The sequence below is a fragment of the Capra hircus genome (assembly GCF_001704415.2).
Source record: "Capra hircus breed San Clemente chromosome X unlocalized genomic scaffold, ASM170441v1, whole genome shotgun sequence".
Lineage (NCBI taxonomy): Eukaryota > Metazoa > Chordata > Mammalia > Artiodactyla > Bovidae > Capra > Capra hircus.
The window spans coordinates 63908449-63980537 of NW_017189516.1; the positions used below are offsets into that span (position 1 = coordinate 63908449).

The 72089-nt window shown below is 42.5% G+C and overlaps 1 protein-coding gene and 1 long non-coding RNA gene across 2 annotated transcripts; both read right to left on the minus strand.

The window, feature by feature from the left end:
• Nucleotides 1–23673: 23673 nt before the first annotated feature.
• Nucleotides 23674–31534, minus strand: LOC102189472 (allergen Bos d 2-like). The gene is made up of 6 exons (XM_018043718.1): nucleotides 31454–31534; nucleotides 29333–29472; nucleotides 29070–29140; nucleotides 27653–27760; nucleotides 25527–25628; nucleotides 23674–23744 (listed from the first exon to the last, which is right to left on the minus strand). Exons 1-6 carry the CDS (start codon nucleotides 31532–31534, stop codon nucleotides 23674–23676), a joined length of 573 nt encoding a protein of 190 aa, XP_017899207.1.
• A 5580-nt stretch (nucleotides 31535–37114) lies between these two features.
• Nucleotides 37115–46559, minus strand: LOC102187389. The gene is made up of 3 exons (XR_311282.2): nucleotides 46402–46559; nucleotides 38741–38777; nucleotides 37115–37320 (listed from the first exon to the last, which is right to left on the minus strand). It is a non-coding gene; the product is annotated as an uncharacterized LOC102187389 (long non-coding RNA).
• Between the last annotated feature and the right edge of the window lie 25530 nt (nucleotides 46560–72089).

Genomic DNA, 72089 nt, shown 5'->3' on the forward strand with positions numbered 1-72089 from the left:
GGACTGGTTTCAAGTTGGGAAAGGAGTACGTCAAGGCTGTATGTTGTCACCCTGCTGATTTAACTGATATGCAGAGTACATCATGAGGAATGCTGGGCTGGAAGAAGCACAAGCTGGAATCAAGACTGCCAGGAGAAATATCAGTAACCTCAGATATGCAGATGACACCACTGTTATGGCAGAAAGTGAAGAACTAAAGAGCCTGTTGATGAAGGCTAAAGAGGAGAGTGAAGAAGCTGTCTTAAAACTCAATCTTCCAAAAACTTAGATTACAGCGTCTGGTCCCATCACATCATGGCAAACAGAGGGGAAACAATGGAAACAGTGAGAGACTTTATTTTCTTGAGCTCCAAAATCACTGCAGATGGTGACTGCAGCCATGAAATTAAAAGACACTTGCTCTTTGGAAGAAAAAGCTATGACCAACCTAGACAGCATATTGAAAAGCAGAGACATTACTTTGCCAACAAAGGTCCATCTACTAAGAGCTATGGTTTTTCCAGTGGTCATGTATGGATAAGAGAGTTGGACCATAGAGATGGCTGAGTGCTGAAGAATTGATGCTTTTGAACTGTGGCATTGGAGAAGACTCTTGAGAGTCCCTTGGCCTGCAAGGGGATCCAGCCAGTCAAACCTAAGGGAAATTAGTCCTGAATATACATTGGAAAAACTGATGTTGAGGGTGAACCTCTAATAATTTCGCCACCTGATGCAAAGAACTGATTCATTGGAAAAGACCCTGATGCTGGGAAAGATTGAAGGTGGGCGAGAAGGGATGACAGAGGATGGCATCACCAACTCAATGGACATGTGTTTGAGCAAACTTGGGAAGATGATGAATGACCGGGAAACCTAGCTAGTTGCAGTCCATGGTGCTGCAAAGAGTCGGATATGACTGAACGACTGAACTGAACTAATGTATATAAATATATATATATATATGCATAAGCTTCCTATGCTTCTTTGGGCTTCCCAGGTAGTGCTAGTTCTAAAGAACTCACCTGCCAATGCAAGAGATGAGTGCAGATTCCATCCTTGAGTTGGGAAGATCCCCTGGAGAAGGAAGTAGCAGCCAACTTCAGTGTTCTTGCCTGGAGAATCTCATAGACACAGGAGCCTAGCAGGCTACAGTCCCTGGGGTCACAAGGGTTGGACATGACTTAGTGACTAAACCATCATCACCATGCTTTCTTTATATATTTTATTTAAATTTAATGAAAAATTTTCAACAGGAGAAAATTTTCATCTTCTGCCCCACTCAAGAATTAGTCTCTCCAATGTACTTTTGCCTTTAGGTTATAAGCTACAGTCAGTGCAGCGTATGAGATTTCTGCCTTGCATGCAGCCCCTGACACTGAGATCCAGGTTCTTTCAACCATCCTCCTGCCTGTTGATGCATCAGGCAAACTAGATTAATGAACCTATGGGCAGCCACTCTCTAAATGACAGTCTCTTGGGCAGTTTGCTTCCAGGATGCCACCAGCACGACGATGATCATCAGTTCAGTTCAGTCGCTCAGTCATGTCTGACTCTGTGACCCCATGGACTGCAGCACGCCAGGCCTCCCTGTCCATCAGCAACTCCCAGAGTTACTGAAACTCATGTCCATTGAGTCGGTAATTCCTTCCCACCATCTCATCCTCTGATGTCCCCTTCTTCTCCTGCCCTCAATCTTTCCCGGCATCAGGGTCTTTTGAAATGAGTCAGCTCATCGCATCAGGTGGCCAAAGTATTGGAGTGTCAGCTTCAGCATCAGTTTCTCAAATGAACATTTAGGACTGATTTCCTTTAGAATGGACTGGTTGGATCTCCTTGCAGTCCAAGGGACTCTCAAGAGTCTTCTCCAACATCACAGTTCAAAACCATCAGTTCTTCAGCACTCAGGTTTGTTTTCAGTCCAACTTTCACATCCATACCTGACTCCTGGAAAAACCATAGGCTTGACTAGATGGACAGTTGTTGGCAAAGTAATGTCTCTGTTTTTTTTTTTTTGCATTTGATCCTTTTCTTTCTTTTTTTTTTTTTCCATTTTATTTTTTATTTTTTATTTTTTTTAAATTTTAAAATCTTTAATTCTTACATGTGTTCCCAAACATGAACCCCCCTCCCACCTCCCTCCCCATAACACCTCTCTGGGTCATCCCCATGCACCAGCTCCTGTCTAGGTTGGTCATAACTTTCCTTCCAAGGAGTAAGCGTCTTTTAATTTCATGGCTACAGTCACCATCTGCAGTGATTTTGAGCCCCAAGTCAGCCACTGTTTCCACTGTATCCCCATCTATTTGCCATGAAGTGACGGGACCAGATGCCATGATCTTAGTTTTATGAATGTTGAACATCATCTTGTAGGATTTGAAATAGCTCAACTGGAATTCCATCACCTCCACTAGTTTTGTTCATAGTGGTGTTTCCTAAGGCCCACTTGACTTCACATTCCCAGTTGTCTGGCTCTAGGTGAGTGATCACACCATTGTGATTATCTGGGTCATGAAGATCTTTTCTGTACAGTTCTGTGTATTCTTGCCACGTCATCTTAAAATCTTCTGCTTGTGTTAGGTCCATATCATTTCTGCCTTTATTGAGCCCATGTTTGCATGAAATGTTCCCTTGGTACCTCTAATTTTCTTGAAGAGCTCTCTAGTCTTTCCCATTCTACTGTTTTCCTCTATGTCTTTGCACTGATCACTGAGGAAGGCTTTCTTATCTCTTCTTGTTATTCTTTGGAACTCTGCATTCAAATGGGTATCTTTCCTTTTCTCCTTTGCTTTTTGCTTCTCTTCTTTTCACAGCTATTTGTAAGTCTTCCTCAGACAGCCATTTTGCTTTTTTGCATTTCTTTTCCATGGGGATGGTCTTGATCCCTGTCTCCTGTACAATGTCACAAACCTCTGTCCATAGTTCATCAGGCACTCTGTCTGTCACATCTAGTCCCTTAAATCTATTTCTCACTTCCACTGTATAATCATAAGGGATTTGATTTAGGTCATACCTGAATGGTCTACTGGTTTTCCATACTTTCTTCAATTTGAGTCTGAATTTGGCAATAAGGAGTTCATGATCTGAGCCACAGTCCACTCCAGGTCTTGTTTTTGCTGACTGTATAAGCTTCTCCATCTTTGGCTGCAAAGAATATAGTCAATCTGATTTTGGTGTTGACCATCTGGTGATGTCCATGTGTAGAGTCTTCTCTTGTGTTGTTGGAAGAGGGTGTTTGCTATGACCAGTGTATTCTCTTGGCAGAACTCTATTAGCTGCCAGGAACCAGTGTGAGGAATTCCACCCATGACAAGGTCATGTGGCAAAGCTCTGATGGCAAGGCTAATCAGACCTCAGATTTTCCCCCTGGAATTTCCTGAGCATCCACCCCTCAAAAATAAGAATCTGCCTGCTTTCCCACTCTTCTAATATTCTCTGGAAAAAGTCAAATCAGGGCTTTAGTCTTCTGCATTTGAAAGGGATGTTTCAGTTAAAACCCCCTCTGATAGCTCTCTAGATTGCCTAACAGGTCTCCCCTGACCTCTTACAGCTTGTGAATTGCTTAGAGCCCCCCACCTGCGAGAGGCACAGAGCTTAAAAGCATCTTAAAGATACAGAGCCTTTTCTAAAGAGTTAAAAATTATATTGGTAGAGGGTTTTCACTGTTGACTCAATGACTGCTGCCAGGCCTCCATATTCTTTATCTTTTAGGCACCTGGGAAGATGTTAATCAATGTAAACGGGATATGGAAAAAGATATATAGTAGTTTTGATGTTAGCAACACTAGACTTTTGAGTTAATTACTTTTCTCTTTGTTATATATCACTGCACTCCTCTTGTGTCCTTGCTGTGTAAGAACGTAACTTTATTTAGTGCTTTCTGAGAATGGCACCAGACTTTGGGAAGGTCAATACAAATAAGTCTTCTGGTTGACAAACCCTTGTCAGAAAAAAAGGCTGTAAAATGTTAATTTGCCCTTTTTGGCCAGAAGATGATGTAAATCACCTAAGACTTGTGTATACAATTAGGTATGCAGAGAGAAAAGCCTGGTTTTGATAACAGTCTGGACTGCTAACGCTGCATAACTTTGTGTTAACTATTGATCTCCATGTTTTATCAAAAGTATAAAAGGCCTTCTGAACAATAGAGGACGGAGCCAGTGGCTGGACTGGTTTCCCCCGTGTCTCCTCTTTACTCTAATTTCTGGCTGAATTCCCATCTGGAGCGGGGCGGCTCGCCATGTCTACTTACTTGCCCTGGCTTTTAAGACCCGCGCAAAAGGGAGCCTAAGGAGGGGCACCCTTAGATATTCAAGTGGGCGCCGGTGGCCCAACGTAGATAGTGCAGGCTCCTTGTCTGGAACTTTATTGGCCTTCCCCATAAGCCAAGTTAATCAGCCTTCTTTCTCCACTTAATTTTCCTACTATACTATTGTTTCTTAATCTAATCTTATATTAATAAACAAATAAGTCTTTCCTCACCAACGCCGTCCTCACTTAGAATTCCCTGGATCCACCGGGGCTGGACCCCGGCAATTAGCCTTTGCCCTGCTTCATTCTGTACTTCAAGGCCAACTCTGCCTGTTACTCCAGGTGTCTCTTGACTTCCTGCTTTTGCATTCCAGTCCCCTATAATGAAAAGGACATCTTTTGGGGGTGTTAGTTCTTGAAGGTCTTTTAGGTCTTCATAGAACCATTCAACTTCGGCCTCTTCAGCATTACTGGTCAGTGCATAGACTTGGATTGCCATGAATTTGAATGGTTTGCCTCGGAAACGAACGGAAACCATTTTGTTGTTTTTGAACTGCATCCAAGTACTTCATTTACAACTCTCTTGTTGACGATGATGGCTACTCCATGTCTTCTAAGACGGCAAGACAGTAAGTCTGGCGAGCTCGCATTTAGAATCAAACCCTGTTCCTGGCAGAGACTCTCAGAGGGCCCAAACGAACCTTGTGCTCACCAGAGATCCCACAGAGACTGAGGCAGAACTGTGTTTGGGCATCTCCTGGGGAGGTACATGTCAGCTGTGGTCCACCACACCGACAGGGGCCCTGGGTGTGGCTATGACATAAATCGTCTTGGAGGAGGTCGCCATTAGCCCCACTATAGAGAAGCCAGAACTTACAAAGATTGGGAAAAAGACTCAGAGGACACAACAGAACCTTGTTCACCAGGACTCAAGAGAAACGAACACTGACCCCATAGGAGACATGCCTGTGGGTGTCCGGGAGTCTCTGGCGATGGTGTGGGTCAGTGTTAGCCTGCTGCAGGGTTGTGGGTATGGACTGTGGCAGTGCACGCCTGGGATGTTTTGATGGAGGTCACCCTTTTCTTCATTACCGCCACCATAGTTTGAGTGAAGTGAAGTGAAGCCACTCAGTCGTGTCTGACTCTTTGGGACCCCATGGACTATAGCCCACCAGGCTCACCGGTCCATGGAATTTTCCAAGCAAGCATACTGGTGTGGGTTGCCGTTTCCTTCTCCAGGGGATCTTCCCGACCCAAGGATCGAACCTCGGTCTCCAGCATTGCAGGCGGATTCTTTACCATCTGAGCCACCAGGGAAGCCTCCATAGTTTGGCCCATCGGTTCGGCAGTGGTCAGGCACACGGTCAGGGTCTTGGTATGGGAATGGCATTAATCCTCTTGGAGGATGTTGCCATTAACCCCACTATAGAGAAGACAAAACTTACATAGGACTGGGAAATATACTCAGAGGGCACAACAGAACCTTGTGTACCAAGACTCAAGAGAAATGAACACTGACCCCATAGAAGACATGCCTGTGGGTGTCTGGGAGTCTCTGGTGACGGCCTGGGTCAGTGTTGGCCTGCTGCAGGGTTGGGGGCGTGGACTGTGGCAGTACATGCCTGGGATGTTTTGAGGGAGGTCACCATTTTCTTCATTACCCCCACCATAGTTTGGCCCCAGGTAAATAGCAAGGAGAATCCCAGGGATGGGGGAGCCTGGTGGGCTGCCGTCTATGGGGTCGCACAGAGTTGGACACGACTGAAGGGACTTAGCAGCAGCAGCAAATAGCAGGGAGAGAACACAGCTCCACCCATCAACAGAAATTGGATTAAAGGTTTACAGAGCATGGCCCCGCCCATCAGAGCAAGAGCCAGTATCCCCCTCAGTTAGTCTATCCCATCAAGAAGCTTTCATAAGCCTCTTACCTTTCTCCATCAGAGGGCAGACAGACTGAAAACCAGCATCACAGAAAACTAAGCAATCTAGTTGCATGGACCACAGCCTTGTCTAAACTCAGTGTAACTATGAGCCCTGGTGTGTAGGGCCACCCAAGACGGACGGATCATGGTGAAGAGTTCTGACAAAATGTGGTCCCCTGGAGAAGGGAACGGCAAGCCACTTCAGTATTCCTGCCTTGAGAGCCCTATGAACAGTATGAAAAGGCAGAAAGATAGGCCACTGAAAGAGGAACTCCCCAGGTTGGTAGGTGCCCAGTATGCTACTGGAGATCAGTGGAGAAATAACTCCAGCAAGAATGAAGAGATGGAGCCAAAGCGAAAACAACACCCAGTGGTGGATGTGACTGGTGATGGAAGCAAGGTCCGATACTATAAAGAGCAATATTGCATAGGAACCTGGAATGTCAGGTCCATGAATCAAGGCAAATTGGAAGTGGTCAAACAGGAGATGGCAAGAGTGAACGTCGACATTTGAGGAATCAGCAAAGTAAAATGCCCTGGAATGGCTGAATTTAACTCAGATGACCATTATCTCTACTACTGTGGGCCAGAATCCATTAGTACAAGAAATGGTGACCATGGTAATACTAAAAAAAGAAAATGCATGGGTCCTGATTAGAGCCGTAAAATACAAAAATTAAACTAGACCTGTGTTACTGAACTGAGCTGTACAGCTGAACTGAAAGAAGAGTTGTTAAAACTCTTGGTTGAGATGTAACTGACACACAACAGAAACTCACATATTTCTGATAGTACAGTGGATAAACTTTGGATGAATAGAGCTGTGAAACCTTTTCCCCAGTTAGTATCTGAGTATATCTGTCAGCTTCAAAACTATCCTTGGGCTCCCTGATGGTACCTACTTCCGCCCTTTTCAACCACCTCCCCCAGCCCAGACTTGGGAACCCACTCCTCAGTTTGCTGACACAATAGGTTAATTGGTATTCTTTAGAATTTTTCAAACACTGAGTCTGTGTGTGTGTTTCTGGCTTGTTTCCCTCAGCATGTTCGTTTGAGTAAAACCTATATTTTTGTATTCCCATGGGCCCTGCATGGTGTCTTCAGGGTATGTCCCACTTTTATCCTTTGCAGTGTTGATGGATACATGTTCATAGGCAGGTTTTCTAAGGAACTAAGCTGCTCATCGGCTGGGTCGTCACTTAGGGGTGGAACTGCTGGGTCTCAGTGACTTCTGAGTCTTGATTCCTGCCTACAGGAGACGAGAGTCGCCTTTGCTCTGTCCTTGCCAGCATTCCGTGGGCCCAGTCGTGTTCCGTTTAGATAGTATAATAAGTGTGTGGTGGAATGCAGTTACACTTGTGATTTCCATTTCCTGAATGAATACAGAGGGGGCAGCTGCCATTTGTCTATTCTCTTTGTGAAGTGTCTCTGCAAGTCATTTGTTCACTCCTGAGCTTATTAAGGTTTTATTTTTTTATGTAGTTTGTAGGTTTTTAAGATATTCTGGATATGAGTCCCTTTTCAGATAGGGACTCAATATCTTTCCCCCATCGCTGGCTTGTCTTCTGCTTCCTTAAGGTTGTCCCCCAAAGATGCAAATATTTTGACTGAGGCCTGGTTATTAACATAGTGTTCCCAGTGTGGGATCCTGCTTGGTGTATATCCTAATCAGTAACCGTGTAAACTTTGGCCACAGAGTATCCACGTGTGTTTTGCCTCTAGAGTCTTTCTTGCTTTCTGTCTTACACAGGTCTGTGAGTCTCTCTGTGTAACTTGTAAAACACGTAGCAATGCATGGGCTGAAGTGATTATTATTATTATTATTTTGGTCATATGAATTTCCAATTTCCCTGACAGTTTTCCCTATACGATAATTATTTTAGTGAATTTCCTTTGTTACTGTATCCAAAGTCTATTTGTCTGTATATTCCTGTCCCTTTCCCAGGAGCAGATTTGGTTGTGTTTTGGTTTATCTTTCCCCACTCTAGATTCCTTCCTTTGGGCAAGGTAAAGACAGTCAGAGGATGAAGGTCATATGACTAGCCTTCAGCAAATCTGTGTCAAAAGCAAAATGTTCACGGTTCACAAGCTTGTGAAAATAGGATTTTCATCCATTTATGCATCTTAGAGTATTGTATGTATGTTTTGATTTTCACAAAGGGTGTCTGAAATAGCAAGACATTAGTTTTGCTACATTTTGGAGCCAGAAGAAATAATCCTTGAGTAAACGCTGGCTACAGAGTTTTCAATAGAAGTAGATATTTACTTTCAAACATAAGGCTTTAATTGACGTAAATTCTACTTTCGTTCTTTCTTTTTTTTTTTTTTGTATGTGTTTTTCTATTTACTGTATTATCTGAAGAGCTCATGTGATTTAAAGAAAGATGTAATGAACAGCATGGTGACTATGATGAATAGGGTTGCACATACACCTATCCATTGATTAGAGCAGAACTTTAAGTGTTTTTATCTCTAACACACACACACACACAAACACACACACACACACGCACACACACACACACACCCCCACGGGCTTACTACGTGAGGAGACCAATGTATTATTTAACTTGTGTCTTATGTAAATCACCAGTGACATTTTTTTTCTCTGACTCCACCTTCCTGCTCGTTAACTCCCTGGAAAGTCCTGAGTTCCTATGTTCAGTGGATTAAATGTAATGCGTTTGTGATAGAGGATCCCTCTTCCCCAGGATTTGCTATAGCCTCAATTGGATAATGTTCCTTGAAAGTAATCTTTCAGATAAAATTTTTTAATGGTTCATGTTTCTTGCCTGATTCCTACTGTTGTTTTCATGATTCAATCTGCACCTTTTACTGTTAGAATTTTTAAGACACTTTTAATGCTGTGTCTCAGTAGTGACACTTCTTATAACCTCTGCTCAGTTTTTTTTTTTTTTTCAATTTAAAAACACAGACTGGGCCTCAGTGCTGTGCTCTGCTTTTCTCTACTTGCAGTTCTACTGCTTCTCATGGGGACAGTTCTCTCTTTCAAGCTCTTTAGCACAAACACAAGTCCATGGGCTTGTCATTCAGCACGTGGGATCTTCCCCGATGAGGAATTCAGTCTGTGTCCCCTGCATTGGCAGGTGGATTCTGAACCACTGGACCTCTAGAGAAGTCCCTCAGCTCAGATGTTTTTGTTTGTTTCTTAGAATTAGTTTGTTTGTTTTTTTTTTTTACTTTTTTTGTTGTTGTTGTTGTTTTATTTTTTATGTTTTTTTTTAATTTTTATTTTTACTTTATTTTACTTTACAATACTGTACTGGTTTTGCCATACATTGACATGAATCCACCACGGGTGTACATGCGATCCCAAACATAAACCCCCCTCCCACCTCCCTCCCCACAACATCCCTCTGGGTCATCCCCGTGCACAAGCCCCAAGCATGCTGTATCCTGCATTTTAGGCTGGCTTCCTTGGGTGAGACCTAAGTGAGCATAGCTTCACTCTTCCCAGGGCCATTAGCAGCTGCCCTCCACTCTTCCGCAGTAGCAATACTGGACACCTTGCAACCTGGAGGGCTCATCTTTCAGTTCAATATCTGTATGCCATTTGACACAGCTCGTGCGGCTCTCCCAGCAAGAAAACTGGAGTTGGTTTGCCCTGCGTTCCTCCAGGGGATCATGTTCCTGTTCTGCCAGAACGCTCCACTGTGACACGTTTGTCATTGGTGGCCCTACACGAAACGGCTCATAGCTTCACTGAGTCATGCCTTTCAGCACGCAGGCAGTAGTTCAGGAAGGGGGCACAGCTTATTCGTCAACCACTACTGTTCCATTTTCTGTCGACAACTTGAGTCAATGGACACAAACACCTGGACCTTGGAGAGCCGTGTGTGGTTGTAACATGCATTCAAGGTGCATGCAGCTTGCAACGAGCCCTGGCAGGCACCATCCCCAGTGCCCTGTTTTGTCTTCCCTGTCACTTCTCAGCCTTTCAGCTGCACCCAGCCTTCCACATCCTCAGGAGCCTACCAGAGGGCTCCAGAGTGGTGTAGGACTGGCTCATCTTTCCCATCCCCCTTCCAGACTTTTCTGATCTCTTGTCTGGTCCAGCATCATGACCTGTGGGGGTACCCTTGATTCTCCTTTTGCCCATCAGTTGGCAGCAATCCATGCCTATCACTTTGAAAAGTGTCTGATGAGGGGCTTTTATGCAGAACTGTAGGTAGCTCAGCACCTGCAGCAGCATCAAGGCCTCTGCCTCCGGGATTTGAGCTGGAGAGTGGCAGCCCCGAGTTGGACACTGCAGACCCCGTGCTTTGTAAACACCACCCGAGCTCTTTCTCGGTAAACACTGTTCACATCTGTTGTTTGTCTGTGTGTGTGCTCAGCTGATAAATCAGGTCTGACTCTTGCAACCCCGTGGACTCTAGCCCGCCAGGCTCCTGTCTGTGGGATTCTCCAGGCGAGAATTCTGGAGGGGGCTACCACTTCCTCTTCCAGTGCATCTCCTTGGCCCAGGGATTGAACCTGCAGCTCAGGTGTCTCCTCTCTTTGTAGGTGTATTTTTTTTCCCCACTGCACTTCCTGGAAGCCCATGCAAGACTACATTCTGCAACATCCTTACCACTCTTGGCAACCCCACAGCAGATGAATGCTGCTTAACACCATAGTTCAGTTTTTATTTCAGGTGCCACTTGGAACAGCTCAGATTCTGTTTGTAGTTGTCTGACTAACCAGTTCCATCTCTCACATGACATCTGGTCAGAAACTTATATCACCATATAAAAGTACCATCTGTGGTTTATTCTCCGTTCTCGAAAAGAGACTTGCGTGATTCACAGCATGCATCCTACCTAAACAGAGTTATCACCTCCTTCATTGTACACTCGATTTTCTGCTTAATTTAATTTACATCTTTTGTGCATTTGCAAATAGAGCTCCTTTGTTCTCTACACATATGGGCATTAATCAATTTATTGATCAGTTTAGGAATCCAGTAACAGCAAAAAGAGCAGAGGACATTCATAGATGGAAAGCCATGGGTTCAGAGTCTTGATTTCCTGGGAGAGAAGAAACAATGGTTTCAAAGAAAATGTCTCTTATCTTCATCTGGATGATTGGGACAATATAAAGAAAGCTGAGTGCTAAAGAACTGATGCTTTGAACTGTCGTGTTGGAGAAGACTGTTGAGAGTCCCTTGGACTGCAAAGAGATCCATCCAGTCTATCCTAAAGGAGATCAGTCCTGACTGTTCATTGGAAGGAGTGATGCTGAAGCTGAAACTCCAATACTTTGGCCACCTGAATCAAAGAGCTGTATCATTTGAAAAGACCCCGATGCTGGGAAAGATTGAGGGTAGGAGAAGAAAGGGATGACAGAGGAAGAGATGGTTGGATGGCATCACCGACTCAATGGACATGGGTTTGGGTAGACTCTGGGAGTTGGTGATGGACAGGGTGGCCTGGTGTGCTGCGGTTCATGGGGTCGCAAAGAGTCGGACACAACTGAGCGACTCAACTGAACTGAAATGAAGTGCTTCGATGCTGCTCATGTTCTTTTTTTTTTTCTTTCTTTCTTTAAACATGAAAATAATGTAAACCACTGTTGAGCTGATTAGGATTAATATGATATTGGGCAGAGCAAGAAAGAAACTATAGGAGCAGTTGCTGATGGAAACAGTGGAGAAAGTTTCTTACGGACCTGTTTCACAGAATTTCTTCTGTGTGTGCACCCCTGTGGGCTTGCATAGAATTTCCACCTGGTGAAACCAGCTGTGAGCAGTCCAGTGCCAGGTCTTCTGTTGAGAGTTACTACGTTACATACTCAGAAGTCTGAGATGTAGGAAATAATATCCTATGTGCCCTGTGCCACTTACATCTTCTGCAGTCCCATTTATCATCACGAAGGTGTTTTGGCTGCAAGGTTCTTCATTCACAGTGGGATTCCCCAACGATCATCCTAACTCGCAGCTCGGGGCTTCACCATCTCCTCTATTGTCCTCAAAGCATCTCACTGTGGAAGCTAGACCAGCGTCAGTGTTTCAATATTTAAATCAAAGCCTAAGGAAGCCCGGGCCTTTGGCATATGGCAAGGTGAAGCGTCTTGTTATCCCATAGTTTGTCAATTAATTTTTATCCTAATTTAGCTGATGAGCAATGCTTCTTCCTTTCAGGTATACAGCAAAGTGATTCGTTTATACTTTGGTTGTTGCTTTGTCACGAATTTGTTTCCAAATCTTCTCTGACGATATAGAGTATAGCTTCCCAGACTCCTCTGTCCAACGGATTTTCCAGAAAAGAATACTGGCGTGGGTTACCATTTCCTACTTCAAGGGATCTTCCCGACCCAGGGATAGAACCTGCCTCTCCAGGGTCTCCTGGGAAGCCCTCACGTATATATATATCTATGTAGATAAATGTATGCCTTTTTAGATTCTTCTTCATCAAGTTGTTACGAGACGTTGGGTATAGTTCTCTCTGCTCTCCAGTAGGTCTCTGCTGTTTATTTTATATATTTCAGTGTGTATTTGCTGATCTCAGCTCCTAATTTACCCCTTGCCTGCTTCCCCTTTGGTAACCATTAGTGTTTTCTCTGTTGAGAGTCTGTTTCTGTTTTATTAATGGTTCATTTGCATCGTAGTTTAGATTCCACATGGAAGTGATAAAATCATGTTTCACTTTCCTTTGACTTGCTTAGTAAGATCATCTCTAGCTCCATGCATGTTGCTGCAAATGGCGTATTTCATTCTTTTTTTCATGGGTGGGCAATACTCCACTGTGTATGTATCTCATTGTTAAAGGAGTGAACCCCTCCCCCCGCCAAAGTGTTAACCTAGTGAAAAAAAAGCTCAGTGTTATACGTGGTATATTTCTACTCACCCAACTGATTTTCTCTGTTCTCGTGGAGGACAATTGTCTGAGAAAGAGAATAAATATGGGGAATAATTACCATTGACATACCTTTATTTCCAAGAATTATTTCATAACAGCTCTTTACGAAGATGTCTGTGCCAAGGGGCATTTTGAATTGAATGTCCTAGGGATGTGTTTTCATTTCAGATACCTGTTGTCCTCTGGGGCTTTACCTGTTTCAATGACATTTTCTATATTTTCATTTGGAATCCCTCTTTCATTGTTTAGCTCCTGATACTTTTGAAGTTCTTGTTGAGTGAAACTGTCTCCTTCTGCCAGATTTCATAGCAAACAGGGTGGAAGAGGTGTGCCTTAGAATCTTTCGTAGGTTATAGAGAGTCACCTGGCTCGTACCTGTAGTGATGGGTAAGCCTCACCAACACCGCTGCCCTCCACCATCACCTAGACAGTGCTCTCCAGATAGTTTTCCACAGAGGTGCCGAAGTGTGCACACTGGTCTTCAGCTGGGTCCGTGGCGGTAGAGTCCACACAGTTAACATGTTCCACTCCTCACAGCTCCCGAGTGAGCTACAGATCATTCAGCTCTGAGCTTAAGCATGCCCCAGGGAGATTCAGTCTTTCGTGGAACGTCGAAGAAGGCCATGGACAGTCTGAGACTCAGAACTTCCCCCAGTTCTAACTCTTCCTGTCCACTTTGTCCACATCCTAGAAGTCCATCCCTGGGGTTTTCATGATCCCTCCTGAAATGAATGTGGCGGGGGAATGATTTGGATTTTTCAGAAGCACACGGACCCCATTGAGACGGTGCAGCACCCTGTGATCCTTGCTCCACTCACCATGATTTTGGCCTGCCTTTTGTCTGTGAAAGATTCTACTCAAAGAATAAGTTTAAGCAGAGCAGTGAGAACATAGGAAATAAGGAAGCCAGTCAAAGGAGAGCAAACAATGGTGTGTTCATGAAGCAAAGACAAGGACCTCTATTTCCTCCCCAAGGGGCAATAGATACTGTTTGGGGCTGTGAGCTGTCTTATAGACACTGAAAGCTGCACCTAGTGGACAGGTTAACTTCAGGATGACCAGAATGTAACCGTGACATAAGCTGCCGCAATTCAGAGAATTGACGTCAAGGAGATGGGATTATAGCAACCCTGGAGCTGTCGATTAATTGTGCTTGAAACAGTCATGATGCTGGTCAGACCACCGATCAAGTTCAAAGTGACTGTCTGAGTTGACTCTGTTGTTTCTGCAAGGAGCCTGTTGCCTCTGTCTATAGAGCTCTAACTTCCTGAATGTCAGTTGTGGGGTGGGGCATTCAGCCTTTGTACAGAAGTCCACCCTCCGCCCAGTTGTTGGCATCTGAATGAAAGAAGACTTTTCTTTCTATGAAGCTGGCCTCTTATTTGGCTTTTGAAGGGTGGGCAGCAGGAACCCACTTTTGGTAATCACATCACAGATGCTACTGAGGAAAAAACTCACGCTTTGTCATCCTCAAAGACCAGACACAACACCCACCCATCTCCAGTGAGGGTATAATATGAGAAAGGATAGAGGGACATGTCAGTGAATCCAGGGATTGGCCAGATTTCAGAATGACTGACATTCCGGACCGCACTGCCTCTGCAGTATTCAATGTGGTCCAGTGGTATTTGCCGAGCTTTGGGTTCAGGTTCAGGCAGTACTTTCATGACTGTGATAAAGAAGAAAGTGTTTGTGGTGGAGATGAATGCAGTCATGGCCGGGACCTGTGAGTTTGCTAAACTCCGAGTTAAACCTTGGTTATTTTTGGTGTCAGGACCCAGCAACTCTGTTGTGTGATACTTGGTGAGAGAGTCATGGAGCATCCTGGAATATTTCATTTGCAGTCTGGGATAAGTGTATCTCATTTTTTTTTAATAGTTCTTGAGCTCTGCTTTTATTTTTAAATTTATTTATTTTTTAATTGAATGAGCTCTGCTTTTATTTTTTAATTTTATTTTTAAATTCATTTTTTAAATTATTTTATTATTTTATATTTTTTTACTTTACAATACTGTATTGGTTTGGGAACTTATGTATCTCATTTTTAAAAGAGCCATCTGATAGAATCCCCAGTGGATACATTTCCTCATTTTTCTAGCAGACAACCTTTCTATATCCGTGACTCATGTCCCGTGAAGTCTGAATTCTCCCTGTGAACACACATTTGTTCCAGTGTGTTCCATACAAGGTTCTGTGCTTAGTCACTCAGTCGTGTCCAACTCTTTGTGACCCCATGGACTGTAGCCTACCAGGCTCCTCTGTCCATGGGTATTTTCGAGGCAATAATAGTTGTGTGGGTTCCCATGCCCTGCTCCAGGGAATCTTCCCAACCCAGGGATCAAACCCAGGTGTCCCGCACTGCAGGTGGGTTCTTTCCCATCTGAACCACCAGTCAGGCCCTGATACAAGTTATGTGTGTATCTCTCTCCTTTCTGTAAAAACACTGATCGTATGAACTCATCTAGTTTATATTGCGTAAGCTACAGTAGCTACCAACACCTTCAGTTACTTTTGTGATCTTCTGTCCATCATCATTTTCAAAATAAGTTACCAGCATGTTGTCTGGTACATGAATCAGCTGCAAAACATTTTATATCCGTGTCTATAACAGAAGGAAAAAAAAAATCAAACCTCAATAGGATTAACTTCTTTTCATTTGAGAGTGTCTTATTCTTCGTATCCTCAGATGGCTGACTCTGTCTCATTGAGATTTCCAGTGATGTGCTGTTAGAACTGGTTAGTGAACGAGTTAGTAAACTAGGAAAGCTTTCTCCGCACCCCCTTCTCCTGAAGAGAATGAAGACTTCCCGTCTTCTAGACTGCACAGTCGGTGGACGAGCCAAAGTTGCTTATTGCAGCTCTAGTAGGTTTGAATCTCAACCATCTCATGCGAGCTCACAAGAGCTGACTGTTAAATATTCAGGAATTTTGTGACCCAGTTTGCCAGTACAGTCATGGTTAGGAAGGAATTCAAAAATTTTAAATGAATGATATTTGAATCAGAGTTAGTACATCATCCAGAGTTATTTAGTAGTAGAAGAGCTAATTAAAGACGCACAGATGAGTCTATGGCAAAATGTCAGACACGTAAACTCTGAAATGATCGCAGATTACTTCCTGTGTCTGTGTTTCCACAGCTGAAAAATAAAATAAATGCACCAGACCAAGATTAGAGTGCTCTATTGTATATTTTTTCCTGTCATCATGAAACATGGACATTTGATCACTGGATAGAATATTACAGTATTGATATTAATATTTGAGATTTATTTCCTGTTATTTTATTACAGATAGAAATCTATGTTAATCACCCTTTCAAGTTATGTATTAATATTCATATTTAAGAATTATTTCTCCTTATTTTAAGCTATAGAGATAGAAGTCTATGCTAAAGTCCCTTTCAAATTATGTAAAATTTAGTTTGAAATTTTCACTCTTATCTTAGCTGTTGTCATTTTAGGGCTTTAAGTTAATTATGTTCTACTTACCAAACTTGCTAATGAAAAACTTTTAATATTTAAAGAATTTCTTTACTTAAAGCAAAATTCATCATGTAGGTCAAGTGAAAGAAAAAATTGTGAAAAAGTCCTTATTATCCTATGTAGGTTATTGCAGTTCTCCATGCCCAAGAAACGTGAGGAGTCAATGTTCTGGGGCTTTTTCTCAGAGACTATCAGTGGCCACATTCGACCCTTGAACCTCATCCTGGTGTTGTGGGAAAGAATTGACTGTTAAAAAATTAAATGGCTTTTCCAAGGTTGCCCTGGTAATGAGTAGAGGAAATAGTTCACCGATGTAGACATCTAGTTGTCTTGGATGAAACGGAGACTATCAATCTGAACACGTTCTTTGGTTTGGGGAAGCCAACCCGAGAAGCTGCAATACTCACATCCTATTTCGTAAACATCTCCTCCTTCTGTCTTTAGCACTTCTGTGAATAACTGGCATCTCCCGTCAATCTTGAAAAGCCAACAGACAAGACATTCCTTCATCACCATTCACTCCCCAGGGCTTGAGGACACCCTTCTGGGAATAGAGTTTGCACACCCAACTTCACAGCCATGACTCACACCTCTCAGTGCACACGGAGACCAGACCCCATGTCAGAAGTCGTGTTCTCCGTGGAGGCAGATTGTGCTTACTTGGCATACAATGTAAGGGAGACGTATTCACAGTCATTGATACATTCAGTCTGAGGATAGTAACCCCTCAGTGGGCCCCCTTCCACAACCTTCTCCTTGTTGTCTGCGGTGCATAAATGGTGCGCCACTCTCCTGTAACCTAAGAAGGAAGTTGCTCATCAATGCCAGTCCATCTCTTCTCTGGTTACTCACCAATATACAGCACCACTATGCTTCTGCATTTACCACAGAAAAGATGTAAATTAAATCTTATTAAGCAAAGAGGAGTTATACCCCCTACCTTGCTGAATAACACGACATGAAATCGTCTTTCCTGTTGGAGCAGAAAACATCAAATTCAGAAATTTTAGCAGAGAATTCAGAGTTATTTGAAATAAATGAAACAATGACAATAAAGATTGTCACAGTTCATAACTTTCTGAATGATAGTACTTTTTCTTAACATACAGACAAGATTAAAGAAGAAAAAAAAGGGAAAGAGCAGATAGACAGAGGGAGATATTATGCTCATGTAGATACGTGGACCAAGATATGTATACAAGCTGTTCATGTATAGAAACATATAAAAGAATATCTGTGTCACGTGCACACACAACCTCGCAGACACACACACGCAAACACACACTCACACACTCAAACAAGCAAGACCTCCTAGCAGATCAGCTCATGCTGGGTACCTTTGAGGGGTCTATCTTAGCTGGAGTTTCCTGGGCGGCACAAACCAGGACAAGGACAAGACTCAGCAACAGAACCTTCAACTTCTGACTCTCGTCGTCCTTCTACAGAATCTGAGGGTGCCCAGTTACTGGAGAGAATGTGCATTGCTTCCACTTTTTATAGGACCCGTCTCTTGGCAGAGTACATAGTGATCTGACAGTGTTTAATCACAAGACGTAGGTTACATAGATGTGGTCTTCTGACATCCTGGTTGGCAGCTGAGCATTTTGGCATTCTGTGCTTCTTATACAGCTCTTGTGTTATATCTTTCACATTGAAGAGGTCTGTTTAAGCTTATTTTCTAAAACTGATGATGGCGCCTTCAGTTTAAGAAGATAAATATCTGGTGTCTACCAGGAATCAGTTATCAGGGCATTCCTCAGAAAGGTCTATATTATTTTAATATTGAAATTGAAATATAGTTGATGCACAATATTTTTTGTTACAGGTGTACCTTATAGGAGGTATTCATAATTTTATTTCTATTTTTGAAGTTATAAAAATATTGGCTTTTTTTATTCCCTGTGTTGTACAATCTTTATTTTTCAGATAATCTTTGTCCATTATTTATCTTATACATAGCACTTTGTACCTCAAGTTCCATTTCCTCGTGTGTGTGTTTCCAACTTCTTTCCCTCCACATATTTGTTTGAATAAACATCTATATTTTTTTATAGACTGTTCCCATTACCCCTGCATAGTATCATCAGGATATGTCCCATTTTTATCCATGCCAGTGTGGATGGATGCATGTTCACAGACGAGTCTTTGTACGGAAGTGAGCCATCTTATCTTCTGGGGAGAGACTTGGGTGTGGAACTGTTGGATCTCAATGCCGTCTGATTTTCGATTCCTGCCAACAGGGAATGAGACTTTCCATTGCTCCATCCTTGCCAGGACTCAGAGGGGTCAGCCGTTTTCATTTTATTATTATAATAATGTGTGATTGTATCCAGTTTCCATGGTACTTTCCGTTTCCTGAAAGAATAAAGAGGTGGAACTGCCGCTTGTCTATTTTCTCTGTTAAGTGTCTCTGCAAGTCACTTGTTCATCACTGAGTGAATTATTTGTTTGTTTTCTATGAAGTTACTACGTTTTTCAACACATTCTGCACACGAGTCTCTTTTCAGATGGAGATAGGCCAATAGGTTTCCCCCATCGTTGCTGGCTTCTCTTGTGTTTCCTTAAGCTTGTCCCTCAAAGATGTAAATATTTTGATTGAGGCTTGATTATTCACGTTCTGTTCCCAGTGCGGGATCCTGGTTGGTGTACATTCTAATCAGTAACAACCTAATCTTTAGTCAGAGATTATCCACCTCTTCACCTCTAGAGTCTTTCTCGCTTTTGCTCTTAAATGTAGGTCTATGAGTTTCTGCGTAAATTGTCAAACATGGAGCAATGAAAGGATTGAGCTCTTGATATCTTTTTTGCATGTGCGTTTCCAATTTCTCCAATAGTTTTCCCTATAAAATTATTATCTTCTTCTGAATCTCCTTTGTATCTGTATCCAAAATCTGTTTGTCTCTATATTCCTGTCCCTTCCCCTAGAGCAGATTTGTTTGTGTTCTGGTTTGTGTTTCCCCATTCTTGTTCATGTTTGGGGGGCAGTCTTAAAGACAGTTAGAACGGTAAAGTGTCTGTCTACAATGCGTGAGACTCGGGTTCAGTCCCTGGGTTGAGAACATCTGCTGCAGAAGGAAATGGCAATCCACTCGAGTACTATTGCCTGGAAAATCCCATGTTCAGAGGAGCCTGGGGGTCCAGGCTGGGAGTCCATAGGGTCGCAAAGAGTCGGACATGACTGAGCGACTTCACTTACTTACTAAAGACAGTTAGAACATGAAGATCACATGCGTGGCCTTCAACAAGTTTGTCTCAAAATCAAACCTTTCATGGTTCACAAGCTTGAGAAGATAGAATTTCTCATCCATTTATGGATATTCGAAAGTGAAAGTAATTCAGTCACATTCAGCTCTTTGTGACCCCATGGACTATAGAGTCCCTGGAATTCTCTAGGCCAGAATACTGGAGTGGGTAACCATTCTCTTCGCCATGGGATCTTCTTAACCCAAGGACTGAACCCAAGACTCCTGCACTGCAGGCAGATTCTTTGCCAGCTGAGGCACAAGGGAAGCCAGAGTAGTGTGTGTTTCATTTTACTGAGGGTGTCTGAAAGGGCAAGACGTTAGCTTTGCTACGTTTTGGAGCCAAAATACATAACCTTTGAATAAATGCCGGCTGCAGATAAGGAAATGGCAGCCCACTCCCGTGTTCTTGCCTGGAGAAATCCAGGGATGGAGGAGCCTGGTGGGGTACCGTCTGTGGGGTCGCACAGAGTCAGACACAATACTGAAGCGAGTTAGCAGCAGCAGTAGCAGCAGAGTTCTCAACGTAAGCAGATACTCACTTTCAAACATAAGACTTGAAGTGACTTAAGTTACTGGTTTTCTCCTATGTGTTTTTCTGTTTAGCTATCATTTCCTAAAAGGAGGTCGTGTGATTTAAAGAAAGATGTAATGAACAGCATGGTGACGATGACCAATAGTATTGCACAAACACCTGGTCAGTCGCTTAGAGTAGAACTTTTATGTGTTTTTATCTCACACACACACAGACACACATCCACACGCGGGGTAATGTGTGAGGAGACAGATGTGTTAGTTTACTTGTGTCTTCAGTTCAGTTCAGTTAGTTCAGTCGCTCAGTCGTGTCCGACTCTTTGTGATCCCATGAATCGCAGCAGACCAGGCCTCCTTGTCCATCACCAACTGCTGGAGTTCACTCAGACTCACGTCCATTGAGTCAGTGATGCCATCCAGCCATCTCATCCTCTGTCGTCCCCTTCTCCTCCTGCCCCCAACCCCTCCCAGCATCAGAGTCTTTTCCAATGGGTCAACTCTTCGCATGAGGTGGCCAAAGCACTTGTGTCTTATGTATGTATAAACCACCAGTGACATTTTTTCTTTGTCTCTACCTTTCTGCTCCTCAACACTCTGCAAAGTTCTAACAGTTCCTACGTCAACACCGATTCAACTCAGCACGCTTGTCATAGACCCCTCTTCCCCAGGATTGGATATATTTTTAACTGGATATAGATGCTTGACAATAATATTTCATATAAAATTTTTTAATGGTTTGTATTTCCTGTCTCGTTTCTCATGTTGCTTTCATGACTCAAAGTGCAGTTGTTTCTGTTAGAATTTTTAATACTATTTTGTGTTGTGTCAGAGTGGTCACATGCGTTGCAACTTCTGCTCCGTTTGTGTTGATTTTTTAAATTTTAAAACACACACTGGGTGTTGGTTGCTGTGCTCTGCTCTTCTCGACATGCAGTTGGAGGGCGTCTCATGCCGATGGTTCTGCAGTTGGGGCTCTAGATCTCAAGCACAGTTGATGTAGCGCGTGGGGTCTTTCTGGATCAGGGATTCCATCTGTGTCCCCTGCATTGGCTGCTGGGTTCTGAATCACTGGACCTGAAAGTCAGTTTTTTGTTTTGTTGCTTTCCTTCTTTTTTTTAGGCAGCATCCTTGGCTGAGACCTAAGTGAGCGTAGCTTCATCCTTTCCGGGGCTATTAGGAGGTGTCCTCCACTCTTCCCCAGCAGCAATATTGGACACCTTCCAACCTGGCGGGCTGATCTTTCAATGTCATATCTGTTTGCCTTTTTATGCAGCTCATGGGGTTCCCACAGCAATGATACTGGAGCGGTTGGCCATGCGCTCCTCCAGTGGGTCACGTTCTGTTGGAACTCTTCACTATGGTCTGTCCTGCCTTGGGTGGCCCTACAGGAAAAGTCTCATAGCTTCACTGAGTTATGCCAGCCCCTTCAGCACACAAGGCAGTGATCCAGGAGAGGGTATAGCTTAGTCGTCAATCACTATTGTTCCATTTTCTGTCAACAACTCCAGTTAATGGAGACAAATATCTTGACCTTGGAGACCACAGTGTGGTTGTTACAAGCAATTAAATGCATCTAGCTTACAAAGAGCCCTGGCAAGGTGGGTGCCCAGTGCCCGATTTTGCCTTTCCTCTCACTCCTGCAGGATTTCAGGTGCACCCAGCCTTCCTTATCCTGAGAAGCCCATGACAGACGACTGAGTTGTCTAGGACTGCCTCATCTTTCCTATCCCCTTTAAACATTTTTCCTGGTCCCTTTTTTCGTCCTGCCAAAGAATGATCAAACTGTGTGTTTTTTGTTTTTTGTTTTTTGTTTTTTGTTTTTTTTTTTTGAGGCAGGGTTCTCCAAAATCACTGCAGATGGTGACTGCAGCCATGAAATAAAAAGACGCTTACTCCTTCCAAGAAAAGTTATGACCAACCTAGACAGCATATTAAAAAGCAGAGACATTACTTTCCCAGCAAAGGTCCATCTAGGCAGGGCTACGGTTTTTCCAGTGGTCATGTACGGATGTGAGAGTTGGACTATAAAGAAAGCTGAGCGCCGAAGAATTGATGCTTTTGAACTGTGGTGTTGGAGAAGACACTTGAGAGTCCCTTGGATTGCAAGGAGATCCAAGCAGTCCATCCTAAGGACATCAGTCCTGGGTGTTCATTGGAAGGACTGATGCTGAAGCTGAAACTCCAGTCCTTTGGTCACCTGATGCAAAGAGCTGACTCTTTTGAAAAGACCCTGATGCTGGGAAAGATTGAAGGCACGAGGAGAAGGGGATGACAGAGGATGAGATGGTTGGATGGCATCACCGACTCAATGGACATGAGTTTTAGTAAACCCCGGGAGCTGGTGATGGACAGGGAGGCCTAGAGTGCTGTGGTCCATGGGGTTGCAAAGAGTTGGATAGGACTGAGTGACTGAACTGAACAGAACTGTCTGGTCCAGTTGCATGATCTATTGGGTACCCATGATGCTATTTCCTTCTCATCAGTTGGCACCAATCAATGACTATTATTTTGAAAAATGTCTAATGAGGAACTTCTATGCAGAGCTTTAGGTAATTCTGCACCTGCATCAGCATAAAGGCCTCTGCTTCTGAGGTTGAGCTGGATAGTAGCACCCCCTAGTTGGACACCACAGACCCCGTGCATTGTAAACACCATCAGGGCTCTTTCTTTAGTAAACACTGTTCAGTTTTGTTGTATGTGTGTGTGTGCTCAGTTGATAAATTGCGTCTGACTCTTGCGACCCCATGGACAGTAGCCCACCAGGCTCCTCCGTCTGTAGGATTCACCGGGCAAGAATCCTAGAGTAGATTACCATTTCCTCCTCTGGGGCATCTTCTCGATCTACGGATCAAAGTTTATCCTTGCGTCTCCTGCCTTAGTAGGTGTATTCTTTCCCACTGTGCCCCCTGGGACACTGAAGGCTGCAAAATCCTTACCACCCCCTGCAACCTCACAGCCGATGAACACTGCTTAACCCCATACTTGAGTTGTTTTCATGTGTTCCTCAGGACAGCTCAGATTCTTTTTGAAGTTGTCTGACTAAGCAATTCCATCTCTCCCGTGACATCTGATAGGAACCTTATGTCACCATATACAACTGCCATCTGTGGGTTTTTCTCTCCTCGGAAACACACTTGCAGGACTCGCACCACGTGTCCTAAACAGAGTTACCTTCTCCTTTGTTGTACAAAGGATGATTTTCTTCATAGTTGAATTTGCATGCTGTGTGCATTTGCCAATGGAAGTTTGTTCACTACACATATATGCAGTAATGAATTTATTGATCAGATTAGGAATCCAGTAACATCCGGAAGAAGAGAGGACATTCCTAGTTGGAAACCCGTGGGTTCTGGGTCATGATTTCCTGGGAGAGAAGGAATGATGATTTCAAGGAAAAGGTCCATTATCTTCATACGTATGATTGGGACACATTCCTGCTTCGATGCTGCTCGTGTTCTCCCTTCATTTTTTTCTTTGAGCCTGAAAGGAGAGGAAAAGGTTGTTGAGCTTTCTAGGGTTAATATGATATTGCCCAGAGGGGGAATTATAAAAGAAAAACCGTTTTTGATGGAAACAGTGTGGAAACTTTCCTACTAGATTCATTCTGCAGAAGTTCATCTGTGTGTGTTTGCCCCTGTGTGGTTGCACAGAATTACCACCTGGTGAAATTAGTTGTGAGCAGTCTGGTATCAAGTCTTATGTTGAGAGGTACTACATTACGTATTCAGAGCTGTTAAATGTAGGAGATTGTAAACCAAGTGACTTCTGTAGGCTCATATTTCATCAGGGATGTGTAGCGGCTACAAAGTCCGTCATTCCCAGTGGGATTCCCCAGCAATCACCGTAACTCACAGCTCAGGGCATCACACCGCTCCCATTGTACTCAAAGCATCTTTCTGTGGAGTCTAGACCATGTCAGTCTTTAGATATCTAATCCAAATACTTAAGGAAGTCTGAGCTTTTGGCCAGCGGCAATGTGAAATGTTCTGTCATCCCATTCTTCTTGAAAATTGATTTTCATTGATGTGTAGTTGATGCACAATGCTGTATTATAGGAACAGGAACGTGGCTCAGTCGTGTCTGACTCTTTGCGGCCCCATGGACTGTAGCCCACCAGGCTCCTCTGTCCATGGGATTCTCCAGGCAACAGTACTGGAGTGGATTGCCATTTCCTTCTCCAGCGGATCTTCCTGACCCAGGGATCGAACCCGGGTCTCCCGCATTGTAGACAGATGCTTTTTGTTGTATTAGTGTCATGTATAGAGGAAAGTAATTCATCTAAACATTTGTTGTTTCCGAGTCACTAAGGTGTGTCCCAAACTTTGTGTCCTATGGACTATATCTTGCCAGACTCCTCTGTTCATTGGATTTTCCAGGCAAGAATATTGGATGGGGTTTCCATTTCCTACTCCAAGTGGTCTTCCTGAGCCAGGGATAGAACCAGCCTCTCCTGTGTTTCCTGCATTGGCAGGCAGTTTCTCGACCTCTGAGTCACCTTGGAAACCCTCATGAATATATATATATGTGTGTGTGTGTGTGTGTGTGTGTGTGTGTGTGTGTAGGTAAATGTATACCTTTTTATCGATTCTTCTTCTTTTATGTTACTACAAGACATTGACTATAGTTCATTGTGCTACCCAGTAGATCTTTTTAGTTTATTTTATATATTTTACTGGATATCTGCTCATCTGAAACTCCTAATTTACCCTTTGTCTGCTTCCCCTTTGGTAACCATTAACTTTCTCTATGTTTGAGAGTCTGATTCTGTTTTATGAATGGTTCGTTTGCATCATGCTTTAGACTCCGCATAGAAGTGATTGCATATATTTGTGTTTCTCTTTCTGACTTAACTTCTCCCAGTAAGACCATCTCTAGGTCCTTCCACATTGCTGCAAATGACATTATTTCATTCTTTTTCATGACTGGGTAATATGACATTGCGTATGTATCCCATTCTTGAAGCAGTTAAAAATACCCTCCCGCCCCCCCTTCCCCCCAAAAATGTTAACCTACAGAAAACAAACTCAGTGTTGCTATCTGTCACCTGTCTACTCACCCAACTGATGTTCTCTGTTCTTGTGGAGGACAGTTGTCTGTGAAATAGAATGAATAAGGGGAAAGATGGCCACTGACATGCCTCTGTTTCCAAGGATTATTTCAAAGCAGCTTTTATAACAGATGTCTCTGCAAAAGGGAAATTTGATAGGAATGTCCTAGGGATGTGTTTTCATTTCAGATACCTGCTGTCCTCTGGGGCTTTACCTGTTTTGATGACATTTTCTATATTTTCATTTGGAATCCCCCTTTTACTGTTCAGCTCCGGATACTTCTGAAGTTCTTCTTGAGTGAAGCTGTCTCCTCTGCCTGGATTTCCTGGCAAACAGGGCAGAAGAGGTGTGCGTGAGAATGCTTTATCGTTATAGAGAGTCACCTGGCTCCTACCTGTGGTGTCCAGTAAGACTCAGCAGCACCATCGCTCTCCCAATCACCTAAACTCTGCTCTCCAGGTAGTGTTCCACAGACGTGCCTGAGTGTGCTCACAGGTCTTCCGGCTTTTCCATGGGGTGGAGTCCACATGGTTAACACGTTATCACGTTCCCATTCTCACAAGTACTGAGTGAGCTACAGATAATTCACCTGTGAGCTTAAGCTCACAGTGAAATGCAATACTTTGTGGTACACTGAAGAAGTTTACGGCGAGTCTGAGACTCAGAATTCCTCTCAACTCTAACTCTTCCTGTTCACTTTGTGTGCATTCTAGAATTCCATCCCTGGGGTTTTCATGAACCCTCATGCAACGAATGGAGAGGGGAATGATTTGGAATTATCAAAAGCACACTGACCCCCCATTGAGACGGTGCAGGACCTTATGTTCCTTGCCCCACCCCTGAAATTTTCTGCCTGCGTTTTGTCTGTGAAAGATTTTAGTCAAAGAATACATTTTATCAGAGAATTGAGAATGTAGATAGCAAAGGAAAACAGACAAAGGAGATGAAATAATAATAATGTAGTCATGAAGCAAAGACAAGGACCTGTGGTTCCTCTACAAGGGCAGTAGATATTATTCTGGGTCGTATCCTGCGAGCTGTCTTACAGACACTAAAACCCCCACCCAGTGGACAAGTTTACTACCTGATAACCAGACTGCAGCCACGACAGAAGCTGCCACGATTTAGAGAACTGACGTCCAGGAGATGGGAACATAGCGACCCTGGAACTGAAGATTAACTGTACCGAATACATCAAGATAATGCTGGTCACCCGCTCATGGCCAATTTCAAAATGACTGTCAGAGCTGACTGCTGTTTCTGCAAGAAGCCCCCTCCATCTGTCTACAAGAGCTCCTGCCCCACTGGTTGCCAGTTGTGGGGTGGGGCAGTCAGCCTTTGGACAGAAGTCGACCCTCCCACTTTGTTTTCAGCATATGAACGAAAGCAGGCATTCCTTCCTAGAAGCTGGGCTCTTAGTTGGCTTTTGAAAGGCGGGCAGCAAGAACCCACATTTGGTAAAAACATCACATGGCCCACTCAGGGATTCGTTCAGGCTTTGTCATCCTCAAATACGGCACAGAACAGCCATGCACCTCCGATGCCCATATAATGGCAGAAAGGATAACGGGATGTCAGAGAACCCAGGGGACTGCGCGGATGGCAGAATGATTGACACGCCTGTCCACACTTCCTCTGCGGGATTCAGTGTCATCGAGAGGTATTTGCAGAGCTTTGCGTTCAAGTTCGGGCAGTATTTTAAACATTGTGACAAAGAAGAAAGAGTTTGTTGTAGAGATGAATGCAGCCATGGCCGTGACCTGTGAGCCAGCTAAACTCAGATGTAAACCTTGGTTCTCTTTGGCATCAGGACCTGGCAACTCTGTTGTGCGATACTTGGTGAGAAACTCATGGAGCTTCCTGGAGTATTTCATTTGGAATCTGGGACAAGTGTATCTCATGTTTAAAAATGCCATCTGATAGAATTCCCAGTAGATACATGTCCTCATTTTTCTCATAGACAAACTTTCTATATCCCTGACTCATGTCACATGAAGTCTGAATTCTCTGTGTAAACACACGTCTGTTCCGGGCTTCTTCATATGGTGTGCTATGGTTAGTTACTCAGTCCTATCTGTGATCCCATGAGCTCTTGCCTGCCAGGCTCCTCTGTCCATGGGGTTCTCCAGCCAAGAATACTGGAGTGGGTTCATATGCTCTCCCCCAGGGATTTCCTGACCCAGGGAGAGAATCCAAGTGCCCTACATTGCAGGTGAGTTCTTTCCTGTCTGAACAGCAGCAAAGCCATAATATAAAGTATATGTGTACTTCTCACATTAGTATAAAAATGCTGATCATAGGAACACATCTACTTTGTATTGGATAAACTACAGTACGTACCAACACCTTCAGTTATTTTTGTGATCTTCTCTCCATCGTCGTTTTCAAAATAAGTTACCACCATGTTGTCCGATACATAAATCAATTGCAAAACATTTGTACCCATGACTGTAACAGAAAAAGAAGAAATCAAGCCTCAATATGATCAACTTCTTTTCTTTTCATTTGACCGCGTCTTCTTCTTCACATGCTATCATCAGTCGTCTCTCGGATGGTGAACCTTGTCTCACTGACATCTCTAGTGGTGTGTTGCTGAAACCAGTTCAGACAGCTGGTGAACTAGGAAAACTTTCTCCACACCCCTTTCTTCTGAAGATAAAAGACTTCCAGCCTTCTAGACTCAGCAGTCTGTGGACGAGGCAACATTTCTCATTGCAGCTGTAGTAAGTGTTGAACCTCAGCCATCTCATACCAGCTCACAAGCTCTAACTGTTAAATTTTCAAGAGTTTTGTGATCCAATATGGAGGTGCAGTCATGGTTAGAAAGGAATTCTAATAATTTGAATGAATCATAGTAAAATGAAAGTTAATGCCCAATCCAGAGTTATTTCCTAGTACAAGAGCTTAAAAAAAGAGGTACAAATGAGTCTATTGCAAACTATGGGACATATACACTCTGCAGTGATTTCAGATTAGATCCTGTGGCTGTGTGTCCACAGTTGAAATTAGAAAACATTCACCAGACAGAGATTAGAATCCCCCGTTCTACATTTTTTCCATGAAAGTGAAATATATGGACACTTGATCACTTAATATATTACAATATTGATATTAATATTTGAGAATTATTTTCTGTTATTTTCAACTACAGAGATAGAATCTCTGTTAATACGGCTTTCAAATTATAGATTGATATTTATATTTAGAATTATTTCTCCTTATTTTAAGCTATAGAGATAGAAGCCTATGATATAAAGTCCCTTTCAATTCTGTAAAATTAGTTTAAACTTTTGGGCTCTTATTTTAGCTGTTGTAATTTTGGGGCTTTAAGTTAATCATGTTCTACTTACTAAACTTGCTAATGAAGGACCTTTAATATTTAAAGAATTTCTTTAGTTTTTGCAAATTTGATCGTGTAGGTCAAATGAGACAAAAAAATTTTGAGAGAGTTGTTACAGTCCTAAGTAGGTTATCACACTTCTCCATGCCCGAGGAACATGAGGAGTCAGTGTTCTGGAGCTTTTTCTCAGAGACCATCAGTGGCCACATTCCAACCTTGCACCTCATCCTGGTGTTGTGGGACAGAATTGATTGCTGAAAAGCTAAATGGCTTTTCCAAGGTTGCATTGGTAATGAGTACAGGAAATAGTTCACCCATCCAGACATCTAGTTGTCTTGGATGAAACAGAGACTATCCATCTAAACATGTTCCATGGTTTTCTGGAAGACATCTCTTCTGAAAAGCTCAAACACTCACACTCTATGACGTAAACATCTCCTTCTTGTCTCTTTCGCACTTCTGTGAATAACTGGCATCTCCCGTCATCCCTGAAAACCAAACAGACAAGACATTCCTTCTGACTGTTCATTTCCCAGGGCTTGAGGACACCCTTCCGTGAATAGAGTTCACACACCCAACTTCACAGCCATGACTCACACCTCTCACTGTACATTGGAGATGGGACCCCATGTCAGAAGTCAACAGACTGCTTGTTTTCAGCTGGGTCAGATTGTGCTTACTTGGCGTAAAATGTAAGGGAGGGGTATTTGCAGTCGTTGATACATTCAATCTGATGATAGTAACACCTCAGCAGGCCCCCTTTCACAATCTTCTCCTTGTTATCTGCAGCTGCGTAAATGGTGTGCCACTCTCCTGTAACCTAACAAGGAAGGTGTCTGTTAACATCAGTCAATCTCTTTTCTGGTCCACCACCAATACACAGCACTGTCTTGGTTCTGCATTTACCACAGATGAGAAGTACACTGAATCTTATTAAGCACAAGATTGGAAAAGGTCAGTTTTCATTCCAATCCCAAAGAAAGGCAGTGCCAAAGAATGCTCTAACTACTCCACAATTGAACTCATCTCACACGCTAGTAAAGTAATGCTTAAAATTCTCCAAGTCAGGATTCAGCAATACAAGAACCATGGAATTTCAGATGTTCAAGCTAGTTTTAGAAAAGGCAGAGGAACAAGAGATCAAATTACCAACATCTGCTGGATCATCGAAAAAGCAAGAGAGTTCCAGAGAAACATCTATTTCTGCTTTATTGACTATGCCAAAGCCTTTGACTTTGTGGATCACAAGAAACTGTGGAAAATTCTGAAAGAGATGGGAATACCAGACACCTAACCTGCCTCTTGAGAAACCTATATGCAGGTCAGGAAGCAACAGTTAGAACTGGACATGGAACAACAGACTGGTTCCAAATAGGAAAAGGAGTACATCAAGGTTGTATATTGTCACCCTCCTTATTTAACTTATATGCAGAGTACATCATGAAAAATGCTGGGCTGGAAGAAGCACAAGCTGGAATCAAGATTGCTGGGAGAAATATCAATAACCTCAGATATGCAGATGACACCACCCTTATGGCAGAAAGTGAAGAAGCACTAAGGAGCCTCTTGATGAAAGTGAAAGAGGAGAGTGAAACAGTTGGCTTAGAGCTCAACATTCAGAAAACTAAGATAATGGCATCCGGTCCCATCACTTCATGGGAAATAGATGGAGAAACAGTGGAAACAGTGTCAGACTTTATTTTTTTGGACTCCAAAATCACTGCAGATGTTGACTGCAGCCATGAAATTAAAAGACGCTTACTCCTTTGAAGAAAAGTTATGACCAACCTAGATAGCATATTAAAAATCAGAGATATTACTTTGCCAACAAAGGTCCACCTAGTCATAGCTATTGTTTTTCCAGTAGTATGTATGGATGTGAGAGTTGGGCTATAAAGAATGCCGAGTGCCAAAGAATTAATGCTTTTGAACTGTGGTGTTGGAGAAGACTCTTGAGAGTCCCTTGGACTGCAAGGAGATCCAACCAGTCCTTCCTAAAGGAGATCAGTCCTGAATATTCATTGGAAGGACTGATGCTAAAGCTGAAACTCCAATGCTCTCACCACATGATGTGGAGAACTGACTCACTGGAAAACACCCTGATGCTGGGCAAGATTGAAGGTGGGAGGAGAAGGGGATGACAGACGATGAGATGGTTGGATGGCATCACCGACTCGATGGGCATGAGTTTGAGCAAACTCTGGGAGTTGGTGATGGACAGGGAAGCTGGCTGTGCTGCAGTCCATGGGATTGCAAAGAGTCAGACACCACTGAGTGACTGAACTAACTGAAGTAAAGAAGAGTTCTACTTCCTACCTTGCTGAATCACACGACATGACATCATGACTTCTGTTGGAACAGAAAGCATAGAATTCATAGGTTTCGCACAGAATTCAGAGTTTTTTGTAATCACTAAAACAATTCCAGTAAAGACCATGACAGTTCATAACTTTCTGAAGGTTAGCATGTTAGGCTCTTTTTGTTGTTGTTTTGTTTTGTTTTACCTATAGACAAGAAGAAAAATACCAAGAGCCGATAGACAGAGCATTGTATTGCGTTCATGTAGATACGTGAACCATAATGTGTACAATCTGGTCATACAAGTATGGCAAAAGCAATACAATATTGTAAAGTAATTAACCTCCAATTAAAATAAATAAATTTATATGAAAAATAAAATAAAATCATAAAACAAGAATATCTCTGTTATACGCACACACAACATCTGACACACACACATCACACACACACGCACAATAATGCAAGCAAGACCTTCTAGCAGATCAGCTCATTCTGGGTACCTTTGAGGGGTCTATCTCAGTTGCAGTTTCCGGGGCCCCACAAACCAGACCAAGGAGGAGAGTCAGGAACACAACCTTCATCTTTGGACTCCTGTCATCCTTCTAGACAAGCTGAGGGCGCCCCAGTTGTTGGAGAGGTTGTGAATTGGTTTCACTTTTTATAGGATACGTCTCTTGGCGGAATACATATTGATCAAACAGTGGTTGATCTCAATACCTTGGATACGTAGACATTGTCTTCTGACATCCTGGTTGGCAGCTGAGCTTTTTGACATTCTGTGCTTCTTATATATGCTTCCTGTCTAGATTGCCGGGAGAAATATTGATAACCTCAGATATGCAGATGACACCACCCTTATGGCAGAAAGTGAAGAGGAACTAAAGAGCCTCGTGATGAAAGTGAAAGAGGAGAGTGAAAATTAACTTAAAGCTCAACATTCAGAAAATGAAGATCATGGCATCTGGTCCCATCACTTCATGGGAAATAGATGGGAAAACAGTGGAAATAGTGTCAGACTTTATTTTTGGGGGCTCCAAAATTACTGCAGATTGTGACTGCAGCCATGAAATTAAAAGACGCTTACTCCTTGGAGGAAAAGTGGTGACCAACCTAGATAGCATATTGAAAAGCAGAGACATTACTTTGCCGATAAGGTCCGTCTAGTCAAGGCTATGGTTTTTCCAGTAGTCATGTATGGATGTGAGAGTTGGACTGTGAAGAAGGCTGAGCACCGAAGAATTGATGCTTTTGAACTGTGGTGTTGGAGAAGACTCTTGAGAGTCCCTTGGACTGCAAGGAGATCCAACCAGTCCATTCTGAAGGAGATCAACCCTGGGATTTCTTTGGAAGGAATGATGCTGAAGCTGACACTCCAGTACTTTGGCCACCTCATGAGAAGAGTTGACTCACTGGAAAAGACCCTGATGCTGGGAGGGATTGAGGGCAGGAGGAGAAGGGGACGACAGAGGATGAGATGGCTGGATGGCATCACCGACTCAATGGACATGAATCTGAGTGAACTCTGGGAGTTGGTGATGGACAGGGAGGCCTGGCGTGCTGCGATTCATGGGGTTGCAAAGAGTCGGACACGACTGAGCGACTGAACTGAACTGAACTGTGTTATTCCTTTCACACGGAAGAGGTCTCTTTAAGTTTATTTTCTAAAACTAAAGATGGTACTGTCCTGTTTAAGAAAATAAATATGTGGTATCTCTACCAGGAATCAGTTTTCAGGGAATTCCTCTGAGGGGTCTCTGTTTTTTTTATGTTGAAATTGTAGCATAGTTGATGTACAATGTTTTTTTTTGTTGTTGTTACAGGTATACCGTATAGGTACTCATAATTTTATTCCTCCTTTTGAAGTTATAAAAATATTGGCTTTCCCCTCCTTTGTTGTGCAATCTTTATTTTTCAATCTTTGTCCATTATTCATTTTATACATAGTACTGTGTGCCTTATTCCACTCCTCCTGAGTGCATGTTTCCGACTTCTTTCCCTCAGCATATTTATTTGAATAAACATCTATATATTTTTATAGACTCCATTACCATTGCCCCTGCAAACTATTGTCAGGATATGTCCCATTTTTATCCATTCCAGTGTTGATGGATACGTGTTCATAGACAAGTCTTTGTAAGGAACTGACCGTGTTGTCTTGCGGGTAGAGACTTGGGTGTGGAACTGCTTGATCTCAATGCCTTCTGATTTTCAACTTCTGCCAACAGGAGATGAGACTTTCCATTGCTCCATCCTTGCCAGGACTCAATATGGTCAGTTGTTTTCATTTCAGAGATTATAATAAGGGTGTGACTGTATCCAGTTACAGTAGTAACTTTCATTTCCTGAATGAATAAGTGGTGGGATTGTCGTGTGTCTATTTTCTCTGTTAAGTATCTCTGCAAATCATCTGTTCATTCCTGAGTGAATTATGTTGTTTTTTTTTAATTTTTAGGTTTTTAATATAGTCTGGATTGAGTCCCTTTTCAGATATAGATGTGCCAATATTTTTCCCCACTTGCTGGCTTCTCTTGTGCTTTCTTAAGGGTGTCTCTCAGGGATGTAAATATTTTGACTGAGGCTTAGTTACTAGCGTACTGTTCCCAGTGTGGGATCCTGGTTGGCATATATTCTAATCAGTAACCACCTAATGTTGGTCACAGAATATCTGCCTGTGTTTTACCTCTAGAGTCTTTCTTGCTTTTGGTCTTACGAGTCTCTCTGTGTCAGTTGTAAAACAAGGAGCAATGAGGGGGTTGAAGCTTGTTTTTCTTTTTTTTTTTTCTATTTGGCATATGAATTCACAATTTCTCCAGAGTCTTCTCTATATGATTATTATTTTCTACTGAATATCTTTTGTAGGTATTCAGTTCAGTTCAGTCGCTCAGTCATGTCCAACTCTTTGTGACCGCATGAACCGCAGCACGCCAGGTCTCCCTGTCCATCACCAACTCCTGGAGTCCACCCAAACTCCAGGTCCATTGAGTTGGTGATGCCATCCAGCCATCTCATCCTCTGTCATCCCCTTATCAGCCCGCCATCAATCTTTCCCAGCATCAGGGTCTTTTTAAATGAGTCAGCTTTTCGCATGAGGTGGCCAAAGTATTGGAGTTTCAGCTTCAGCATCAGTCCTTCCAATGAACACCCAGAACTGATCTCCATTAGGATGGACTGGTTGGATCTCCTTGCAGTCCAAGGGACTCTCAAGAGTCTTCTCCAACACCACAATTTGTAAGCATATCCAAAATCTATTTGTATATTCCTGTCCCTTCCACAAGAGCAGATTTGTGTGTGTGTTGGTTTGTGTTTCCCCATTCTTGGTGCCTTTATTTTTGGCAAGGTTAAAGATAGTTGGGACATGAAGATCATATGACTAGCCTTCAACAAGTTTGTGTCCTAAACAAAGTGTTCATGGTTCAGAAGCTTGTGAAAATAGAATTTCTCATCCATTTATGGATCATTAGAATATTATATATTTCTGTTGATTTTCACAAAGGATGTCTAAAATAGCAAGACATTAGTTTTGTTACATTTTGGAGCCAAAATAAAGAATCACTGGGTAAATGCTGGCCACAGAGTCCTCAACATATGCTGATATCACATTAAAACATAAGGCTTTAATTGACTGAAGTTCTAATGTTTTTTTTTTCTTTTTGTATGCATTTTTCTGTTCAGTGGTAATTACCTGAAGACCTCCTATGGCTTATAGAAAGGTGTAATGAACATTTTGACTATGGAACTGAACTGAATAGTGCTTTACACATACATGTCAATCACTTAGAGCAGAAATTTATGTGTTTTTATCTCATATACACACAAACACACACACACGTACATGGGGTAGCTATGTGAGGAGACAGATGTGTTAGTTCTCTTGTTTCTTATGTCAATCAGCCGTCTCATTCTTTTTTCACTCTTCCTTACTACTCCTTAACCGCCTGCAAACTTCTAAGTGTTTGTACATCCACAATGGTTAAACGTGGTCCACTTGTCATATATCCCTATTCCCCAGGATTTGATATATAGTCAACTGGATAAAGATCCTTGAAAATAATTTTTTAACCACTCTGTATAATAGGCTCCAGTTTCATCCACCTCATTAGAACTGATTCAAATGTATTCTTTTTAATGGCTGAGTAATACTCCATTGTGTTTATGTACCACAGCTTTCTTATCCACTCATCTGCTGATGGACATCTAGGTTGTTTCCATGTCCTGGCTATTATAAACAGTGCTGCGATGAACATTGGGGTACACATGTCTCTTTCAACATTTCAATGTATGGCAAAACCGATACAGTATTGTAAAGCAAAATAAAGTGAAAATAAAAATTAAAAAAATTTTTTAACCAAAATTTTTTAATGGTTCGTATTTCCTGCCTGGTTCGTAATGTTGCTTTCATTATTCAAACTGCAAATTTTTCTCTTAGAAGTTTTCAGCTCTTGTAGTGGTGTGACTCGTGGTGAAGGTTTTCTCTATTTCGGGCTCTTTACCTCAAGCACAGCTGATGGAGTGCATGGGCTTGGTTGTCGTACAGCATGTGGAATCTTCCCAGATGAGGAATTCAGTCTGTGTCCCCTGCATTGGCAGGTGGATTCTGAACCACTGGGCCCCTAGCGAAATCCCTCTTCTCAGTTACTTTTTTCCTGTTTCTTAGTTTTGCTTCTTGTTTTAGGCTGGCTTGCTCGGGTGAGACCTAAGTGAGCATAGCTTCCTTCTTTCTGGGGCTATTAGCAGTTGTCCTCCACACCTTCCCAGTAGCAACACTGGACACCTTCCAACCTGGGGGACTCACGTTCAGTGTCATATCTCTTTGCCATTTGACGCAGCTCATGGGGATCTCACAGCAAGAATAGTGGAGTGGTTTGACACTCTCCTCCTACAGTGTATCATGTCCTGTCAGAACTCTTCACAGTGACACGTTTGTCCTTGGTGGCCCTACACGAAGTGGCTCATAGCTTCCCTGAGGCATGCAAGCCCCTTTAGCACACAAGGCAGTCATCCATGAAGGGAGTATAGCATAGACGTCAACCAACATTTTTCTGTATTCTGTCAACAGCTTGAGTCAAAGGACACCAATATCTTGACCTTGGACAGCCGTGTGTGGTTGTAACGTGCATTCAAGGTGCGTGCAGCTTGCAATGAGCCCTGGCAGGGAATGTGCCCAATGCCCTGTTTTGTCTTCCCTGTCACTTCTCAGCCTTTCAGCTGCACCCAGCCTTCCATGTCCTCAGGAGCCTACCAGAGGGCTCCAGAGTGGTCTAGGACTGCCTAACCTTTCCCATCCCCCTCACACATTTTTCCTGGTCTCTTGTCTGTTCGAGTGGCATGACCTATGTGATGCCAAAGATGTTCCTTTTTTAAAATCAGTTGGCACCAATCGATAGCTACTGCTTTGAAAAATGTCTGATGAGGATCTTTTATGCAGAGCTTTAGGTAACTCTGCACCTGCAGCAAGGCTTCTGCTTCTGGGGTTTGAGCTGGAGAACAGCCCCCTTAGTCGGACACCACAGACCCCATGCTTTGTAAACACCGTCAGTGCTCTTTCTGTAGTAAACACTGTTCACTTTTGTTGTATGTGTGTGTGTGTGTGCTTGGTGGATAAATCGTGTCTGATCTTGCGATCCCGACCCCATGAACGGTAGCCCACCAGGCTCCTCTGTCCATGGGATTACTCCAGGCAAGAACACTGCCATTTCCTCCTCCAGGGCCCTTCTTGACCTCGGGATTAACCTGTGTCTCCTGCAGCTCTTGCATTTGTAGGTATATTTTCTTTACCACTGCAGCCCCTGGTAGCCCGTGTAAGACTGCAAGCAAAATCCTTCCCACCCCTGCAGCCCCACAGCGGGTGAATGCTGCTTAACCCCAGAGCTGTGCTGTTCTCAGGGGCCACACTGAACAACGCAGATTCTGTTTGCAGTTGTCTTGACTAACCAATCCCGTCTCTCATGTGACATCTGGTTGGAATCTTATACTGCCATATACAACTACCATCCGTGGTATATTCAGTCTTCTCGCAAAGACACTTGCATGATTCACTGCATGCGTCCTAAACAGAGTTATTTCCCCTTTCCTTGAACACTCGATTTGCTGCATAGTCGAAATTACATGTTTTTTGCATTTGGAAAAATAGCACCTTCGTTCACTACACATATGTGCTTTAATCGATTTATTGATCAGTTTAAGAATCCAGTAACATTAGCAAGAGCAGAGGACACTCATAGTTGGAAAGCTGTGGGTTCAGATTCTTGATTTCCTGGGAGAGAAGAAACGATGATGTCAAGGAAAATGTCCATTATCTTCATCTGGATGATTGGGACACATTAGGGCTCGGTGCTGCTCATATGCTTATTTCGTTTATTTCTTTAAACTGAAAAACAAAACAAAACAAAACAAATGTAAAACATTGTTGAGATGATTAGAATGAACATGATGTTGGTGATAGCATGAAAGAGAAGAGAGAAGCAGTGGATGGTGGACCCAGGGGAGAATTTTCCCTGCACCTTTCACAGAAGTCCTTCTGTGAGTGTGGCCGTGTGGGATTATCCTACAAGACCCTTTCCACAGAAGTCCCTCTGTGTGTGTCCCTGTGGGCTTGCATAGCATTACCACCTGGTGAAATTAGCAGTGAGCAGTCCTGCATCAGCTCGTCTGCTGAGAGTCGCTAGGTTACATATTCAGAGGCCTGAGATGTAGGAGACGATATCCTGTGTCACCTGTGTGGCTTACATCGTCTGCAGTCTCCTTTACCATCACGGGTGTGTTGTGACTGCAAGGTCCTTCATTCCCAGTGGGATTCACCGGGGGGGTCATCACATCTCACAGCTCGGGACTTCACACCGCCTCCTCCTCTGTCCTCAGAGCATCTCACCATGGAGTCTAGACTGGTGTCAGTGTTCAGATATTTAATCCAAATACTAAGGAAGCCCGGAGTTGTTGCCACCTGGCAAGGTGGACTTCTTTGTTATCCAATTCTTTTTTTGTAAGTTAATTTTAATTGGAAAGTCCTTGGTTTGCAACACTGTGTTACTTTGTTCCGTACAGCAACGTGATTTATTTATACCTTTGTTGTTGTTATTTAGTCACTAAATTGTGTCCCACTGTTTGTGTCCTATCGACTGCAGCTTGCCAGACTCCTCTGTCTTTTGATTTCCCGGGCAAGAATACTGGTGTGGTTTACCATTTCCTGCTCCATGGGATTGTCCCCTCTCAGGGATAGAACTCACATCTCCTGTGTCTCCTGCATTGGAAGGAAGATTCTTGACCTCTGAGCACCTGGAAAGCCCTCAGTAAATGCGTAAATGTAGGTAAACGTATACCGTTGTACATTCTTGTTCTTATGACTCATTTCAAGACATTGAGTATAGTTCTTTCTGCTTTCCAGTAGGTCTTTGTCATTTTTAAAATATATTTTAGTGTCTATCTGTTCATCTCAAACTCCCAATTTATCCCTTGCTACTTCCCCTTGGTAACTATTAATTTTGCCTGTGTTTGAGAGTCTGCTTCTGTTTTATGTATGGTTGTTTGCATTATATTCTAGATTCCACATGGAAGTGATAGCATATGATATTTGCCTTTCTTTTTCTGACTTCCTTCACGTAGTAAGATAATTTCTAGATCCATCCATGTTGCTGCAAATGGCATTATGTCATTCTTCTTCATGGCCAGGTAATATTCCACTGTATATGTATACCATTCTTAAAGCAGTACAATCCCACCCCCCACCGAAAAAAAAAGTGTGAACCTAGTGAGTAAAAGCTCAGTGTTGTTGGTGTCACGTGTCTACTCACCCAACTGATGTTCTCTTTTCTTATGGAGGACAATTGTCTATGAAAGAGAATGAATAAGGGGAAAAGTTACCATTGACATGCCTCTATTTCAAAGGATTATTTCAGAACAGCTTTTATAAAACATGTCTCTGTCAATAGGAAATTTGACTTGAATGTCCTAGAGATGTGTTTCCATTTTGGGTACCTGCTGTCCTCTGGGGCTTTACCTATTTCAATGGCATATTCTATATTTTCATTTGGAGTCCCCCTTTCACTGTTCAGTTCCTGATACTTCTGAAGTTCTTCTTGAGTGAAGCTGTCTCCTTTCACTGGATTTCATAGTAAACAGGGCAGAAGGGGTGTGCGTTAGAATCTTTTATAGGTTATAGTCGGTGATGGCATCCAGCCATCTCATCCTCTGTCGTCCCCTTCTCCTCCTGCCCCCAATCCCTGCCAGAATCAGAGTCTTTTCCAATGAATCTACTCTTCACATGAGGTGGCCAAAGTACTGGAGTTTCAGGTTTAGCATCATTCCTTCCAAAGAAATCCCAGGGCTGAGCTCCTTTAGAATGGACTGGTTGGATCTCCTTGCAGTCCAAGGGACTCTCAAGAGTCTTCTCCAACACCACAGTTCAAAAGCATCAATTCTTCAGCACTCAGCTTTCTTCACAGTCCAACTCTCATATCCATACATGACCACTAGAAAAACCATAGCCTTAACTAGACATACCATTGTTGGCAAGGTAATATCTCTGCTTTTCAATATGCTATCTAGGTTGGTCATAACTTTCCTTCCAAGGAGTAAGTGTTTTTTTAATTTCATGGCTGCCGTCAACATCTGCAGTGATTTTGGAGCCCCCCCAAAAATAAAGTCTGACACTGTTTCTACTGTTTCCCCATCTATTTCCCATGAAATGATGGGACCAGATGCCATGATCTTCGTTTTCTGAATGTTGAGCTTTAAGCCAACTTTTTCACTCTCCTCTTTCACTTTCATCAAGAGTCTCTTTAGTTCCTCTTCACTTTCTGCCATAAGGGTGGTGTCATCTGCATATCTGAGGTTATTGATATTTCTCCAGGCAATCTTAATTCCAGCTTGTGCTTCTTCCAGCCCAGCGTTTCTTATGATGTACTCTGCATATAAGTTAAATAAGCAGGGTGACAATATACAGCCTTGACCTACTCCTTTCCCTATTTGAAACCAGTCTATTGTTCCATGTCCAGTTCTAACTTTTGCTTCCTGACCTGCATACAGGTTTCTCAAGAGCCAGGTCTGGTGGTCTGGTATTCCCATTTCTATTAGAATTTTCCACAGTTTATTGTGATCCACACAGTCAAAGCCTTTGGCATAGTCAATCAAGCAGAAATAGATGTTTTTCTGAAACTCTCTTGCTTTTTCGATGGTCCAGTGAATGTTGGCAATTTGATCTCTGCTTCCTCTGCCTTTTCTGAAACCAGCTTGAACATCTGGAAGTTCACGGTTCACGTATCACTGAAGCCTGGTTTGGAGGATTTTGAGCATTACTTTACTAGCATGTGAGATGAATGCAGTTGTGCGGTAGTTTGAGCATTCTTTGGCAATGTTTGGCATTGCCTTTCATTTGGAATAAGTGAGCATACCTTCATTCTTTCTGGGATTATTAGTAGGGGTCCTCCACTCTTCCCAGTAGCAATAATGGATACCTTCTGACGTGGTGGGGGTGGAGCTCATCTTTCAATGTCATAACTTTTTGCCTTTTTATACAGTTCATGCAGTTCTCAGTGTAAGAACCCTAGAGTGGTTTGCCACTGCCTCCCCCAGTGATCACATTCTGACAGCACTCTCCAGGATGACACGTCTTTCTTGGGTGGCCCTACACGAAATTGCTCATACCATCACTAAGTTATGCATAGCCATTTGCCACACACGTCTGGAGAAGGGAATGGCAAATGGCAAACCACTTCAGTATTCTTGCCTTGGGAACCTCATGAACAGTATGGAAAAGGCAAAAAGATGTGACAACGATCACTGAACTTCCCGGGCCAGTAGGTGCCCTATATGCTGCTGGAGACGAGTGGAGAAACATTTCCAGAAAGAAGGAACAGGCGGAGCCAAAGCGAAGACAACGGTCAGTTGTGGGTGTGTCTGGTGATGGAAGGCTGATGTTCTGAGGAATAATGTTGCATAGGAACATGGAATGTTAGATCCGTGAGTCAAGGTAAATGAGAAGTGGTCAGACAGAATATGGCAAGACTGAACATCGACAACCTAGAGAAAATGAAGGTCAACAAATAAGAAACAGACATCTAGAGATGAGTCAACAAGAGTGACCGGACTGGGCGAATTTAATTCAGATGACCCTTATATCTACTACTGTGGGCAAGAATCCTTTAGACGATGTGGAATAGCCCTCATAGTCAACAAAGGAGTCTGAAATGCAGTACGTGGATGCAGTCTCAAAAATGACAGAATGATCTCTGTTCATTTCCAAGGCAAACCATTCAATATCACAGTAATCCAAGTCTCCTCCCTAAATGCTAATGCTGAAGAAACTGAAGTCGAACACTTTTATAATGACCTAGAAGACCGTCTAGAACTAACATCAAAAAAGATGTCCTTTTCCTTATAGGCGACTGGAATGCTAAAGTAGGCAGTCAAGAGATCCCAGGAGTAACAGGCAAGTTTGACTTTAGAGTACAAAATGAAGGAGGGCTAAGGCTAACAGAATTTAGCAAAGAGAATGCACTGGTCATAGCAAACACCCTCTTCCAGCAACACCAGGGACGACTGCACACAGGACATCATTAGATGGTCAATACGAAATGATACTGGTTATATTGTTTACGACACGAGGCAGTGATCCATGCAGGCGGCATTGGCCAAGAGTCAACCACTAATGTTCCATGTTCTTTGAACAGTTCAAGTGATCAGGCACTAACATCTTATCCTTGGAGAGCTTCGTATGGGTGTAACATGCATTCAAAGTGCCTGTAGCTTACAGTAAGCCCTGGGTGACCAGGGCTCTAGTCTGTCCTTCCTGCCCCTCCATTAGCTTTTCAGGTGGACACAGCCTTCCACATCCCCAGAAACCTACCAAATGTCTCCAGAGTGGTCTAGGCCTACCTCATCTTCCCCATCTCCCCGAGACATTTTTTCACAGTCTCTTGGCTGGTCAGCCACACGATCATTTTGGTTACCCACAATATTCCTTTTTTTCCCCCTTCAGTTGGCACCACTCAATGAATATTATTTTGAAAACATCCCTGATGAGGCATATTTATGCAGAACTGCAGGTTACTCAGGACCTGCGTCAGCAGCGAGGCCACTGCTTCTGGGGGTGGAGCTGGACGTAGCCGCCCCAAGTTGGACACGACAGACCCTGTTCTTTCTAACTACCATCAGTGCTCTTTTTTGAGTAAATACTGTTCACTTTTTGTTGTACATATATCCATGGTCAATCAGTAAATGGCATCTGACTCTTTGCGACCTCATGCACTGGAGCCCACTGGGCTCCTCTTTCCATGATATTCTCAGGCAGGAATACTGGAGTGGGTTGCCATTTCCTCCTCCAGGGGATTTTCCGGACCTAGGGGTCAAAACTGCATTTTTTACGTCTCCTACATTGCCAGGCAGGTTCCTTACCACTGTACCACCTTGCAAGGCCGTGTAACACTGTATTCTGCTAAATCTTTAGCACTAGCAGCTTCCCTCATGGTTCTGCTGGTGAAGTGTCTGCCTGCAATGCAGGAGACCTGGGCTCGATCCCCTGGAGAAGGGAACGGCTACCCATTCCAGTACTCTGGCCTAGAGAATTCCACGGACTGTATGGTTCATGAGGGTCACAAAAATTGGACACGACCGAGCAACTTTCACTTCACTTCACTTCACCCCGCAGCAGATGAACACTGCTTAACTGCATAATTGACTTGTTTTCAGGTGCCAGTCAGGACAGAACATATTCTATTTTGAAGTTGTTTGACTGACTAGTCCCATCTCTCACATGACATCTGGTGGGAACCTTACATCACTTTATAATAAACTACCAAATGTGGCTTATTCTCTCTTTCACTGTAACACTTGCAGGATTCACACCGTGTGTCCTAAACAGAGTTATTTCCTCCTTCATTGTATACTTGATTTTCTGCCTGATTGGATTTACAAGTTTTGTGCATTTTCAAATATGGCACATTTCCTTACTGACACATATGTACGTCAATCAGTTCACTGAATAATTCAAGAATTCAGTAACATCAGCAAGAGCAGAGGAGATTCATTGTTGGAAAGCCATGGGTTGAGGGTCATGATATCCTGGGAGATAAGAAATGATGATTTCAAGGAAAGCATCTGTTATATTCATATGGATGATTGGGACACATTAGTGCTTCTATGTTGCTCATATTCTTTTTTTCTTTTTTCTTTAAACAAGAGAAAAAGTAAAACATTGTTGAGCTGATTAGGATTAATATGATATTGGCCAGAGCATGAAAGGAAAAATAGAAGAGGTTACTGATGGGAGCTGTGGATAACTTTCCCTACAAGACCCATTTCACAGAAGTCCCTCTGTGTGAATGCCCCTGTGGGTTTGTATAGAATCACCATCTGGTGAAACTAGCAGTGAGCAGTTGTGCATCAGTTGTGTTATGTTGAGAGACACTAAGTTACGTGTGCATGTGTCCAGGATGTAGGAGAAGATATAACAGGTAACTTGTGCCACTTATATCATCTGTAATCTTATTTATCATCATGAAGGTGTTGTGGCTGCAAAGTCCTTCATTCACAGTGGGATTCCCCAGGGATCATCCTATTTGCCAGCTCTTCTTCCCAGGTCTTCTCCTTTGACCTCAGAGCATCCCACTGTGGACTGTAGACCAATGTGAGTGATTGGACATTTAAATCCAAAGACTTAAGGAAGCCCGAGACTTTGTCACGTGGCAAGGTGCATGTTTTGTTATCTCAGTCTTTTTAAAAAATTAATTTATATTGAAATGTACATATTGCAGGCAATGTAATTCATTTGTGCATTTCTTCTTGTTCGGTCACTAAGTCACATCTGTCTCTTGTGTCCCTGTGGAATGTAGACTGCTGGACTACTCTGTCTGTGGGATTTCCCATGGAAAAATATTGGAGTGGGTTGCCGTTTCTTCCATCAGGCTATCTTTATGACCCAGAGATCAAACTCACATCTCCTGCATTGGAAAGCAGATTCTTTACCATTGAGCCACCAGGGAAGCCCTCAGTTATACATCTGTGTAGCTAAATATATACCTTTTTAGAATCTTGTTGTTTATAGGTTATTACAAGACAAGTAGATTTCTGTGTTATATAGTAGTTCCTATATAGTAGGTCCTGTTATTTATTTTACATATAGTAGTGTATATCTGTTAATCTCAAACTGCTAATTTACCCCTCCCCCCAAATTTTCTCTTTAGTAATGACAAATTTGTTTCCTGTGTCTGTGAGTCTGTTTCAATTTTATAAGTAGTTTATTTGCATTGCACTTTACGTTCCCCCTGTAAGTGATGTCATGATATTTGCTATTCTCTTTCTGACTTCCTTCACTTGGTATGATCATCTGTAGGTCCAACCGTGTTGCTGCACATGGAGTTACTTATTCTTTTTCTTAGCTGAGTAATAGTTCATTGTGTATCTATCGCATTCTTCAAGCAGTACGCAACAGAAGAAATGTCTTCACTGACAAAGAAAACTCAGTATTGTATGTATCACTATTCTACTCACCCAGCGGAGGTTCTCAGTTCTTGTTTAGGACAGTTGTCTGTGAAAGAGAATGGATAAGGGGAAAAAAATGACCACTGACATGCCTCTATCTCAGAGGATTGTTTTATAGCAGCCTTGGTAAAAGATGGCTGTGCGAATAGGAAATTTGAATCGAGTGTCCTTGTGATGCATTTTCATTTCTGATACCTGTTGTCCTCTGGGGTGTTACCCGTTTTGGTGGCATTTTTTCAGGAATCCCTCTTTCGTTGTTTGGTTCTTCATACTCCTGAATTTCTTCTGCAGTGAAACTGACTCCTTCGGCTGGATTTCATAGCAAACAGGGCGGAAGGTGTGTGCATTAGATTCTTTCATAGGTTGTAGAGTGTCACGTGGCTCCTACCTGTAGTGTCCAGTAAGCCTCACCAACACCACTGCCCTCCACCATCACGTAAACGCTGCTCACCAGGTCATTCAGTACAGTGGTGCCTGAGGTGCACACAAGTCTTCAGATGGGGGTCCATGGGGGTACAGTCCACACAGCTAACATTTTCTCACGTTCTACTTGTTACAACTACTGAGAGAACCACAGACCATTCACCTGCGAGCTTAAGCATCTCTGAGTCAGATGTATGCACTAATGGTATGTCAGAGAAGCTCCTGAGAAGGTCCTGGTGGGCCCTGAGAAGGTCCTGGTGGGCCCTGAGAAGGTCCTGGTGGGCCCTGAGACTCAGAAATCCTCCCAACTCTTAACTCTTTCTTTGCAACTTGTCTAATTAGTAAGTGAAAGTTTCTCATTTGTTTCTGACTCTTTGTGACCACATGGCCTGTAGCCGGCCAGGCTCTTCTGTCCATGGAATTCTCCAGGCCAGAATACTGGAGTGGTTTGCCATTTTCTTCTCAAGGGAATCTTCCCAACTCTGGGATAGAACCTGGTCTCCTGCACTGCAGGAGGATTCTTTACTATCAGCCACCAGGGAAGGCCAAGAATATTAGAGTGGGTAGGCTATCCTTTCTCCAGTGGATCTTCCCAACTCAGGAATCAACCTGGGGTCTCCTGCATTGCAAGCAGATTCTTTACCACTGTAATTCTTCCTGTGGTTTCATGAAGCCCAGACACATGAGATGGTTAGATAGCATCACCGAGGCAATGGACATATTTTGAGCAAACTCCGGGAGACAGTGAAGGACAGAGGAGCCTGGTGTGCTGGAGTCCATGGAGTCGCAATGAATCAGGCAGGACTTAGCAACTGGAAAACAATATTCAAATGACTGGGGGAAAATGACTGGGACTTTTCACCAGGCACATTAATCCCATTACACATGCTACTGAGGGGAAAATACACACTTTTTCATTCTCAGAGAGCAGACACAATCCCCACCATCCACCAATGTGGATATAATATCAGAAAGGTTAAAGCTACCTGTCAGTGACCCCTGTGGGGTTGGCCAGATGCATAATGATTAATATACCTGAACACATGACTCTGAATATTCAGTAGGAACCAGTGCTTATTTTCAGAGCATTGGGTTCAGGTGTCAGGCATCCTTTAAGTGATTTTGACAAAAAAATAGAGTATATGTGGTGTGGATGAATGCAGTCAAGGATGGGGCCTGTGAATCTGTTAAACTCAAATTTAAACCTTGGTTCACTTTGGTGTCAGAATTTGGCAACCCCAATATGTGATATTTGGCAAGAATCCTATGGACCATCTTGGAATATTTCATTGCATCTTCATGATAAGTGTATCTGATGTTTTAAAATGCCATCTTATAGAATCCCCCGTGGATACATTGGTTCAGTTTCCTATTAGACAACATTTCCGCCGCCCTGACTCATGTGATATAAAGTCTGAATTCTCTCGCTTGAACACATGTCTGCTGTAGCGTACTTAATATAATATAAGCTGTGTATGCACCTCTGTTCTTAATATAAAAATACTGATAATATGAACATGACTAGGTTGCATAGAATATGCTACATACATACCGAGGCACGAGTCACTTTTGTGGTCTTCACTCTATCAAAGTTTTCAGCATAGAGTACCAACGTGTTGCTGATACACGAATCAGTTCAGAAAAATTTTTACACATGTCTGTGACAAAAAAAAAAAAATTGAAACCTCAGTACAATTAACTTTTTTCCTTTTCAACTGGACATGTCTTGTTCTTCACACACTGTCTTCAGTCATCCCTCTTATGGTAAACTCTGTCTCACTGACATTTCTAGAGGCTGTGTTGCTAGAATGAGTTAAGACAGCTAGTGAACTAGGAAAGCTTTTTCCACACACCCCTCTTCTTAAGACACCAAGGACTTCTGGTCTTCTAGACTGAACGGTCTGTGAACGATAGCAATGTCGTTTATTGCAGCAACTATCGTGGGTGGTGGGACTCAGCTGTCTCATACCAGCTCACAAGAGCTGACTGTTCAATCTTCAGGAAACTGGTGGCTGAATTTGCAAGTACAGTGGTGATTAAAAATTAATTCTATAAATTTTAATAAATCATATTAAAAGTTATAGAAAAATCAAAGTCATTTACTAGTATAAGAGGTGATAAAGGGGGTAGAAGTGAAGATATTAGAAAATGTTGGACATATGTACTTGAAATGATTCTTAGTGTCTGTGGCTACATGCCTACAGTGGAAATTATAAACGGCGCTTCAGGTGAAGATTAGAAAACTCTGTTGTACATTTTTCCTGTGAAAATCAAATATTTAGACATTTGATCCCTTATTATGATAATATTAAGTGATTACACTGTGAAGTATTGGATTTGAGAATTATTTCCCATAATTTATACTATAGAGCTAGAACTCTGAAACAGTGTTCCTTTTGCTTTCAAATTATGCAAAAATTAGTTTGAAACTTTTTGTCATTTTACCTGTTTTCATACTTTTCTGTGAGGTTTTAATTGATTAGTTTCTACCCCTTAAATACATACATGAAGAACTTTCAAGATTTAAAGAATTTCTTTAGTTAAAGCAAATTTGATCATGAAGGTCAAACAAAGGGTAAAATAAATATGTGGGTCAGTTAGTGTTGCAGAGAATTTGCCTGCCAGTGCATTAAATGGGAGTAGGAAATGACAACCGTCTTCCGTCTTCTTTCCTGGAAAATCCCATGGACAGAAGATCCTGGTGGGCTACAGTCCATGCAGTCACAAAGAGAGCAACTAACGCGCTTGAGAGGATGCACACATCAGACACTCTGGAATACCCACATCCTTTGACATAAACATCCCCGTCTTTCTTTGCAACTACGTTGAGTAACATGCATGTCTCGTAACGCCTGAAAAACAAAGACATCCCTTCCTCACCATTCCCTCCCCTTCTGTTCTGCAGCGCTTTAGGACACCTTTCCATCAATAGCGTCCACACACTCAACTTCACAGACATGACACACACCTTTCGGTGCACACTGAAGGCAGGACCCCATCTAGGTAGACAGCAGTCTCCTTGTTGTCATTTTAGGCAGATTGTACTTACTTGACATAAAAAGTAATGGAGAGTTGTTCTCAGATGTTAATACGCTGAAGCCGAAGTATGTATTCCCTCAGTGGGCCTCCTTTCTCAATCATCTCATTACCCATGGCCGTGTAAATGGTGCAGCATTCTCCTGGTATCTAACAAGGATTGTTTCCATAACCATCAGGCAGTCTCTTTAGTTGTTTCGCACCAATACACAATGCACTCTTTGCTTCTGCATTTACTTCAAAAAAGAAATACATTCAATCTTATCAGGTGAAGAAGAGTTCTACCCCTCAGCTTGCCGAACAACATGAAATGAAATGATGATTCATATTCAGTCACAAGCATAGCATTCAAGGTTTCCTGAAATAGCTGAATGAACGCCACTAAAAACCTTGGCCCTTCATAGCTGTCTAAATGAAAACATGTTAGGGTTTTTTTTTTTTTTTCTAACATACAGAATAACAGAATAAAAGAAAAATGCAAAGTGCGGAAAGACAGCTTTCTATTATGCTCATGTACAGATATTGCCCATGGTGCGTATAAAATCTGTTTGTACATGTAAACAAGACTCTTTCACACACTCACACACAGACACGCACACACGCACACACTCACAGTACCAAGACCTTCTCCTGCTTCAGCTCGTTCTGGGTACCTCTCAGGAGTCTAGCTCAGCTGGAGTTTCCTGAGTGACACAGACCGCAACAAGGACAAGAGTCAGCGACAGAACCTTCATCTTATGATTCTCCTGGTCCTTCTTCTGGAGAAGCTGAGGACGTTGGAGAGGATATGAGTTGGTGCCACTTTTTATAGGACAGGCCAACTGGCAGTATACATAATGATCAAACAGTGGTTAACCACATGACCTTGCTTATTTGCAGCTGGTTCTCTAATATCCTGCTTGGCAGATGCACCTACGTAGCAATCTGTAGTTATTATAATGAGATTAATTGGAGGACCATCTACAGTGGATCTGGACGTTTGTCCTTCAGACTAAGTGAGAAATCCCAGGACGTATGAGGTATTTCAAGGACAGCAATATTTTTATTCTTTTATAGCCTCAGTTTCCAAATGGGACCCACAGTGCAAGACACATAGCCCCAATCCTGTGCTCTTTAACATTGAAGAGGTCTGTTAAGCTTCTTTTCTAAAACAAACGATGGTCCTGTCCGGTTTAAGAAGATAAATATGGGGCATCTCTACCAGGAATCTGTTATCAGGGCATTCCTCAGAGGAGGAAATATAGTTGATGGTCACTTTTTTTTTTTTTTTTTTTGGTTACAGGTGTTCTGTGTAATGATTCACAATTTTGTACACTTCATTTATAGTGTAAAAATACTGTCTTATTCTCTATGTTGTTCAGTACATCTTTTAACATAACTTTTTTCAGCTTAGCTTACACCTCGTACTCTGCTCATCATATATTGCCTCCACCCCTTTCCTCCTCCCACTGCTCCCACTGGTTACGGCTACTTTGTTCTCTGTGAGTCTCCTCCTTTTTTGTTATATTCAATAGTTTGATTTATCGTCTGGATTGCACGATAAGTGATATGATACAGTCTTTGCCTTTTCCCGTCTGACTAATTTCATTTAGCCTAATGCCCTGGATTCCATCTGCGTTGCTGCACATGGCAAAAGTTCAGTGTTTTATGGTTGGGTGGTCTTCCACTGTGTTTGCGTATGGATACAGACACACTTGTGTGCGTCTGTGTGTACACACAGAGACATCTGTACATGCATTCTATGGCGTCCTTGGGCTTCCCAGAAGGTACTAGTGGTAAAGGACCCACCTGCCAATGCAAGAGATGTAAGCGATGGGTCATGGTTCAATCCCTGACTCAGGAAGATCCCCTGAAGGAAGAAATGGCAACCCACTTCAGTGTTCTTACCTAGAGAATCCCACCAGCAGAGGAGCCGGGTGGGCTACCGTCCATGGGGTCACGAGGGTTGGACATGCTTAGGGACTAAACCATCATCACCATGGCAGCTTTATATTTATATTTTAATGCCGGGGTCCAGCCCCGGTGGATCCAGGGAATTCGAAGGGTGGACGGCGTTGGCGTGGAAAGACTTGTTTGTTTATTAATGTAAGATTAGATTAAGAAACTATAGTGTAATAAGAAGATTAAGTGGAGGAAGAGGGCTGAATAGCTTGGTTTACGCGGAAGGCCAATAAAATTCCAGACAAGGAATTTGCACCATCTACGTTGGGCCACCGGCGCCCGCTTGAATATCTAAGGGTGCCTCGCCTTAAGCTCCCTTTCGTGCGGGTCTTAACAGCCGGGGCAAGTAAGTAGACCTGGCGAGCCTCCGCGCCCCAGATGGAGATTCAGCCTGAAGTTAAAGTACAGAGCAGAGAGAGGGAAGGGGAGAGAAGAGGAGAGAGAGAGAGACATGGGGGGAGCCAGAGTCCCAAGAAACCAGGCCGAGAGACTAGTTCGAGAAACTGGTCCGATCCTTTATTGTTCAGAAGGCCTTTTATACTTTTGATAAAACATGGAGATCAACGGGTAACACAGAATTATGTAGCGTTCGCAGCCCAGACTCTTTCTATACATCATTTTGTATACAAAAGGTCTCAGGTGATTTACATTATCTTCTGGCCAAGAAGCTTGTTAACACTTTTTATCTCTCTTCCTTAATGAATGTTGATTTTGTTTCCCCTGAAGTGTTTTTCTTTAATTTGCATCTCCTTAAAGCATTAAAGTTACATCTCTATAGAACAAAGGTGCAGTGGGATATAACAAAGAAGGTACTTAACTCGAAGATCTAATGTTGCTAATACCAGGTCTACTACTTGTTTTTCTATATACCAACTATATCTAAAAATAAAGGATATGACAATTTGGCAGCAAGCATTGACTCAACAAATGAAACTTTTAATCAGTCCTATTCTAAAGATTTTGACTCTTCGGAAGCCCCTACATTCCTAGGATGTTTTAAGCTTCCTGTGCCTCCTGCGGTCAGGAGGCCTCAAACAATCACATGCGCAGCTGTATGAGTCCTGCAGGCAGGCTAGAAAGCCATCGGAGGGGTTTTTGGATTGAAACACTCTTTCAAATGCAGAAGACTGAAGCCCTGAATTGACTTTTTCCAGAAAATGTCAGAAGAGTGGAAAAGCAGAGCACAAAAGCCGGCAGATTTTTGTTGGGGTACATGCTTAGGAATTTCCAGAGGGGTCCCTGAAGTCTGAGCACGCCTTGCGTATGTCAGCTTCCTTCCTCATGACCTTGTCACGGGCGGGATTCCTCACACTGGCTCCCGGCATTTTAATATTTAAATTTAATGAAATATTTTGAACATGAGGCCAATTCTTATCTTCTACCCCACTCAAAGATCCCTCCCAAATTTGTCTCTACCATTTCATTTTACCTTGAGGGTACAATCTTGTCACTAGAGCGTATGAGATTTCTGCTTTACATGTATCCCCTAACATGAAAATCCAGCTTCTCTTAACTACCATTCTGAGTCTTCATACATCAGGCAAACTAAAGAAACCATGGACAGCCACTGTCTACGTAGCACTCACTTGGACACTTTGCTCCCACCAGCCCTGTGATGACCGTGGTGATAATAAAACAAGTGAATGAATGAATACTGATTAGAAGTATATAAAAAAAGAAGAAATTGAACTTGACCTCTGTAAATGAGATACCTCTATAGCTAAACTGAGAGATGAGTTTTTAAAACTCTTTGTTGAGATGTAAATGATACACAGCAAAATTTCACATATTTCAGGTGGTACCATTGCTAAGCTGTGACTAAACAGAGCTGTGCAAACTTTTCCCCAGTCAGTATGTGAGCATATCTGTTATGTTCCAAACTATCCTTTGGCTTCTTGGTCATCCTTTCTCCTCTAGCCCCTTCTGCACTGCCTCCCCAAAACCGGGCTGGGCAACCCCCTCCTCAGTTTTCTGGAACAATAGATTAGTTGGTCTTCTTTCAGTTTAGTTCAGTCACTCAGTGTCTGACTCCTTGCGACCTCATGGACTGCAGCATGCCAGGCCTCCCTGTCCATCACCAACCCCCGGGGTCCACTGAAATCCATGTCCATCGAGTTGGTGATGACATCCAGCCATCTCATCCTCTGTAGTCCCCTTCTCCTCCTGCCTCCAATCCCTCCCAGCATCACGGTCTTTTCCAATGAGTCAACTCTTTGCATCAGGTGGCCAAAGTACTGGAGTTTCAGCTTCCACATCAGTCCTTCCAATGAACACCCAGGACTGGTCTCCTTTAGGATGGACTGGTTGGATCTCCTTGCAGTCCAAGGGCCTCTCAAGAGTCTTCTCCAACACCATAGTTCAAAAGCATCAATTTTTTTAGATGGTTTCAAAAATTAAATCTGCATGTGTTTCTGGCTTCTTTCACTTGGCATATCCGTTTGAATAAACTTTTTTTTTTTCAGATGCCATTCCTATTGCCTCTGCACAGTATCATCATGATATGTCCCGTTTTTATCCATCCAGATATTGATGGCTACATGTTCATAGAGAGGTCTTTGTGAGGAACGGAGCTGTCTTATCTCCTGGGCAGAGACTTAGTGGTGGAACTGCTGGATCTCACTGCCTTCTGATTTTCGATTCCTGCCAACAAGAGATGAGAATTTCTGTTGCTCCAGATCCTTGCCAGGACTCAGTGTGGCCAGTTGTTTTCATTTCAGAGATGGTCATAAGTGTTTGATGCTATCCAGATTTAGTAGTAATTTCCATTTCCTGAATAAATAAAGAGTTGGGATCGCCATTCATCTATTTTCTTTGGTACGTGTCTCTCCAGGTCCTTTGTTCAATACTGAGTCCATTATTTGTGAACTTTGTATGAAGTGTGTAGGTTTTTAATATATTTGAATACAAGTCCCTTTTCAGATGGAAGATGTGCCAGTAATTTCCCCCCCAGTCGCTGACTTCTCTTGTGCTTCCTTACAGTTGTCCCTCAAAGATGTAAATATTTCCACGTTGATTGAGGCCGGCTCACTATAATGCCCAATTCCCAGTGAAGTATCCTGCTTGGTGTATATTCTCATCAGTAACCACTTAATCTTTGGTCTTGGAATTTCCACCTGTAGTTTACCTGTCGAGTGTTCCTTGCTTTAGGTCTTACATGTAGGTTTACCAGTCTTTCTGTGTTAGCTGTAAAACATGGAGCAGTGAATGGGTTAAAGCTCTTTTGTATTTTTTTGGCATATAGATTTCCCATTTCTCCAAGAAATTTGCTCATATTATTTTCTACTGAATTTCGTTTACAGCTTTATCCAAAACCTATTTGTCCCTTCCTCAGGAGCAGATTTGGTTGTGGGTTTTGTTTTGTTTTTTTTTTTTTCCCCCATTATTGATTCCTGCTTTGGGCAATGTTAGACACAGTCAGAACATGATGGTTGCATGACTAGCCTTCAACAAGTTTGTGTCAAAAGCAAAGTGTTCACAGTTTACAACCTTGTGAAAATAAAATTTCTCAGCCATTTATAGATCATTAGAGTATCATATATTTCTACTGATATTCACAAGAGGTATCTGAAATAGCAAGACATTAGTTTTGCTACGTTTTGGAGCCAAAAACAAATGATCATATCAGGGCTTGTGTTGAGAGGTAGCAAGTTACGTATTCACAGGTCCAAGATGTCGGAGATCATACATGTAAAATGCGCCACTTACATCCTCTGTAGTCTCATTTATCATCATGAAGGTGTGGCTGCAAGGTCATTCATTCAGAGTGGGATTCCCCGGGAATCATCACGTTTCAAGCTGAGGGCTTTACACAGCCTCCTCCGTTGCCCTCAAAGTGTCTCACCGTGGAGTCTAGCCCAGTGCGTGTGTTTTTAGATTTAAATCCAGGGACTAAGGAAGCCTGAGCCCTTGGCACTTGGCAAGGTGAAGTGCTTTGTTATCCCATTCTTTCCTAAAATTAATTTTTGTTCCAATATAGTTGCTGCGCAGTGTTCTGTTAGTTTCAGTAAAAAGCAAAGTGATTCATTTATACGTTTGTGCTTGTTTAGTTGCTAAGTCGTGTCCCATTCTCTTGTGAGCACATGGACTATAGCTTCCCAGACGCCTCTGTCCATTGGATTTTTCAGGCAAGAATACTGGTGTGGGGTACCATTTCCTATGCCCAAGGGATCTTCCCGACCCTGCATCTCCTGTGTCTCCTGCATTGGCAGGCAGATTCTTGACCAGTGAGTCAGCTGGGATGCTCTCAGTTATAAATACATGTAGGTAAATGTATGCCTTTTTAAATTCTTCTTCTTATAAGTTATTACAAGACATTGAGTATGGTTCTCTGTGCTATCCAGTACGTCTTTGTTGTTGATTTTATATATTTTAGTGTGTATCTGTTCACTCAAACTCTAATTTATCCCTTCCCTGCTTCCCCTTAGTTCAGATCAGTTCAGTTCAGTTGCTCAGTCATGTACGACTCTTTGCGACCCCATGAATTGCAGCACGCCATGCCTCCCTGTCCATCAACATCTCCCGGAGTTCAGTCAAACTCTTGTTCATTGAGTTGGTGATGCCATCCAGCCATCTCATCCTCTGTCGTCCCCTTCTCCTGCCCCCAATCGCCCCCAGCATCAGAGTCTTTTCCAGTGAGTCAACTCTTCCCATGAGGTGGCCAAAGTACTGCAATTTCAGCTTTAGCATCATTCTTTCCCAAGAACACCCAGGGCTGATCTCCTTTAGAATGGACTGGTTGGATCTCCTTGCAGTCCAAAGGACTCTCAAGAGTCTTCTCCAACACCACAGTTCAAAAGCATCAATTCTTCGGTGCTCAGCTTTCTTCACAGTCCAACTCTTACATCCATACAGGACCACTGGAAAAACCATAGCCTTGACTAGACGGACCTTTGTTGGTAAAGTAATGTCTCTGCTTTTCAATATGCTATCTAGGTTGGTTGTAACTTTTCTTCCAAGGAGTAAGCGTCTTTTAATTTCATGGCTGCAATCACCATCTGCAGTGATTTTGGGGCCCAAAAAAGTAAACTCTGACACCATTTCCACTATTCCCCCATCTATTTCCCATGAAGTGATGGGACCGGTGCCATGATCTTCATTTTCTGAGTGTTGAGCTTTAAGCCAATTCTTTCACTCTCCTCTTTCACTTTCATCAAGAGGCTATTTAGTTCCTCTTCACTTTCTGACATAAGGGTGGTATCATCTGCATATCTGAGGTTATTGATATTTCTGATGGCCATCTTGATTCCAGCTTGTGCTTCTTCCAGCCCAGTGTTTCTCATGATGTATTCTAACAGAAGCAGAAGATATTAAGAAGAGGTGGCAAGAATACACAGAAGAACTGTACAAAAAAAGATCTTCAAGACCAAGATAATCACGATGGTGTGATCACTCACCTACAGCCAGACGTCCTGGAATGTGAAGTCAAGTGGGCCTTAGAAAGTATCATTACAAACAAAGCTAGGGGAGGTGATGGAATTCCAGTTGAGCTATTTCAAATCCTGAACGATGATGCTGTGAAAGTGCTACACTCAATATGCCAGCAAATTTGGAAAACTCAGCAGTGGCCGCAAGACTGGAAAAGGTCAGTTTTCATTCCAATTCCAAAGAAAGGCAATGCCAAAGAATGCTCAAACTACTGCACAGTTGCACTCATCTCACATGCTAGTAAAGTAATGATCAAAATTCTCCAAGCCAGGCTTCAGCAATATGTGAACCATGAACTTCCAGATGTTCAAGCTCGTTTTAGAAAAGGCAGAGGAACCAGAGATCAAATTGCCAACATCTGCTGGATCATGGAAAAAGCAAGAGAGTTTCAGAAAAATATCTATTTCTGCTTTATTGACTATGCCAAAACCTTTGACTGTGTGATCACAATAAACCATGGAAAATTCTGAAAGAGGTGGGAATATCAGACCACCTGACCTGCCTCTTGAGAAATCTGTATGCAGGTCAGGAAGCAACAGTTAGAACTGGACATGGAAAAACAGACTGGTTCCAAATAGGAAAAGGAGTACGCCAAGGCTGTATATTGCTTCCCGTAGGGTAACCATAAATTTTGTCTATGTTTGAGAGTATGTTTCTGATTTATAAATGGTTCATTTGCATCAGATTTTAGATTCCTCATGGAAGTGATAGCATAAGATATTTGTATTTCTCTTTCTGACTTACGTCACTTAGTAAGATAATCTCTAGGTCCATCCATGTTGCCGCATATGGCATTATTTCATTTTTCATGGCTGAGTAATATTCCATTGTGTATGTATTCCATTCGTAGAGCAGTTTAACCTCCCTAAAAAGGTGTTAACCTACAGAAAAGAAGCTCAGCCTTGTAGTTGTCACATTTTCTAGTCACCCAACTGATGTTCTCTCTCCTTATGGAGGACAATTGTCTGTGAAAGAGAATGAACAAGGCAAAAAGTAACCATTGACTTGCCTCTATTTCCAAGGCTTATTTCATAACAGCTTTTCTAAAATCTGTCTGTGTGAATGGGAACTTTGAATTGTATACGTTCCCTTCAGATACCTGTTTTCCTCTGGGAGTTTCCTTGTTTTGATGAGATTTTCTGTATTTTCATTTGGAACCCCATTTCCCTTGTTCAGTTCCTGATACTTCTGAATTTCTTCTTGAGTGAAGCTGTTTCTTTGGCTGGATTTCATATCAAACAGAGCAGAAGAGGTGTGCACTAGAAGCCTTTTCAGGTTATAGAGTGTCGCCTGGATCGTACATATAGTGTCCAGTAAGTCTCACCATAATTACTGCCCTCCACCATCACCTAAATAGTGCTCACCACGTAATTTTCTACAGAGGTGCCCAAGCATGTAAACAGGTCTTCAGATGGGTCTGTGGGAGTAGAGTCCACATAATTAACATGTCATCACATTCTAGTTCTCGCAACCTCTGAGACAACTACAAATCACTCACCCGTGAGCTTAAACATGCCCCAGTGACATGCAATCTTTCATGGCACATCGGAGAAGGTTGTGGCGAGTCTGAGACTCAGAATTTGCCCCAACTCTATCTCTTCCTGTCCACTTTGTCTATATCCTAGAAGTCCATCCCTGGGGTTTTCATGAACACTCATGGACTGAATGGGGTGTGGGGAATGATTTGGAATTTTCACCAAGCACACTAATCCCACTGATAAGGAACAGGACCCTGTGTTCCTTGCTGCACCCACCATGTTTTCAGCCTGCCTTTTCTCTGTGACAGATTTTAGTCAAAGAATAAACTTAATCAGATAATGGAGAATGTGGGAAAGCAAAGGAAAACAGCTAAAGGAAACCAGATAATAATAATGCAATCATGAAGCAAAGTCAAGGACCCGTAGTTCCTCCCTAAGGGCAATAGATTATAGTCTGGGTCATGTCCCATGAGCTATCTTAGAGACACTGAAACCCCTACCCAGGGGACAAGTTTACTACAGGATGATCAGACTATTGTCTTGAGATAAGCTGCCATGATTCAGAGAAGTGATGTCAAGGAGATAGGAACATAGCAACCCTGGAACTGACGATTCAGTCAGTTCAGTCACTCAGTCACGTCTGACTCTTTGCGACCCCATGGACTGCAGCATGCCAGGCTTCCCTGTCTGTCACCATCTCCCAGAGTTTGCTCAAACTCATATCAATCGAGTTGGTGATGCCATTCAACCATCTCTTCCTCTGTCAATGCCTTCTCCTCCTGCCCTCAATTTTTTCCAGCATCAGGGTCTTTTCAAATGAGTCAACTCTTCACATCAGGTGGAGAGTATTGGAGTTTCAGATTCAACATCAGTTCTTCCAATGAACACCCAGGACTAATCCTTTTGGATGGACTGGTTGGATCTTGTTGCATTTCAAAGGACTCTCAAGAGTCTTCTCCAACACCACAGTTCAAAAGTATCAATTCCTCGGCACTCAGCTTTCTTTTTAGTCCAACTCTCACATCCATACATGACTGGAAAAACCATAGCCTTGACTAGATGGAACTTTGTTGGCAAACTAATGTCTCTGCTTTTTTATGTTGTCTAGGTTGGTCATAACTTTCCTTCCAAGGAGTAAGCAGTGTTTAATTTCATGGCTGCAGGCATCATGTACAGTGATTTTGGAGATCAATAAATAAATAAAGTTTGTCACTGTTTCCATTGTTTCCCAATCTTTTTGCAATGAAGTAATGGGACCAGATGCCATGATCTTAGTTTTCTGAATGCTGAGTTTTAAGGCAACTTTTTCACTCTCTTTCACTTTCATCAAGAGGCTCTTTAGTTCTTGTCACTTTCTGACATAAGGGTGTATATGCCAATAAAATGGACAACTTGGAAGAAATGGACAAATTCTTAGAAAAGTATAACTTTCCAAAACTGAACCAGGAAGAAATAGAAAATCTTAACAGACCCATCACAAGCACAGAAATCAAAACTGTAATCAGAAATCTTCCAGCAAACAAAAGCCCAGGACCAGAAAAGTGAAAGTGAAGTCACTCAGTTGTGTTGGACTCTTTGCAACCCCATGGACTGTAGCCTACCAGGCTCCTCCTTCCATGGGATTCTCCAGGCAAGAGTACTGGAGTGGGTTGCCATTTCCTTCTTCAGGGGATCTTCCTAACCCAGGACCAGATGGCTTCACAACTGAATTCTACCAAAAATATAGAGAGGAGCTAATGCACATCCTACTCAAACACTTCCAGAAAATTGCAGAGGAAGGTAAACTTCCAAACTCATTCTATGAGGCCACCATCACCCTAATACCAAAGCCAGACAAATATGCCACAAAAAAGAAAACTATAGGCCAATATTACTGATGAACATAGATGCAAAAATCCTTAACATAATCCTAGCAAACAGAATCCAACAACATTTTAAAAAGATCATGCATCATGACCAAGTGGGCTTTATCCCAGGGATGCAAGGATTCTTCAATATTTGCATATCAATCAGTGTGATACACTGCATTAACATATTGAAAGATAAAAGCCATATGATTATCTCAATAGATGCAGAGAAAGCCTTTGGCATATTAAACATCCATTTATGAAAAAAACCCTCCAGCAAGCAGGCATAGAAGGAACATACTTCAAAATAATAAAAGCCATAATTGATAAACCTGCAGCAAACATTATCCTCAATGGTGAAAAATTGAAAGCATTTTCCTTAAAGTCAGGAACAAGACAAAGGTCCCCACTCTCACCATTACTATTCAACATAGTTTAGGAAGTTTTAACTACAGCAATCAGAGAAGAAAAAGAAATAAAAGGAATCCAGATTAGAAAAGAAGAATTAAAACTCTCACTGTTTGCAGATGACATGATCCTCTACATAGGAAACCCTAAAGACTCCACCAGAAAATTACTAGAGCTAATCAATCAATATAGTAAAGTTGCAGGATATAAAATTAACACACAGAAATCCCTTGCATTCCTACAAAATAACAATGAGAAAACAGAATGAGAAATTAAGGAAACAATTCCATTCACCATCACAATGAAAAGAATAAAATACTTAGGAATAAATTTACCTGAAAAAACAAAAGGTCTGTATATAGAAAGTTATAAAACACTGATGAAAGAAATCAAACAGGACACAAATAGATGGAGAAATATACCATGTCCATGGATTGGAAGAATCAAGATTGTGAAAATGAGTATGCTACTCAAAGCGATCTATAGATTCAATGCAATCCTTATCAAGCTACCAACAGTATTTTTCACAGAGCTCGAACAAATAATTTCACAATTTGTATGGAAATCCAAAAACCTCGAGTAGCCAAAGCAATCTTGAGAAAGAGGAATGGAACTGGAGGAATCAACCTGTCTGACTTCAGGTTAAACTAGAAAGCAACAGTCATCAAGACGGTATGGTACTGGCACAAAGACAGAAACATAGGTCAGTGGAACAAAACAGAAAGCCCAGAGATAAACCCACTCACCTATGGACACCTTATCTTTGACAAAAGAGGCAAGAATATACAATGGAGTAAAGACAATCTCTTTTACAAGTGGTGCTGGGAAAACTGGTCAACCACTTGTAAAAGAATGAAACCAGGACACTTTCTAACAGCATACATAAAAATAAACTCAAAATGGATGAAAGAACTAAATGTAAGACGAGAAACTTATAAAACTCCTAGAGGAAAACATAGGCAAAACAGTCTCTGACATAAATCATAGAAGGATCCTCTATGACTCACCTCCCAGAGTAATAGAAATAAAAGCAAACATAAACAAATGGGACCTAATTAAACTTAAAAGCTTTTGTACAATGAAGGAAACTATGAGCAAGGTGAAAAGAATGCCTTCAGGATGGGAGAAAATAATAGCAAATGAAGCAACTGACAAACAATTAATCTCAAAAATATATGAGCAACTCCTGCAGCTCAACTCCAGAAAAATAGACGGCCCAATCAAAAAAATGGGCCAAAGATCTAAACAGACACTTCTCCAGAGAAGACATACAGATGTTTGTTTGTTTCAACACACACTTGAAAAGATGCTCAACATCACTCACTATCAGAGAAATGCAAATCAAAACCACAATGAGGTACCATCTCACGTCAGTCAGAGTGGCTGCTATCAAAATGTCTACGAACAATAAATGCTGGAGAGGGTGTGGAGAAAAAGGAACCTTCTTACACTGTTGGTGGGAATGCAAACTAGTACAGCCACTGTGGAGAACAGTGTGGAGACTCCTTTAAAAATTGGAAATAGAACTGCCTACCCAGCAATCCCACTGCTGGGCATACACACTGAGGAAACCAGAATTGAAAGAGACATGTGTACCCCAGTGTTCATTGCAGCACTGTTTACAATAGCCAGGATATGGAAGCAACCTAGATGTCTATTGGCAGACGAATGGATAAGGAAGCTGTGGTACATATACACAACAGAATATTACTCAGCTATTAAAGAGAATGCATTTGAACCAGTTCTAATGAGGTGGATGAAACTGGAGCCTATTATACAGAGTGAAGTCAGTCAGAAAGAAAGAGAACAATACAGTATAGTAAAGCATATATATGGAATTTAGAAAGATGGTAACAATGATCCTATATGCAAGACAGCAAAAGAGACACAGATGTAAAGAACCGACTTTTTAAAAATTATTATTTCTAAATTAGATTTTGCTTGTTTAGTTTTGTTGTTGTTGTTATTATGGGGTATGATGTAGATACTCATCATTTTATTTCTCTTTCTAAAGTTATAAAAATATTGGCTTTTTTATTCCCTACATTATACAGTGTATTTTTGTACACTATTTTCTACATAGTAGCTTGTACTTCTTATTGCACACCTTCTGTCTTAACCCAGCACTCTCCACCACCCCACTCATCACCACTGGTTTGTTCTCTCTGTGCCTGCTCCTTTTTTGTTATATTCAAACGCTTGTTTCATTTTTTTTTTCAATTCCACATATGAGGGATATCATACAGTACCTGTCTTTCTGCATCTGACTAATCTCACTTAGCATAATGCCCTCCAAGTCCATCCATGCTGTTGCAAATTTCTCATTTATATGGTTGCCAAGTGTTCCACTGATTTCTGTATGATACACACAGATGTGTGTGTGTGTGTATATACACCCACCCACACACACATATATACATATGCACAGGTCACTGATTTGTGTATGATACACATACATATACGCATATATATATATATATATATATACACCTATATATGTATTTACAGGTGCACAAATATTCCAATATGTGTGTGTATATACATATATATATATGTATAAACATATATATATGCACAAGTGTTCCACTGATTTGTGTATGATACACACAGATGTGTGTATGTGTGTGTGTATATATATATCTATACACAGATAGACACATACATTCTGTGGTTTCTTTGGGCTCCTCAGGTGCCATTAAATGTAAAGAATCCACCTGCCAATGCAAGAGATGGGTGCAGATTCGATCCCTGAATTGGGAAGATCCCCTGGAGAAGGAAGTGGCAACCCACTGCAGCATTCTTGCCTGGAGAATCCCATGGACAGAGGGATCTGGCAATCTTCAGTCCCTGGGGTCACAAGTGTTGGACAGGACTTACTGCATAAACCATCATTACCATGCCCTCTGTATATTTTTATTTAAATTTAATGAAATATTTTCAACAGGAGCAAATTCTCATCTTCTACCCTACTCAAGGATCCTTTGCAAATTCGTCATTACGATTTCATTTTGCCTTTAGTGTCTCACCTAGTCGGACTACAGCAGATCAGACTGCTCTTTTACATGTAGGCCCGACACTGAGATTCAGCCTCCTCCAACCATCATCCTGTCTGTCCGTGAATCAGGCAAACTAGACGAAAGAAACCAAGGGCATTCACTCTCTAAATGACACTCACTTGGGCAGTTTGCTCCCATGATGTCACCAGCACTACGATGTTCATGTTCATAATAAGAAAGTTACTTTCACAGCATCATTTTTTAGGGTTTTCCAAATTTGCTGGCATATTGAGTGCAGCACTTTCACAGCATCATCTTTTAGGGTTTGAAATGGTTCAACTGGAATTCCATCAGCTCCACTAGCTTTGTTCATAGTGATGCTTCCTAAGGCCCACTTGACTTCACATTCCAGGATGTCTGGCTCTAGGTGAATGATCACACCATTGTGATTATCTGAGTCATGAAGATCTTTTTTGTACAGTTCTTCTGTATATTCTCGCCACCTCTTCTTAATATCTTCTATTTCTGTTAGGTCCATACCATTTATTTCACTTATTGTGCCCATCTCGGCATGAAATATTCCCTTGGTATCTCTAATTTTCTTAAAGAAATCTCTAGTCTTTCCCATTCTAATGCTTTCCTCTGTCTTTACATTGATCGCTGAGGAAGCCTTTCTTATCTCTCCTTTCTATTCTTTGGAACTCTGCATTCAAATGGGTATATCTTTCCTTTTCTCCTCTGCTTTTGACTCCTCTTCTTTTCATAGCTATTTGTAAGGCCTCTTCAGAGAGCAGTTTTGATTTTTGCATTTCTTTTTCTTGGGGGTGATCTTGCTCCCTGTCTCTTGTACAATGTCATGAACCTCTGTCCATAGTTCATCAGGTAGGCCCTTGAATCTGTTTCTCACTTTCACTGTATAATCATAAGGGATTCAATTTAGGTCATACCTGAATGGTCTAGTGATTTTTCCTACTTTCTTTAATTTGCGTCTGAATTTGGCAATAAGGAGTTTATGATCTGAGCCACAGTCAGCTCCCAGTCTTGTTTTTGCTGACTGTATAGAGCTTCTCCATCTTTGGCTGCAAAGAATATAATCAATCTGATTTTGGTGTTGGCCATCTGGTGATGTCCATGTATAGAGTCTTCTCTTGTGTTGTTGGAAGAGGATGTTTGCTCTGACCAGCGCATTCTCTTGGCAGAACTCTGTTACCCTGCTTCATTCTGTACCATAGGACAATTTGCCTTTTACTCCAGGTTGTTCTTGGCTTCCTACTTTTGCATTCCAGTCCCCTATAATGAAAAGGACATCTTTTGGGGGTTGTTAGTTCTAGAAGGTCTTGTAGATCTTCCTAAAACTGTTCCACTTCAGCTTCTTCAGCATTGGTGCTCACGGCATAGCCTTGGATTACCGTGATGTTGAATGGTTTGCCTTGGATACGAACAGAGATCATTCTATTGTTTTTGAGACTGCATCCAAGTACTGCATTTTGGACTCTTTTGTTGACTATGATGGCTACTCCATTTCTTCTAAGGGATTCCTGCCTGCAGTAGTAGATATAATGATCGTCTGATTTAAATTCACCCATTCCAGTCCATTTTAGTTCACTGATTCCTAAAATGTCGACGCTCACTCTTGCCATCTCTTGTTTGACCACTTCCAATTTGCCTTGATTCATGGACCTGATATTCCAGGTTCCTATGCAATATTGCTCTTTACAGCATCGGACCTTGCTTCCATCACCAGTCACATCCACCACTGGGTGTTGTTTTTGCTTTGGCTCTGTCTCTTCATTCTTTCTGGACTTATTTCTCCCCTGATCTCCAGTAGCATATTAGGCACCTACCGACCTGGGGAGTTCCTCTTTCAGTGTCCTATCTTCTTGCCTTTTCATACTGTTCTTGGGGTTCTCAAGGCAAGAATACTGAAGTGGTTTGCCATTGCCTTCTCCAGTGGACCCCATTCTGTCAGAACTCTTCCCCATGACCCGTCCATCCTGGGTGGCCCCGCAGAGCATGGCTCATAGTTTCATTTAGTTAGACAAGACTGTGGTCCATGTGATCAGACTGGTTTGTTTTCTGTGATTGGGGTTTTCAGCCTGTCTGTCCTCTGATGGAGAAAGATAAGAACCATATGGAAGCTTCCTAATGGGAGAGATTGACTGAGAGGGGAAACTGGGTCTTGCTCTAATGGGAGGACCATGCTCAGTAAGTCTTTAATCCAATTTTCTGTTGATGGGTTGAGCTGTGTTACCTCCCTGCTATTTACTTTGGGGCCAAACTATGGTGGAGATAATGAAGATAACGGTGACCTCCCTGAAAATATCCCAGGCATGTACTGCCACAGTCCATGCCCCCAACCCTGCAGCAGGCCACCACCGACCCACACCTTCACCGGAGATTCCTGGACACCCACAGGCGAGTCTACTGGGGGTCACTTCCTTTCTCCTGGGTCCTAGGGCACAAGGTTCTGATGTGCCCTCCAAGGGTCTATTCCCCAGTCCTGTGTGAGTTCTGGCAGCTCTATAGTGGGGTTAATGGTGACCTCCTCCAAGAGGACTTATGCCATACCCATACCCAGAGCCCCTGTCCCTGCAGCAGACCACTGTCAACCTGTACCTCCACAGGAGATGCTCAAACACAGTTCTATCTCAGACTCTGTGGTGTCCGTGGGTCCTGGTGCACACAAGGTTTGTTTGAGCCCCCTGAGTGTCTCTGGCAGGAACAGAGTTTGATTTTAAATGCTAATTTGCCCTTCCTACCGTCTTGCTGGGGCTTCTCCTTTGCCTTTGGGCATGGAATATCTCCTCACAGTGCTCCAGTGTCTACCATTTTACTGAGTTTTTTTCTCCGTGTGTCTGTGTGGCACTGGAGCAGCAAGCTGCCGAGAAGAGATACCCTACATCCAAGGTCAGGAGTGGAGCCTGCCCTTCGCTGGAGCAGCCATGAAGAGATATCCCACGTCCAAGGTCAGGAGCGGTGGCTGCACTTCTCTGGACTGGACACAACAAATTGTGGAAAATTCTTCAAGAGATGGGAATACCAGACCACCTGACCTGCCTTCTGAGAAACCTGTATTCAGGTCAGGAAGCAACAGTTAGAACTGGACATGGAACAACAGACTGGTTGGTTCCAAACCGGGAAAGGAGTCCATCAAGGCTGTATATTGTCACCCTGCTTATTTAACTTATATGTAGAGTACATCATGAAAAACACTGGGCTGGAAGAAGCACAAGCTGGAATCAAAGCTGCCGAGAGAAACATAAGTAACCTCAGATATGCAGATGACACCACCTTTATGGCAGAAAGTGAGAAGAACTAAAAAGCCTCTTGATGAAGTGAAAGAGGAGAGTGAAAAAGTTGTCTTAAAACTCAACGTTCAGAAAACTAAGATCATGGCATCTGGTCCCACTGCTTCATGGGAAATAGATAGGGAAACAATGGAAATAATGAGAGACTTTATTTTTTTGGGCTCCAAAATCACTGCAGATGGTGACCACAGCCATGAAATTAAAAGACGCTTGCTCCTTTCAAGAAAAGTTATGACCAGCCTACACAGCATATTAAAAAAGCAGAGAGATTTCTTTGCCAACAGAGGTCCAGCTACTCAAAGCTATGGTTTTTCCAGTAGTCATGTATGGATGTGAGAGTTGGATTATAAAGAAAGCTGAGTGTTGAAAAATTATGCTTTTGAACTATGATGATGGAGAAGACTCTTGAGTGTCCCTTGGACTGCTGGAGATCCAACCTGTCCACCCTACAGGAAATCAGTTCTAAATGTTCATTGGAAGGACTGAGGCTGAAGCTGAAACTCCAGTCCTCTGCCCACCTGATGTGAAGAAGTGGCTCACTAGAAAAGACCCTGATGCTGGGAAAGATTGAAGGCAGGAGGAGAAGGGGATGACAGAGGATGAGATGGTTGGATGGCATCACTGTCTCAATGGACTTGAGTTTGAGTGAACTCCAGGAGTTGCTTTCATTATTCTAACTGCAGGTCTTTCTCTGAGAATTTTCTAAGCTGTTTTAGCGGTGTGTCTCTGTGGTCACACTTCTTATAACCTTTGCTAAGTTCTTTTTTTTTAAAACGCACGGTGGGTGTTAGTTGCTGTGCTCTGTGTTTCTCTATTTGTGGTTCGAGGGCTTCTCCTGGTGATGGTTCTCTTGCTGGGGCTCTGGAGCACAAGCATATCTGATGTAGCACATAGACTTGGTTTCCTCCAGCGTGTGGGATCTTCCAGGATCAGGAATTCAATCTGCATTGCCTGCACTGGCAGATGGATTGCGAAGCACTGGACCCCTAGGAAAGTGCCTCTGGTCAGTTTTTTTTTTTTTCCCCTGCAGTTAAGTCAGCACAGCTTCATTCTTTCTGGGGTCATTAGTAGCTGTTCTCCACCCTTCCCCCGTAGCAATATTGGACACCTTCTGACATGGTGAGGGGAGGGCTCCTTTTTCAGTGTCATATCTTTGTGCTTTTTTATACAAGTTCATGCCGAACTCCCGGCAAGCATCCTGGAGTGGCTGGCCACTCCCTCCTCCAGTGGTTCACATTCTGTCACAACTCTCCGCTATGACACGTCTTTCTTGGGTGGCCCTATATGAAACTGCTCATAGCCTTACTGAGCTATGCATATGCCTTTGCCACACATCTCTGGAGAAGGGAATGGCAAACCCCACTGGTATTCTTGCCATGAACAGTATGAAGAGGCAAAAAGATATGACGATGAATGATGAACTTCCCAGGTCGGTAGGTGCCCAGTATGCTACTGGGGAAGAGTGGAGGAATAACTCCAGAAAGAATGAAGACACAGGGCCAAAGCGAAGGCAGCACCCAGGTGCGGATGTGCCTGGAATGGAAGTGAAATTCGACGCTGTAAGAATAAAATTGCATGAGAATCTGGAATGTTGAATCCATGCATCAAGGTAAAATGCAAGTGGTCAAACAGTAAATGAAAAGAGTGGACATTGACATTTTAGGAATCAGTGAACTAAAATGGACCAGAATAGGTGAATTTAATTCAGATTAATTAAATTATTAATTAAAATTTAATTAATTAATTAATATTAATTAATTAATTACTGTGGGCAAGAATACTGCTCACAGTATTTATTGGGGGCAAGAATATTGTGGGCAAGAATACCTTAGATAATATGGAGTAGCCCTCATAGTCAACAAAAGAGTCTGAAACGCAGTACTGGGGTGCAGTCTCAAACATGACAGGATGATTTCTGTTCGTTTCAAAGGCAAACCATTCAGTATCACAGTAATCTAAATCTCTGCCTCAACCTCTAATGCGGAGGAACTTGAACAGTTCTACGATGCCCTAAAAGACTGTCTAACTAACACCGAGAAAGATGTCCATTTCCTTACAGGGGGCTGGAATGCTAAAGTAGGCAGTCAAGAGATCCTAGGAGTAACAGGCAAGTTTGACTTTAGAGTACAAAATGAAGGAGGGCCAAGGCTAACAGAATTTAGCAAAGAGAACGCACTGGTCATAGCAAACACCCTCTTCCAACAACACAAGAGGCGACTCTACACAGGACATCACTAGATGGTCAATACAAAATGATATTGATTATATTCTTTGCCACACAAGGCAGTGATCCATGCAGGCGGCATAGGCTAGTAGTCAACCACTAATGTTCCATTTTCTTTGAACAGTTCAAGTGATCAGGCACTAATATCTTATCCTTGGAGAGGTTCGTATGGGTGTAACATGCATTCAAAGTGCCTGTAGCTTACAGTAAGCCCTGGGTGACCAGAGCTCTATTGTGTCTTTCCTACCCCTCCATTAGCTTTTCAGGTGGACAGAACCCAGGAATTGCACTGAGGTCTCCTGCATTGCAGGCAGATTCTTTAGCAGCTGTAATTCTTTCCTGTGGTTTTCATGAACCTCGGGCAAATGAGATGGTTAGATAACATTACCGAGTCACTGGACATGCTTTGAGCAAACTCCAGGAGACAGTGGAGGACAGAGGAGCCTGGCGTGCTGGAGTCCATGGAGTCGCAGTGAGTCAGGCAGGACTTGGTGACTGAACAACGATATTCAAGAGATGGGGGAGAAAACGATTTGGACTTTTCACCTGGCACATTAATCTCATCATGCATGCTACCAATGGAAAAATACATGCTTTTTCATTCTCAGAGAGCAGACATAGCCGCCACCTTCTGCCAATGTGGATAGTAATAGCAGCAAGGTAAAGCTACCTGTCAGAGAGCCTGTGGGGTGGGCTGGATGCACAGTGATTGACATACCTTACTGTATGCCTCTGAAGGATCAGGAGGAACAAGGGGTTATTTTCAGAGCATTGGGTTCAGGTGTCAGGCATCCTTTAAGTGATTTTGACAAAAAATAGAGTGGATATAGTGTAGATGGCTTCCCTGGTGGCTCAGACGGTAACGTGTCTGCCTACAATGTGGGAGACCCAGGCTCGATCCCTGAGTCAGGAAGATCCCCTGGAGAAGGAAATGGCAACCCACTCCAGTACTCTAGCCTGGAAAATCCCATGGACGGAGGAGCCTGGGGTTGCAAAGAGTCGGACACGACTGAGCGACTTCACTTTCATGTGGTGTAGATAAATGCAGTCAAGGACAGGACCTGTGAGTCTGTTAAACTCAAATTTAAACCTTGGTTCATTTTGATGTCAGAACCCAGCAATGCCAATGTGTCATATTTGGCAAGAATACCACTCACCATCCTGGAATATTTCATTGCCCCTCCATGATAAGTGTATCTAATTTTTAAAAAGCCATCTGATTGAACCCCCAGTGGATAGATTTGTTCATTTTTCTAGTAGACAACCTTTCCGCAGTCCTGATTATGTCACATGAATTCTGAATTCTCTGTGTGAACACACACCTGCTGTGGTGTCTTTAATACAAGATGTATACGCACTTCTGTCCTTAGTATGAAAATACGGATAATGTGAATATGACTAGTTTGCATAGCACAGAAGGCGATGGCACCCCACTCCAGTACTCTTGCCTGGAAAATCCCATCAACAGAGGAGCCTGGTAGGCTGTGGTCCATGGGGTTGTGAAGAGTCGGACATGACTGAGAGACTTCACTTTCACTTTTCACTTTCATGCATTGGAGAAGGAAATGGCAACCCACTCCAGTGTTCTTGCCTGGAGAATCCCAGGGACGGGGGAGCCTGGTGGGCTGCCGTCTATGGGGTCACACAGAGTTGGACACAACTGAAGTGACTTAGTAGCAGCAGCAGCAATGTGCATAGAATAAGCTATAGTACATACCAAGGGCATAAGTCACTTTTGTGGTCTTCACTCCATCAAAGTTTTCAGCATAGAGTACCAATGTGTTGTCTGACACAGGAATCAGCTCGGAAAAAATTTTTTACCCATGTCTGTGACAAAAAAAAAAAAAAAGTTGAAACCTAAGTATTATTGACTTCTTTCCTCTTCAGTTGGACTTTTCCTATTGTTCACTGCTATCTTCAGTCTTCCTTCCCATGAACTCTGTTACACTGACATTTCTAGAGGCTGTGTTGCTAGAATGAGTTAAGACAGCTAGTGAACTAGGAAAGCTTTTTCCGCACACCCCTCTTCTGACTTCCAGTCTTCCAGACTGAACAGTGTGTGAATGAGAGAAACATTGCTTATTGCAACTATAGAGGAGGTGGATCTCAACCATCTCATACCAGCTCACAAGAGCTGACTGTTAAAATTTTTAGGAATGGTGTGACCAGATTTGCAAGCACGGTCATGAGTGAAAAAAAAGTAATTCTATAAATAAGCCATATTAAAATAAAATTTTATAGAAAAACCAAAGTCATTTACTAGTACAAGAGGTAGTAAAAGAGGTAGAAATGAGGATATTACAAAGTGTTGCACATATGTACTCAAACCGGTTCTTAGTTCCTGTGACTGCATGTCCACAGTGGAAATTATAAAAGATGCTTCAGGCGAATATTAGAATGCTCTTTGTACATTTTTTCCCCATGAAAATCAAATATGTAGACCACTTACTATTATGATATCAAGTGATTACACTATTAAGTATTGAATTTGAGAATTATTTCCACTATTTTAAACTATAGATAGAAGTCTGAAACAGTGTTCCTTTGCTTTCAAGTTATGCAAAAATTTAGCAGAATTTTTTGGTCATTTTACCTCTTTTCATAATTTTCTGTTAGATTTTAAAGATTCTACATCTTAAATACATATGTAAGTAACTTTTAGTTATAGCATTTCTTTAGTTAAAGGAAATTTTCTCAATCATGTAGGTCAGATAAATAATTGGGTGGGTCAGTGTTGCAGAGAATCTGCCGGCCAGTGAGATAGATGTGCGTTCGATTCCTGGTTGTTGAAGATGCCCTGGAGGAGGAAATGGCAACTCACTCCAGTCTTCTTGCCTGGGATGATATCCCATGGGCAGAGAATCCTGGTGGGCTGCAGTCCATGGGGTCGCAAAGAGTCAGACAAGACAGAGCAAGCAACACACTTGAGAAGATGCACGCATCAGAAACTCTAGAATACGCACATCCTACGGCATAAACATCCCCGTCTCTCTTTGCAGCTACATGGAGTGACATGCACGTCTCGCAACGCCTGAAAAAGGAAGACCTTCCTTCCTCACCATTCCTTCCCCGTCTGATCTCCAGGACTTCAGGACACCTTTGTGTCAGTAGTGTTTACACACTCAACTTCGCAGCCATGACTCACATCTTTCACTGCACATCGATAGCAGGACCCCATCTAGGTAGACAGTAGTCTTGCCATTTTCAGTTTAGGCAGATTGTGCTTCAGTTCAGTTCAGTTCAGTTCAGTCGCTCAGTAGTGTCCGACTCTTTGCAACCCCATGAATCGCAGCACGCCAGGCCTCCCTGTTCATCACCAACTCCCAGAGTTCACTCAGACTCACGTCCATCGAGCCAGTGATGCCATCCAGCCATCTCATCTTCTGTCGTCCCCTTCTCCTCCTGCCCCCAAATCCCTCCCAGCATCAGAGTCTTTTCCAATCAGTCAACTCTTTCCATGAGGTGTCCAAAGTACTGGAGTTTCAGCTTTAGCATCATTCCTTCCAAAGAAATCCCAGGGCTGATCTCCTTCAGAATGGACTGGTTGGATCTCCTTGCAGTCCAAGGGACTCTCAAGAGTCTTCCCCAACACCACAGTTCCAAAGCGTCAATTCTTCGGTGCTCAGCCTTCTTCACAGTCCAACTCTCACATCCATACATGACCACTGGAAAAACCATAGCCTTGACTAGACGGACCTTAGTCGGCAAAGTAATATCTCTGCTTTTGAATATACTGTCTAGGTTGGTCATAACTTTTCTTCCAAGGAGTAAGCGTCTTTTTATTTCATGGCTGCAGTCACCATCTGCAGTGATTTTGGAGCCCCCCCAAAATAAAGTCTGACACTGTTTCCACTGTTTCCACTGTTTCCCCATCTATTTCCCATGAAGTGATGGGACCGGATGCCATGATCTGAATGTTGAGCTTTAAGCCAGAAGTCTTGCCATTTTCAGTTTAGGCAGATTGTGCTTGCTTGACATAAAAAGTAGTGAAGAGATGTTTGAGTTGGTCCCACTTTTTATGGGATGGGTCTCTTGGCAGAATACCTATGGATCAAACAGTGGTTAATCACACAACCTTGGTTATTCGCAACTCTTTCTCTTTTATCCTGGTTGGCAGGCGAGCTTTTCTGGCAGTCTGTTCTTATTATTATGAGGTTAATTCGAAGAGAATCTACAGTGGATCTCGACATTTGTCCTTCAGACTAAGTGAGGAATCACAGGACATACGAGGTATTTCAAGGACAGTGATATTTGTATTCTTTTTATATCCTCAGTTTCCAAATGGGACAGACAGTCCAAGACACATAGCCCCGAGTCCTGTGTTGTTTAACATTGAAGAGGTCTGTTAAGCTTCTTTTCTAAAACAAAGGATGGTCCTGTCTGGTTTAAGAAGATACATATGTGGCTTCTCTATCAGGAATCAGTTGTAAGGGCATTCCTCAGTGGAGGAAATAAGTATAGTTGATGTGTATTGGTTTTTGTTGTTGTTGTTGTTGTTGTTACAGGTGTTCCATATAATAATTCACAATTTTGTATACTCCATTAATAGTATAAAAATATTGTCTTATTCTCCACTTG

Bases quoted from the DNA above. Each gene is read 5' to 3' on its own strand.
- LOC102189472 (XM_018043718.1), bottom strand. From the start codon at position 31,534: ATGAAGGTTGTGTTCCTGACTCTCCTCCTTGGTCTGGTTTGTGGGGCC. The intron at 29,141-29,332 runs GTAAGCACAATC...TTTGGTTTTCAG, and splicing joins TCCCTTACATTTTACGCCAA to GGATGACGGGAGATGCCAGT. The intron at 23,745-25,526 runs GTAAAGCCCCAG...CTCTCCTTTCAG, and splicing joins AGAAAATGTCATCAAAACAG to GCTCAAAGAAAAAAATGAAG.